The 71,455-nt window shown below is 48.6% G+C and overlaps 2 protein-coding genes and 1 pseudogene across 2 annotated transcripts; 2 read left to right on the forward strand and 1 right to left on the reverse strand.

Moving 5' to 3' along the window:
- Positions 1-5,013: 5,013 nt before the first annotated feature.
- Positions 5,014-23,537, forward strand: LOC128848294 (E3 ubiquitin-protein ligase TRIM39-like). Its single transcript, XM_054048206.1, has 6 exons — positions 5,014-5,436; positions 11,660-11,755; positions 14,113-14,343; positions 15,420-15,442; positions 15,544-15,644; positions 22,352-23,537. Exons 1-6 carry the CDS (start codon positions 5,014-5,016, stop codon positions 22,909-22,911), a joined length of 1,434 nt encoding a protein of 477 aa, XP_053904181.1. The 3' UTR covers positions 22,912-23,537.
- Positions 23,538-35,216: 11,679 nt separating this feature from the next.
- LOC128848364 (zinc finger protein RFP-like) lies at positions 35,217-50,240 on the reverse strand (annotated as a pseudogene).
- A 15,218-nt stretch (positions 50,241-65,458) lies between these two features.
- LOC128847886 (zinc finger protein RFP-like) lies at positions 65,459-68,654 on the forward strand. Its single transcript, XM_054047619.1, is given in 4 exon segments — positions 65,459-65,970; positions 65,972-66,256; positions 67,413-67,508; positions 68,643-68,654. Coding segments are annotated over 4 exon segments (525 nt in total). The 5' UTR covers positions 65,459-65,838.
- Positions 68,655-71,455: the final 2,801 nt, after the last annotated feature.

Here is a 71,455-nt window from a genome sequence, read left to right on the forward strand (position 1 = left end):
TGAGTGTAGCAAAGTCCTTTTAATAAAGGAAGGAAACAATGCGGCATTATGTTGGGGAAACACCACAAACAGGATTCATAACACAAACCATGAGCAAAAGACTGACCCCCAAGTAAGTTTGGCAGAGTCCTTTTCCCCTTAGGGTCTTAAATCCAGCAACCCAAAAATCACCCAAAAGTCCAGCAACCTAAAAATCCCCAAAGTCCCAAGAGTCCAACAACCCAAAAGTCTCTGTCCCTGGTCAGTGCATCCCCAGAGTTCAAAAGTTTTTCTGCAGAGTTTTACCTTCCAGCCTGGGTGGAAATGGGGGGGAGAGGGGTATTAAGGGGCACCTTACATGGTCCAAGGCTGACTGCCCCCCTTTCTGTGGGGTTCTAATGCAGCCTTCACCGCGAGGCATTCCGCCAGCCGCTTCACTCCACCAGCTGTCCCGTGAACTGCTCTGCTCCGCCAGCTGCTCCTCTCCGCTCCACTCCAACCATCCCGTGAACTGCTCTGCCAGCCACGCCACTCCACTCACTATCCCACAAACTGCTCTGCTCCACCCACAATATATCTTCAGCCCCCATTACTTCTCACAGCACTCAATGATTTCAACTCTTTATAATTTCAGCTCTTTAGCAACTTCAGCTTGTAGTAGGGAAGCCTCAGTGCTGGTGCACCATTGGCCCAAAGTCAATTCAGCTTAGCAGCCTATAATTAGACATCCTAATAGAATCAAAATTAGCTCTGATATTCGGTGATGGTGATGGGAGAGGGATGTAGTTGGTGTTTCGGGGGGGGGAGGGGGTGTCATAGACACCTCCCACCAGGCAGAAATGCCTGTCCCTAGCCTCTCTCAATTCACTGGGGTTTGGAACCCATGTCCCTTGTCTAGCAAGTGCTACTTAGTTGATGGCGAGTCCCTCTATCATAAAACGGTTCCACTGTCCTTGATTCACATAATCAGGGTAACAATACTTCATTCTTCCTGCCCCAATAACAGAGAAACTGGGGATCCCACAGCAGTCAAAGTGACCATTTGGGCAGGTAGTCCCTCATGTTAGGCAGGGTGGGTGTGCCCATGCAAACGAGATCAGCCTCTGAAGTCCTTTTCCATGGCTCACCACCAGATGTCAGGGTAGAGCTCAGCCTGACTCTGCTTACAACTACTTAGGCCAAAGAGGGAGCAGTAACTTAGGGTATGTCTTCACTACCCGCCGAATCGGCGGGTAGTAATCGATCCCCAAACGCGATCCCCGTCGACTCCAGAACTCCACCGGAGCAAGCGACGGTAGCACAGTCGACGGGGGAACCGCGGCCGTCGATCCCATGCCATGTGAACCCCCAGGTAATTCGATCTAAGATACTTCGACTTCAGCTATGCTATTCGCGTAGCTGAAGTTGTGTATCTTAGATCGATCCCCCCCCAGTGTAGACCAGCCCTTATGGTGTGATTTCCTCAGTGCCCCTTGCAGGGGTTCTCCCATTCTAAGCCTGCATCCCCTTCTTGTGGCCATTGCCTCCCCCAGCCCTTCTTCCCCAAACAGAGCTCCCCACAGCCCCAGTCCCTCAGCTGTTCCTTCTGCAATCCCCTAGCCCCCAATCCTTCCCCACCCCACAGCCTCCATCTCTCTCAGAGCACCTGCAGTGACTCCATACTCCTCCTACCATCCAATAGCCCCTCAGCTGCCCAGACCCTCTGTACCCCTAGCTCTGCTGCTCCCCTCAGATCACCCAGAGCCATTGCTCTCCTATCTGGGGGGCTGGGCGCAAAACATCTGACTCTGCAGTAGTGAGAGTACAGGAGTTTCTCCAAACAATCTAGCCCAGCAAGGGAAGGGTTATTAATTAACTCTGCATTTACAGGGGGGAGGATTCAATCGGCGATGGTTTTGTAAAACCAGTGACAAGTGTATTGAACACATACTTTGCATTGGGGAGAGCAGTGCTCTCACTTTAAACAAGAGTGAGCCCTGCAAAGATGGGCTGGGATGACACAAGCTCTAGGATCAAATGCTGAGTGTATTCACAGTTCCCATCCTGCAGTCCTGGTGCTTTCTACATTTCCATTGAGCTCAGTGGATGTTCTGAGCATGCAAGGATTGCAGGAATAGGGCTTGATCCTGCCCCCACTGGAGTTAAAGGCAAAGATCCCATCAATTTCAGGGGTGCAGGATCTAGCCATTCATACCAAACTATTACTGGGCATTTCAGCAGCATCTGCTGGCGTTTCCAAAGCCACAGCTCAGAAGAGTTTCCCCTTCCTGACAGCTTAGAAGCTGTTAAATGTTAAGTGATGAATATGAAGGGCCTTTAAGGAGACAGGTTTCATGAGTACCTGGATCCTGCGTTGCTGGGCACTTCAGAAATGCAGGTGGACATAGAATTCCCCTGACAGAAGCAGGAGTAGAACAAAGATGGTCACTTTACTATTATTACATTGTTCAATTTTAGATGAGATTTTCTAACTTTTCTTCCTTCCCTCATTAAGAATAAAACTGCCCAAGATCCAGAAAGTTAATGTGCCCCTTTCCATCAACCAACCTTTGCCCTGATAAGGAAACATTTTATGGCATTACCATATTATTTATTGCTGTAATGTCTGAAGGTTACAACAACTCCTCCCTACAGAGACAAGGAGCCTTTCAGCACAAACTGGTACAAAGAAAAGTTACCAAATATGGAGGTGAATCATGTCCCCCTTCCCAGACCTGCTCTCACAGGAAATCTCTGCACCAGGGTCTCTCTGCTCCCATGTGAACAGGGTTCAGAGGTATCTGTGGCACTGCCCCCCTCCCCAAGCGTGCTCTGTGGGTCCTGCAGCAGATGGTGAGAGGAATCAGTGGGATTTCAGGGGTCACTGTGGGAAGCTGCTGTGCAGAGCTGGACCCTGCAGTTTGCTCTGATAGTGGATTGAGCTTGGGACACCCATCATCCCTCTCTCGGCCTGATGGAGATTCCTTGGAAAACACAAAATTGCCTGGGGCTGTATGATATTTTCTGCACCCCTCCCCCACCCCCGTTTATAGTGGGGATTCCCCTTTATGGTGTTCCCCCAGGGGAAGCTGTGATCACAGAGGACTCCCTGCTAGTGCTGCTCCCTAGGAGGTGTGTTTCCAAGGAGTGGACATGGGGACTGCCTGGGGATTGGGGCCTCCACACATGGTCGTCTGATCACCCAGCACCTGTCAGTTTGGGGGCAAGTCTCTGGCTCAGTCTGTGGGAGAGCAACCCCGTACCCACTGACAGAGCTATGGGAAAGAAGATTCCCCAGAGAGAGTTCCTCCAGCTACAACCCCTCCAGCAGGTGTTACCACAACAGTGGTAATCCCTTCAGTTCTATTCAGGTTCTTATACTGCAGCCATCACCATAGTCTCTGGGCCCTTATTATTATATATTCTTTCATTAATTTTGGAAGAGTTTAATAAGGAAAAAGAAAGAAATCAAACTGGCAAGTAGAATACAAACTTTCCCAGCAAAAAATTATATAAAAGATTCACAGGAAATGCAGGGGAGATATTGAGGTGATGGTTCTCGTCCCAATGTGGGGATGCCTGGGACGGTCCCTTTAAGGTCATCAAACAGCGTAAAGAAGTGAACTATGTGGTGGAACCATCCAGTCAGGCTCATAGTCACCAAGCGTATCATGTCACTATCATGAAGCTTTACTTTGACAGGGAGAAATTGGTGCTGTCTGTCTGTGGATAGTGGGAAGAGAAGGAGGAAGATCCCCTGGTGGATCTCAAGGCTGAGATAGGAGACATCTTTCTTCTGGACTCAAGTCAAGGTGTGAGCAAGAGGCATGACCTGCTCACAGAATCTGGCAAGAACAGGCTGATATTGCAAAAACACACATACCTAAGAGTTTCTAGGCAGAAAGCACTCACGCAAACACATTCCAGAAGGATGGTACCAGAACACCTCGATACCAACATATCCCCCAAAGATAACAGGAACATGCTGACCCATCCTGAAGATAAGGTCAGGAGGACAGCATGGCGGATAGAGATGTTTTGATCGAACCAACAGGTACAAGGCAATGGATGGCACCTAGATACGTCAGAGGGTGGTACCCAGAGACATCAGAAAGGCAATATGTAATATGTTTGCATTGGTGTATAAAAAGATATCTCAGAGAGAGTGTCTTTGGCTGGCCTCAGGGATAATGGAAAGTCCCGCCATTAACTGAGCTAGCCCATTGCAGTGGGCACACACGTGTTAGTGTACCTGTAGCCATTGAACCAGTACATTAGGACCATGCTTCGTTGACAATAAACCTGACCAAATGCCTTCACTATGAACTGAGTCTATGGTTATTGGACAGTTCGACTGAGGTCTGCTGAGCCAGCTATCTGCACAGAGCTGGGACAGCACACAGCGGGAACACGCAGGCAGGCAAACATCTAATGACAGCAAGGTGGTGGGGCTCTGGGCTGACCAGAATGGACTGCATTTTAACACCACTCTGCAGTATGAAAACAGAGATCTCATAAGTTATTTCCAATGTTAACCCTGTTTTTGGCTGTGACTAGATCTCAGCAAGGGGAGTCCAGTCATGTATCTTTTATGTGTCTCATCCTGTCCCCCATTTTCCTAGCTGTCCAAAAAAAAAAAAAAGCATTAAAAGAATTCTGGAAACTTTGGAAAGCAGCTCATATTCTAGAGTGCTCTATCTCAGGAATATCTTGATCAACTTGTCTACAGAGCTCTGCCCCTGAACTTACCTACCAATGGACTGATCTAATTGGGGGGGGGGGGGTAGATTTTAGAGAGATTGAAAAATTCAGCTTTAAAGAGAAATTAAGTTACAACCCTAAGTATGAAGAGGCTACTATCTGTTTCTAACCCCCCAGACTCCTTCCTTTCTTGTCCTTTCTTCCTTGATGGTTATCTGGCTCTTTCCTCCACCCCCTCCCTCTTAGTTTGCACAGATTGGACAATGTGGCAATGGTGTACGCCCATTTTTCATAGAGAAAATATCGCACAGAGCAAATGAAACTGATCACTGAAACACTTACATTCCCACAGCCATGGCCTTTGCCCACCCTCTCAAGAAATTACTGGAAGAAGTGGTCTGTCCCATCTGTCTGGATTTTTTCAACGATCCAGTAAGCATAGACTGTGGACACAACTTCTGCCGATTTTGTATCACAGAATACTATGACAAGTGGGAAATTGAAGAAGAGGGAGTTTTCTGTCCACAGTGCAGGAAAAAATTCAGGAAAGAGAAATGCAAGACCAACTGGCAGCTTGCCAGCATGGTGGAACATATCCAACAATTAGGGATAAGACCTGAAAACCTGAAAAAGCAGATAGTCTGCAGGCAGCACAAGGACACACTAAAGCTGTTCTGTGAAGATGATGATGAGGTGATTTGTGTGGTTTGTGACAAAACCCAGCAACACAGATCTCACACTCTGGTACCCATCGAGGAGGCTGCTCAGGATTACAAGGTAGGAAACATTCAGGAAAAAATAAATCCCTGCAGGAGAAGTTTAATTTCAAAAGTACATGGATATTAGCACCATCTGGGTAGAGGTCTTCTAAATACAGTGGAAAACTCCCACTGACTTCAGTAGGGCCAGTACCCATTGTACTGATTAGTACTTCTCTGATTTGAAAATCTGCAGGGCAGCACCCCCAGCCTGTGCAGGGCATCTATACAGATTCTGACGTCTCTTTTCACTCCCCGAAGGTCATTTGCTTTTATAAGACATTAAGAAGTGATAATACTGTGTACTTGCACACAGCACGCTGTTTCCCATCCGGGCTTACAGACCTGCACAGACACCAGTGGGTCTAGCTGCAGGGCCCTGCCCTGCAGGAAGGGAGTTCTTAGCCTTGCTTCACATATGCGGAATCTGAGGCATTGTGGGGGTGATGGGTCCAATCCTGCCTTAATTGAAGGCAGAGGGAATTTTACCATTCGGTTTAAGGGGAGCAGACCCCAGTGCTTAATCTATGCCAGGGCTTGCCGAGGCTGAGCCCTGGCACCTCTGGGTTTGGCAGCTCTTAGCCCTGGCACCTCTGGGCTTGCCATGTCAGTTATGAATGTAAAAAAAATTGCTTCAGCCCCGGCACATAATTTCTTGAGCCCCATCATGTCTTTCGTTACAAATTAAACACTGGCAGGTCCTATGTAAGTTGCTCAAGATCCACATGAGGAGTTTGCCCAGAGTTGGTTCAGACTTAGCTGGCAAATCAGCTGAACCACATTGAAAAGCTAGTGTGATGCTCAGGGCCGGCTCTAGGCACCAGCAAAACAAGCTGGTGCTTGGGGCGGCACATTTTTAGGGGTGGCATCGCCGGTGCCAGAATGCCGCCCCTGCCGCCCCTAAAAATGTGCCCCGGCCGCCCTAGCTCACCTCCGCTGCTGCCGCTCGCGCATCGCTGCTCGCCCTCCCTCCCAGGCTCTCAAACCTGGGAGGGAGGGGGAAATCCCGAGCGGCCGCGGCATGCGAAACAGTTGATTCGCACGCCGCTTCTCCCCCTCCCTCCTAGGCTTGAGAGCCTGCGGGGAGGAGGCAGAGCTGGGGATTTGGGGAAGGGGTGGAGCCGAGGTGGGGCCGGGGGTGGGGTAAGAAAAAAACGGGGGGGGGGGGGGGGCGGCCAATATTGTTTCTGCTTGGGGCGGCAAAAATCCTAGAGCCAGCCCTGGTGATGCTCACACTACAGTGCTGAGTGCTGGGGCACAAAGTGCCTCATGCTAACTGAGAGCTCTGAGGTGATGACTTCAGCTTCCTGAAGAGTTGGGGTGTCTCCCCCTTTATAGATCCTGCTGGGCACTGAACAGGTTTCTCTTCATGTAAACATGTCTCCCTGAGTCCCTTCCACAAACCCCAATGCTGAGTATATAGAATCATAGCAATATAGGATTGGAAGGGGCCTCAAGAGGTCTAGTCCCCTGAGTCAGGACTTAGGGTACGTCTTCACTTACCGGAGGGTCCGGCGGCAGGAAATCGATGTTCTGGGATCGATTTATCGCGTCTGGTTAAGACGCGATAAATCGATCCTGGATCGATCCCGGAAGTGCTCGCCGTCGACGCCGGTACTCCAGCTCGGCGAGAGGAGTACGCGGCATCGACAGGGGAGCCTCCCTGCCGCATCTGGACCCGCGGTAAGTTCGGACTAAGGTACTTCGAATTCAGCTACGTTATTAACGTAGCTGAATTTGCGTACCTTAGTCCGAAGTGGGGACTTAGTGGGGACCAGGCCTAAGTATTATCTCAACCATCCCTGACAGATGTTTGTCTAAACTCAGGGCTGGCCCTATATGTGGGTGATGTAGGAGACTGCCCAGGGCACCGTGGTTGGGGGGGTGCTGTGGTCAAGAGGCAAGGAGCTAGATGGGCATGGGGTATGAGGCTGCAGAAGGGAGCTCAGGGCAAATGGGGGGTAGGCAGTGGGGTCTGGGGGCAATGGGGGGAGAGGATCATGGGAAGGCAGTAGGGAGCAGATGGGATGGGAGGAGGGTGGGATGGCAGCACGGGTCAGGAATGATGGGGGATGGGTGAGGAGGCAGCAGGGGCCAAGGGCAATGGGGGGATGGAGAGGAGCCAGGGGTACTGTGGGGGAGGTGAGGAGGCAGCCGGTGTCAGGAGCAATGGGTGAAGAGGCAGCTGGGGCCAGGGGTGATGTGGGGATGGATGGGGGGATGTGTTCGGAGCCAGGAGAGGCAGCGGGGGCCTGGGGGGATGGAGGGGACTGGGGCAGGCAATGGGGGCCAGGGGCACCAAAATACAAATTCACCCAGGGTGCAATTTTCACTAAGGCTGGCCCGGTCTAACCTGCTCTTAAAAGCCTCCAGTGATGGAAATTCCACAACCTTCCCAGGCAATTTGTGCCCATGCTTAACTACCCTTATACTTAGGAAGTTTTTCTTAATGTCTAACCAAAACCTCCCTTGCTGGAATTTAAGTCCATTACTTCTCGTTCTATCCTCAGTGGTTAAGGAGAACCATTTATCCCCCCTCCTGTTTAAAATACCCTTTTATGTTTTTGAAGACTGTTATCATGTCACCCCTCAGTCTTCTCTTCTCCATACTAAACAAACCCAATTTTTTCAATCTTCCCTCATAGATCATGTTTTCTAGACCTTTAGTCATTTTTGTTGTTCTGCTCTGGACTTTCTCCAATTTGTCAACATCTTTCCCAAAGTGTGGTGCCCAGAATTGTACACAGTACTCCAGTTAAGGCCTTTTAAGTGCAGAATACAGTGGAAGAATTACTTCTCATGTCTTGCTTACAACACTCCTGCTAATACATCCCCGAATTACGTTCACTTTTTTTGCAACACTACGATGTTGTTGACTCATATTTACATTGTGATCCAATGTAACTCCTAGATCAAGGGTGGGCAAACTATGGCCCGCGGGCCACATCCTGCCCATTGGACACTTTAATCCAGTTGTCAAGCTCCCACTGAGTAGCGGGGTCAGGGGCTTGCCCCACTCTGTGCTCCAGCTGGCAAACGGGGTCAGGGGCTTTCTGCGCAGCTCCCACAAGTAGTGGCATGTCCCCCCTCCAGCTTTTATAGGTAGGGGCAGCCAGGGCCAGGGGGCTCCGCACGCAGCATCGCTCCCCACAGCTCCCATTGGCTGGGGACCATGGCCAATGGGAGTTGCAGGAGCAGTGGCTGTGGATGGGGCAGCATGCAGAGTCTCCTGGCACCGTGCTTCTGCGTAGGAGCCGGGTGGGGGGGCATGCTGCTGCTTCCGGTAAGTGACGCCTGGAGCCTGCACCCCTGACCCCACCATGTCCCAACCCCCTGTCCCACCCCTAGCTCTGACCCACCCTCAGAACCCCTCAGTCCCAGCCCAGAGCACCTTCCTGCACTGCAAACTCCTCATTCCCACCCCAGAGCCTGCACCTCCAGCTGCAGCCCTCAAATCCCCCATGCCCCAGCCCCCTGCCCCAGCCATGATCTCCCTACCACCCTCCAAACCCCTCAGTCCCAGCCCAGAGCACTGTCCTGAACCCCAAAGCCATCATCCCTAGCCCCATCCCAGAGCCCATACCCCCAGCCGGAGACCTCTCCCTCCTCCCTGCACCCCAACCCTCTGCTCCAGTCCAGAGCCCCCTCCCACAGCCTGAATTCCTCATTTCTGGCCCTCACCCGCAATCCCCAATTTTGTGAGCATTCACTGCCATACAATTTCTATACCCAAATGTGGCCCTCAGGCTAAAAAGTTTGCCCACCCCTGCCTTAGATCTTTTTCTGCAGTACTCCTTCCTAGGCAGTCATTTCCCATTTTGAATTTGAACACTTGAATATTCCTTCACAAGTGTAGTACTTCGCATTTGTCCTTACTGAATTTAATTCAGATCATTTCTCCAGCTTTTCAAGATTTTTTTTTATTCTAATCCTGTCCTCCAAAGGGCGTGCAACCCTTCCCAGCTTGGTATCACCCTCGAACTCTATAAGTATACCTCTATGCCATTATTCAAATCATTTATGAAGATATTGAATAGAATTGGACTCAGGACAGATCCCTGAGAGACTCTACTGGATATGCCCTTTCAACTCGACTTTGAACCATTGATAACTACAACTGGACGGTCTCTACACAAAAGAATAAATGGACACAAATCTGACTTCAGGAATCATAACATTCAAAAACCAGTAGGAGAACACTTCAATCTCTCTGGTCACTCAATAACAGACCTCAAAGTGGCAATTCTTCAACAAAAAAACTTCAAAAACAGACTCCAACGTGAAGCTGCAGAACTGGAATTAATTTGCAAACTAGATACCATCAGATTAGGCCTGAATAAAGACTGGGAGTTGTTACAAAACCTAAACTTAATTTCCCCAATACTAATTTCTTCCTACTGTTACTCACACCTTCTTGTCAACTGTCTGTAATGGGCCACTCTCGTACCACTTCAAAAGTTATTTCTCCTCCCTTGGTATCCTGCTGTTAATTGATTTATCTCATTAGACTGACTCAACACTTAGTAAAGCAACCCACATCCTTTCATGTATTTATACATGCTCCTGTATCTTTTACTTCATTCATCTGATGAAGTGGGTTCTAGCCCACGAAAGCTTATGCCCAAATAAATTTGTTAGTCTCTAAGGTGCCACAAGGACTCCTCGTTTTTTTTTTACTCTTAGAATAGTGGTTTTCCAACCAGTTGTGCATCAATCTTATAGTAGGTTCATCTAGGCTATATTTCTCTAGTTTTTAATGAGGTCATTTTAATAGAAGGAGCACCTGAGACATGAGGCCTTGGATCAGAGGCCTGAACTAAAGTAGTTGTCAAGCTTTGCGGATATAAAGTAAAGTTAGTAAAAGTCAGGATGTGAGCAGAAGTCAGGCTCTGCCTGCTTGCGGATTCACAGAATCTGGCAAGAACAGGGATGTTATTGCAAAAACATACACATTCCTAAGAAGCACTAGGTACAGGACATTCACATAAACACATTCCAGAAGGGTGGTACTAGAACACTCTAATACCAAGTATGGTACAAACACCTCCCCCCAAAAGGAAACAGAAACAAGTTGACCTCTCTTAAAGATAAGGTCAGGAAGACAGTGTGAGGGATAGAGATGTTTTGATTGAACAAACATGTACAAGCTAAAGGGTGGTAACCACATCAGAGGGTAGTAACTGAACATGTCAGAGGGGTAATATGTAATTTATTTGTATCAGTGTATAAAATAGAGTCTCAGAGGGAGTGTCTTTGGCCAGTCTAGGGGGCAGTGGAAAGTCCTGCCACTGACTGAGCTGCGTCCATTGTCACAGGCATACATGTATTAAGTGTACTTGTAGCACATATAGGGCACTAATACCGTGCTTCATCAGCAATAAACCTGACCAAGTGCCTTTGCTTCTAGTGGTTATAGGGCATTTCAATCTGAGTCTGCTGCACTGGCCAGAGCCAGTGCAGCATGCAGAGAGAATACACACACAGCCAACATCTGACGACAGTCATGTGGGACAATATCAAAAGCCTTACAAAAGTCAAGATATATCACATCTACTGCTTCCCTCTATCTACAAGGCCGGTTACCCTATCAAAGAAGAATATTAGGTTGGTTTTTTTGTTTTTTTTTTACGTGGTCTGTTACTTTTTACCTTATTATCTTCTAGGTTCGTGCAAATTGATTGTTTGATTATTTGCTCCACTATCCTTCTGGGTTCCAAAGTTTAACTGACTGGTAGATAATTCCCTGGGTTCCCCTTTTTATAGATAGGTACTATATTTGCCCCTCCATGAGTTCTCAAAGATAATAGCTAATGGGACAGAGATCTCTTTACCCAGTCCATTCAGTATTCTAGGACATATTTCATCAGGACTTGCTGACTTGAAGACATCTAATTTGTTTAAGTAATTCTTAATGTGTTCTTGTCCTATTTTAGTCTCAGATCCTACCCCATCATCTGCCCCTCCCCATGGGCCAGCAATGGGGTAGGTTTGGGGTAGGTGGGAAGAAAAGGCACGCTGCTGAATCTTGAACCTTACTATTTGGGGACCAAATACAACAGCTCTGCAGAAAGCTCCAGGGTCACTCAAATCAGCTCTGTCTGTGGCAGGGCTGGGGACAGAAACCAGGTCCGTTCACTTCTGGCCTGGGCTTGGCCACAAAACCCCCTGCCACCCATGGGTGAAGAATCCTCAGAGCTCTGGCTCACTGCAGTAGAATTTATTAGGCAACATTTTCCCCACAGGTGAAACTCCAAAAAGACATTGAGCTTCTGAAGAAAACGATGGAGGAGATTTCAAAGCTGGAATCCAGAGAGCGGAATAAACCACAGAACTGGAAAGTAAGTTTCTGCAGTTTGGTTTAATCTCTCATTTCACTTAGGTATTTTAAAGAATGTACAATAGAGTGCATCTTTGATAAAGAAAATTATAAACCTTAGCTTAGCATTAAAACAAACAAATGAATCTTGCAAGCTAAGTGGTCCCAGTATTTTCAATCTCTTTCTTAATGGAAGTCTTGCATTTCCTGAGGACAATCTAGTGCAATGAAAGGCTGAGTTTTGTTGTTTGTTTTATCCCTAGTACGAGCTTGGGTTTTATTGTCTCCACTGGGGGCAGAGCTAAGGATGCAGTTGTTACTTGAGGGTGATTCTGTGATTTGTTGTGGAAGTGCAATCTTAAGCCATGATAGTGAAAACTGCTCCACACAGGTGGAATGCTGCATGCCTGTGCAGACCAGTGGCTTCAAAGGGGGTCCGCACAGAGGCATTTGCAGAATCAAGACCATAACTCTGGGTTTCCTGTATCTATTTCTTAGGACTGGATTCCCAGAGGACTGGAGTTGTGGCAAGGCTGACAGTCACCAGGCCTAGAAAATCACTGCAATCTACAAAGCTTGAGTTAGGTGCCCAGGCACCACTACAATGAATGGGGAGAGGTAGGGGCCTTAGAATGGGATCTGCAGAAGTCAGCATGCTAGGCAATGGGGCATGCTGAACAGAGGGATGTGGCTTAAGCCCTTCCCCCCTCAGGGGGTTTCAGTGCCTAAATCCAGTCTGGAGAGTGGCACCTAGCTCTGCTTGGGATTCTCAGCTTCAAACACTCTTTTAGGATTAAGGACCTATGCCATTTGGGGGCAGGAGCAGAAGAACCTCCTTTAGCCCAGTGTTTAGAGCACTCACTTCAGATGTAGAAGAGGCAGGTTCAATTTCACCCTCACCATGATGATGAGGAGGGATTTGAACAGTGATCAGCCACCTCTTGGGGAAACTGCTCTATGTTCTGGGCTATGGGATTCTGATGGGGGCTTGTAATGAGGCCTGCCCTTGCCCATGCACAAATCAGTCAGAGACCTCCTCCAAGTGCAATCACCAGTGCTTCTTTTATTAACAGTGTCAGCTCCCACCACTTTCTGTTTACAGACAGTTGTAAACCAGCAACCTGGAGGACAGCTAGCTTCTCCAGCCAGCAGGGATGCACAGCCTGTGGCTCCTCCCTTTGGGTGAGTGCATGTGTGCATGCCCCTCTGCCCCTTCACTTCCTGCCTGCCTAGGGTGACCAGACAGCAAGTGTAAAAAATCGGGACAGGGGGTCGGGGGGGTAATAGGAGCCCCCTGGCTAACAAGCCCGCAGGTGCTTCTGTTCCACCAATTAGGCGTGGCATACCCAGACAGCCCCAATTAATACTTCTTAATTGGAGCTGGGCTAACAGGGGCCTGGCTCAGGACCTCGTGGATAGCACCCTGTTACAGGGCTTCATCAGTCTCAACCATTTCAATGAAAGCCTCTGTCATGCTGATTCGTGTAATTATTGTGAAATGGATGCAGGAAGAACATGCAAGGAGCTATGTCATACACTGAAAATTATGTTCTAAAGGTTTGAGACTTGGGGCAGGTCACCAGAAAAAGCACCCAAGTTTTTGCAGTGAAAGTTCCCTGGGCACCAGTGTTTCTGCCTGCCTGTGCCCTCCAGCCCCATGCCAGGGGAGCCCCTAAGCCTCAGTGCAATCCACAAACTGGGGAGAGAATGGCACCCACCTCCCTGCAGGACCTGAGCTCAGAGCTCACCTACTCAGTTGCATCCCTTGGTGAGCTCACACAAAATGGCCAGAGGGAGGAGGTGGTCCTTCATAACTCACAGTCCAGTGGTTAAGGTACTCACCCAGACTGCAAGAGACCCTAAGTCAAGTCCCCACTCCCCCTGAGGGGGTATAAGGGATTTGAGTAGGCATCTGACACTTTTCACATGAGTTCTCTAGGCACGGTGGTGTGGGATATTCTGACATGGGGATAGGGTGACCAGATGTCCTGATTTTATAGGGAAAGTCCCGATGTTTGGGTCTTTTTCTTATATAGGCTCCTATTACCCCCCACCCCCATCCTGATTTTTCACATTTGCTGTCTGGTCACCTTACATGGGGATCCCTGAACCTTTGCTGTTGAAGCTATTCCCCTGTGGGTAAATAAGGAAAGAGTGATTGGAGCAGGGGACTGGACTCAGGTATGGTGGGCCTGTGCTATGCAGGGGTCGGACTAGGTGATCACTATTGACCCTTCTAGTCTTGATCTATAAATCTATGAACATTTGTTCAAATCTCATATACTTCGTACAACATGGCCTTATACACTTAATAATTCTGCTGAGATTGATGGAGTTTGTTGGGAAGGTTTTTTGTGTTTTGTTTTTTCTTAACTCAAGGAAACAGTAAAGTGTCAGAGACAGAAAATCTTGTCGGAATTTGAGAAACTACAACTGTTGATGAATGAAAAAAAGAAACACTTTCTCCAAAGACTGGAGGAGGAGGAGGAGGAGACTCTGCAGAGGCTAAATAAAAATATAGTCAAACTCTCCCAGCAAAGCTCCTCTCTGAAGAAGCTGTTCACAGAGATAGAGGAGAAGTGTCAGCAACCAGCTGCTGAGCTGCTGAAGGTGAGTGATACCAAATTCCTCTTTAATTTGGCTTTTCCACAGCCATGAAAACAGGCAAAGAATGTACCCTTCAATATGCTTGTTATTTTTTTTACTGATTCATTATTATTTATCTACCGCCACAGATTTACACAGCATTTCACTCTATTATTAGCAATAGGCCAAATTTTTTAAGTTTGGATTCCTAAATTTCGGGACCTAAGGGTAAAATTTTATAAAGCCCCTAAGTCCCATTTTTAAAAGTGACTTAAGGCCAGATTTCCAGTGGTATTTAGGTTCCTGGAGATGGAGATCAGTGCTTAGCGGGATTTTCAAAAGCACCAAGAAGGTTAGGCACTTAAATTTCCATTGCTTGGCACCATGTGCTGGATGCTTTCCAGTATCCAGAAGGACACAGCCCTGCCCCTACAATCTTAGACAGTCAATCTGTCTAGGTTCTTACTTGGTGCCCATCATCCTGGTATCTGAGCACCTCCCAAAATTATGTAGTGTTGACATCAAGATAGCTTGATTTCTCTCTCCTCCTGCCAGTCAGCAAAGGTGGGACTTTGTGATTGCTGGGACAGTTTAAAACCACATTTTTATTGTAAGATCACTATATTTTATCCAGTAACTGGGGCCTCTTGATGTCATTTTCACAATCGCTTTTTGAAGAACAGTTGCTGTTTAACACCTACTTAAGCATGATTTAGACAAAAGCTTTTTTCTCATCTTGCGATTTATTTTGGCAGCCTAAACAGAAACTCTGCAGAAGATTTTTATCAAAATAATTTTTTTCTTATTGTTGTTTCCAAGTAGTTAATCCACATTTGGTAACCACTCCATGGTACCATCAGTGGCTTTGTGTATACATTTATCTGAGGCTAGAGTTGTGCATCAGTGTCATTGCTATTATACACCATTCAGCTATTATTACCTAGTTTGTTAAAACAAATCTTAATGTGACTCAGATCTGCGGGTGTTATCCTTTCTGTAGAACTGCATGAAACCGAGAAAATTAACCAGACGTTCTGTGAACATGGAACAGCTGAACTGTACAGCACTAACACTTTCTTATTTACTTTCTCTCCTGTTAGGATGTAAAGGGCACACTGGCCAGGTGAGATTCCATTTTCAATTCACCATCACTTTTATATCAAGCCTATTGCAATGGTACCTGTGCTGAGCATCTGAGTGATAACGGGACTGTGTTCTCCTTAGGAGTGAGCAGGAGAGACTGCAGGAACCAGAGCTCATTGCTGCTGAACTGAAGGATGCGTACAGAGTCCCTGGCATGATGGAAATGCTGCGGGAATTCACAGGTAAGTTAGCACTAATGCAGCAGGGGCTCTCTAGCTTTTCCTATCTGCAACCTGAAAAGCACCCAGGTTTCTTCCATTCTTAAATCCATGTGCCAGATTTGTCTGGGCTCTTCCAGGCAAAGGTACTAAAGAGACTCTATTAATACTGGCTCCCCCCCCACCCCCCCATGGAAAAGGGGACAGTTACATTCAGGGACTCTGCTTTTGATAATTTAACATTGAAAAAGCCTGTGAAGTAAATATACCCACTCCTGGTGAAGATCCCATCACTGCTCAGTCCCAAGGGGCTGTGAGCTGTCAGCAGTACATATTGTTATAAAAGGGAATAATATGTGGCTCTTATATGGAGTTATTCAGTCACATCTCCCAAAGTGCTTTACAAAGAGGGAAGGTGTAATTCTCCCAATGTTACAGAGCTGGAACTGAGGCATAGAGACATGCTGAAGGTCAGACCAGAGTCAGGAACAGTCTTTTGGTCCATTACCCTGACCGCTGGCCAGCCTCCTATAAAAACCGGGAGGGTTGCCGTATTCATCACTGACAAGACATCTCATAGTCACCAACACGTGCCATATAAAGTGGCTGTCAGGGGTGGGGGAGAAGGAACAGCTGGGGGCATTGTTCCAGGCCTGGCACTCCCAGAAAGAATGAGCAGCCGCTTGTTGTAGCTGCCTGCAGTACTGGAGGAAACAGGCTGAGATTCCTGCCTGCAGCACCAGCTGGCTGCTGCCACACCTCTCTCTTGGCAGCCCCTGCCCACCCTTGGAGACAGGATGTGAGGCCAGTGCCAAGTAGCCTGAGCCAAGGGCCAATCCTGCCTGTCCCCTCTCCTTTCTCCTGGCCCGAGGGGAACCCTAGATCCCAGAGTGGTCCAGGAAGGAGCCACCCTGGCTTAATTGTCCATACCTGAGATTTTTCACTACAGCTGGTCATATAAGTCAGTAAAGCAGACTTTGACTCCCTCAGGGAAGTGATGTGCAGGATCCCCAGGAAGAATACCATGAGGGGGAAAGGAGTCCAGGAGAGCTGGCTGTATTTTAAAGAATCCTTATTGAGGTTGCAGGAAAAAGCAATCCCAATGTGTAGAAAGAATAGTAAATATGGCAGGCGACCAGCTTGGCTTAACAGTGAAATCCTTGCTGATCTTAAATGCAAAAAAGAAGCTTACAAGAAGTGGAAAATTGGACAAATGACCAGGGAGAAGTATAAAAATATTGCTCGGGCATGCAGGAGTGAAATCAGGAAGGCCAAATCACACTTGGAGTTGCAGCTAGCAAGAGATGTTAAGAGTAACAAGAAGGGTTTCTTCAGGTATGTTAGCAACAAGAAGAAAGTCAAGGAAAGTGTGGGCCCCTTACTGAATGAGGGAGGCAACCTAGTGACAGAGGATGTGGAAAAAGCTAATGTACTCAATGATTTTTTTGCCTCTGTCTTCACTAACAAGGTCAGCTCCCAGACTGCTGCACTGGGCAGCACAGTATGGGGAGGAGGTGACCAGTCCTCTGTGGAGAAAGAAGTGTTTCAGGACTATTTAGAAAAACTGGACGAGCACAAGTCCATGGGGCCGGATGCGCTGCATCCAAGGGTGCTAAAGGAGTTGGCGGATGTGATTGCAGAGCCATTGGCCATTATCTTTGAAAACTCATGGCGATCGGGGGAGGTCCCGGATGACTGGAAAAAGGCTAATGTAGTGCTCATCTTTAAAAAAGGGAAGAAGGAGGATCTGGGGAACTACAGGCCAGTCAGCCTCACCTCAGTCCCTGGAAAAATCATGGAGCAGATCCTCAAAGAATCGATTCTGAAGCACTTAGAGGAGAGGAAAGTGATCAGGAACAGTCAGCATGGATTCACCAAGGACAAGTCATGCCTGACTAACCTAATTGCCTTCTATGAGGAGATAACTGGGTCTGTGGATGAGGCGAAAGCAGTGGATGTGTTATTCCTTGACTTTAGCAAAGCTTTTGATAGTCTTCCACAGTATTCTTGCCACCAAGTTAAAGAAGTATGGGCTGGATGAATGGACTATAAGGTGGATAGAAAGCTGGCTAGATCATCGGGGTCAATGGGTAGTGATCAATGGCTCCATGTCTAGTTGCAGCCGGTTTCAAGCGGAGTGCCCCAAGGGTCGGTCCTGGGGCCGGTTTTGTTCAATATCTTCATTAATGATCTGGAGGATGGCATGGAGTGCACTCTCAGCAAGTTTGCAGATGACACTAAACTGGGAGGAGTGGTAGATATGCTGGAGGGTAGGGATAGGATACAGAGGGACCTAGACAAATTAGAGGATTGGGCCAAAAGAAACCTGATGAGGTTCAACAAGGACAAGTGCAGAGTCCTGCACTTAGGAAGGAAGAATCCCATCCACTGCTACAGATTAGTGACTGAATGGCTAGGCAGTAGTTGTGCAGAAAAGGACCTAGGGGTTACAGTGGACGAGAAGCTGGATATGAGTCAACAGTGTGCTCTTGTTGCCAAGAAGGCTAACGGCATTTTGGGCTGTATAAGTAGGGGCATTGCCAGCAGATCACGGGACATGATTGTTCCCCTTTATTCGACATTGGGGAGGCCTCATCTGGAGTACTGTGTCCAGTTTTGGGCCCCACCCTACAAGAAGGATGTGGAAAAATTAGAAAGAGTTCAGTGGAGGGCAACAAAAATGATTAGGGGTCTGGAGCACATGACTTATGAGGAGAGGCTGAGGGAACTGGGATTGTTTAGTATGCAGAAGAGAAGAATGAGGGGGGATTTGATAGCTGCTTTCAACTACCTGAAAGGGAGTTCCAAAAAGGATGGATCTAGACTGTTCTCAGTGGTACCTGATGACAGAACAAGGAGTAATGGTCTCAAGGTGCAGTGGGGGAGGTTTAGGTTGGATATTAGGAAAAACTTTTTCACTAGGAGGGTGGTGAAGCACTGGAATGGGTTACCTAGGGAGGTGGTGGAATCTCCTTCCTTAGAGGTTTTAAGGTCAGGCTTGACAAAGCCCTGGTTGGGATGATTTAGTTGGGAATTGGTCCTGCTTTAAGCAGGGGGTTGGACTAGATGACATCCTGATATTCTATGATTCTATGATATATGTTAAGCCCTTTCTTCCAGCACCAATGTCCTTCTGCAAGCGATAGTGGGTTTTGAGACTTGCACGTCAGCTGTGCAGTGAAGGAGAAATCAGTGACATGTAGCCTGGGTCTATTCTGAGTGTAATTTGCTTTATTTAAACACTTACACAAGCCCTGGAACAGAGGAGGTCACAGGTTCCATGTAGGGCAATCCCTTCTCCCAGGAACCTCTGCCCAACACCGGCGGCCCATTCCAAAGGAGCAACTCTCTCTCCAGAATTGACTCTAGTCAGAGAACAAGGCAGAGAGTAACCACTCTTGCTGCTCCCAGAGCTCCATCTCTTCCTATGCTGCCTCTGCACCTTGCATAACCCAAAACTAACACAACACTGCATGTCTTCCCAAGAGTCAAAACTTGATCACACACACTAAGAAAAAGAACCTGAAAACTGGGTGTAACAGCACCACCTGGTGACACCTGCCAGAACAATATTTTCTACAAAATTTTAGAAAATATTCATTTTTTCCAGATTTTTTCTGTGTTTTCAGTTAAACAAAACCTGAAAAAAAAGTTTTTCAACGTATTACTGAAAACTTTTGAAAGAAGCAAACAAATACAAAAATTATCTTTTTTTTTTTAAACTAATTCTACTTTTTCCTTCACCATCATTCGTATAAATGAGGAGGGATGGAGGGAGATGTGTTATTGTAGCATGGGAAAGCATGAAGTCAGAGTTAAGATTTTGCATTGCAGTGTGATGGTGGTGAATGTGGTACTGTACACACTGGAGCTGTTTGGGCCTCTCACAAGGGCGCAGAGTCTGTCAGTGAAAGTGGTGACTGGGATGTGTATGTTAAGGTTTGTTCCTTGAGTTCAGGTTTTGGGTGATTTGATGCTCCTTCAGCAAATGTAACCGTTCTGTGTGAGGTTTCTCTTTCTGAGAAGTGCCTTGGTTCTATGCATGAAAGTGGTAAAGTGGAACCCTCAATAACATTGTTATTCTCTTGGGATACTGCTAAGAAGGAGACATGGTTGCTGCCCCACAGCTGGGCTTTCTGCTCCCCATCCTGTCCATCACACCAGGCTGCCCATCATTGCAGGGGCTTTAAAAGTGGATGGCAGAAATACAGGACTGTGAGCAAGTGGCATCAGCATCAACTTTCTCTCCTTCCCCAGCATTCCTCACTGCTCAAGAATATCCTTATGTGACCCTGAGCCCCTTGTCCCACCCACCCACACTGCAAGATGAACCCCCTTGGGCTCTGGGCACAGCTGGTCTTTGAGCCTGTCAGGATCCTGAGACTGTCTCCTCAGTGCTTCATTTTAGGGAAATGCAGGCTTTCTGGCACCCCCTGGTGCCCCATCCTTGGCAGGATCCACCACCTGGGTCCCGTCCCCCCCAGCAGCCTCCCCCTGGTCAGGGTCTCAGGCCCTGAGAGACTCGCTGGCTACTCCAGGCTTACCAGGCATATGCTGAAGCTGTTTGGGCCTCTCACAAAGGGGGCAGAGTGTGAAAGTGGTGACTGGGATGTGTACATTAAGATTTGTTACCCTTCAGTCCCCTTCATTGGGGCATTTTCTTGTGTTCAGCGGTTTGATGCTCCCCTTCAGCAAATGTAACTGTTCTGCATGAGGGTTTTTTTTCTGGGACACGCCTTGGTTCTGTGCATGAAAGTGGTAAAGCTGAATCCTCAATAATAGAGTTCTTGCCTGGGATGTGGGAGACCCAGGTTCAATTCCCCTCTTTGCACAGGGGAGACAGGATTTAAAGAGGTGTGTATCATCTCTCAGGAGAGTGCCCTAGCAACTGGTTATGAGCTGTTCTGATGTGGTTCTTTCTCAGTCTCTCCTCTTGAAGCTGTTCTATGGTGGTAATTAAAGCACATCTACTACCTAAGGCCTTGCATGCAAGTTATGTGGCTGAATGCCTATCTTCCCTGGTTGTGGATTGCTCTGGGGCTCAGGTGGGAAATAAGCATCCACATGCCTAGAGGGAGGCAGCAGTGCACATGCTGAGAGGCAGAAACCTAGGACTGACAGACCTTTCACCTACATTTTTGTAGTGCTGAGTGAGTTTAGGAGTGTCATGGATCCACAGGATCTGTGCTATGACCCAGCTTTTAAATATTCCCTTAGAGGAACCCCGTTGGTGTGCTAGATCCCCAAGGGGTCCCATTTCTCCTGAAGGGTGGGCCACACAGCCTCAATGACTCCGAGACTGAGCTTCTGGGCATCAGCTCTCCTGCTTCACACTGTGAGCTCTGCTTAGCAAGTCCAACTGAGATTGATTCCTGGTCAGAGATTCTTCAACAATCAATGCACCTTAGCTCAGCTAGTATTTGCAGTGACACCCGGCAGCCTTTTTAAAGCAGGTTTTATTAGTCAGTTGGAGCATAGCACTGGAAGTCCTTAGGTTAGCATAGAGAAATAAAGGTTGTCATAGTCTATATGGCCAAGCCACAGCAATCAGCTAGCCAGAGTGCTATGGACTCCATTTCAGGCTCTGTCTCCTTATCACAGGTGAGAGCAGTTGAGCCTCTCAGAAAAGGCAACTCTTAATCCCCTTCCTTTCACTTCTCAGTCCATTGTTCTCAGGCAGAGTGAAACTGAGTTCATGTACCGCACCTGCCAGAGCTCCCTGCTGTTATGTGTCAGTCGTTCAGTTGCTGGGGTTTCGACTGTCTCTTTGGATCCTTTCTTGCTCTGCATCTGTTTCAACCAGTTCTTTAAAGACCCAATCATTCCACCCCAGGCAGAAAGATGGCACACACCTCATGTCTCCTGTTCTACCCCAAGATCAGATTTGACCATTTTGCCCCACTAGGTAGCAATGCTAAGTACAGAGGGAAACAGAGGCACTCATAGAATTCATAAAAATATTACACAGAAATCCCCACTTTGTCCCAAGGTGACTAGAGGGTCAGCTGGAATTTTGTGTATCACGGTGGAGCCTAAACCAGGGACTGAGGCACCGAACTTCTTTTGTGCATTCAGCCCTAAGTGACTCAGGAGCTCACGTCCTATTGACAATCACTAGGATCTGTGCTCCTTGGTCACGCAGATGCTTGTGAAGATCCCCCCTTGTCTGTGCAATGCCCAGCCCAATAGAGGGCCATCCCAAGTAGCTTCTAGTCCCTGCTTCCATATCCCCCCAGCCCCCTGGTGCATACCTCTGCCCTTCCCATCTGACACTTTCCTCTCCCCACAAGCAATTACTCTGGTGCTCCCCTCCCCTCCTCCCCCATTTCCCCAGCACCTGCCCATTCCATACCCTTCCCTCATCTGATTCTCTGGTGCCCATCCCACCTCTTCCCCACACCCTAGAACTCTCCCCCTCCCTTCTCCACCCTCTTCCCTGCACCCCCCGGGCCTGCCCCGCTCTCTGCTCCTCCATACCCTCTCAATAACTGATCCTCTCCTCCCCCTAGCATCTGCCTCTCTGTTCACCCCAACCCTCTGGCTCTCCTCACATACTCCTTGGGGTCTGCACCTCTCCCCATCCCTACACCCTGGCATAGACCCGGCCCAGACTCCCCTTAAAAGGCCAGTAACCCAGCCACACAGCGATTAACGGGGATGCAGATCAATTTCCCTTTGATCCCAGTGGCCAGCCCCCGTCCCTTGATCTGACTCTGTGACTCTCTCCCCAGTGGATGTGACTCTGGATCCAGACACGGCTCATCCCAACCTTGTCCTGTCTGAGGATGGGAAACGTGTAAGATTCGGAGACATTCGACAGGATCTGCCTGACAATCCTGAGAGATACGATACTTACCCTGAACTTCTGGGCACTGAGGGATTTAGAGGTGGGAGGCATTACTGGGAGGTGGAGGTGGGAGAAAAAATCCACTGGATTCTGGGGGTTTGTAGGGAAGCTGGGAGCAGGAAGGGGCAGATCGCAGCATCACCTGAGAACGGATACTGGACAGTGTCTCTGAGGAACGATGTCTATGAGGCCCTCACCTCCCCCTCCACCTCTATCCCCATAAGAACTAGGCCCAGCCAGGTGGGGATTTTCCTGGACTGTGAGGCAGGAGAGGTCTCATTTTACAATGTGACTGACAAATCCCATCTCTTCACTTTCACTGACACTTTCTCCGGGATACTCCGCCCTTATTTCTTCACTGGTTACAATGCTGGGGGTAAAAACACAGCTCCCTTGATAATCTGCCCAGTTCCAGCTAAGGCCAGAATGAATCTCTGTCCCTGACAGTGATACCCACACCTAGGGTGATCAGATAGAAAGTGTGAAAAATTGGGATGGGAGTGGGGGGTAATAGGTACCTATATAATAAAAAGCCCAAATATCAGGACTTTCCCTGTAAAATCAGGACATTTGGTCACATTACCCACAGTCAAGATTGTCCCCTCCCAGCAAAGACCAGCCCCCAGGCCTATTCCCACGGGGATGTTATAAATGGCATCAACTCCTTGCTCCCTGCTGCCCCATTCCCCTCTCAGTTCCCAGTACCAGGCCTGTGAGATGGGGAATGAGGAAAAGGGCAAAGAGGTGGGCTGGGGGAGCCAGTTGCAGGTGCAGAGCGGGTGCAGGCTGCTGGGTTGTGGCAGTGCAGGGACAGAGGGTTGGGTGGGTGCAATCTCAGGGATGACTGCTATGAGGAGGGGGCTGCAGCAGCAGGAAGGGAACAGTCCAGGTCTAAAGAGGAAAACTTGATGGAAGGGGGGATGTAATGAGACAGGGGAGGGGAGCCACAAGGAGGAAGCGTGACACACTGGACCCCAAAGCGACTCCCTGCCATATTTACCACGGTGATATGATTATGATATGTTTTGTACAAAGTATGCCTTGTAAGGTATCATTTAATCTTTTGAACATTAATATCCTGTTAAATTGTATGTGCTATCATTAAATATGAAGTTTTGCTATGTGTATGTTTCTGGAATATGTTTTAAGGTTGGAAACACCCACAATCAGCTTTTCAGGTACAACAATGAAGAAGCCAGATAGTGTTGATGGCTCATTAAGGGGAATCCACACTAGCAAGAACTATCACAGGATCTGTGTACAATGAAGACTTCTCAGGGCCTGTCTACACTTGCAAGTCCCCCCCCCCCCCCGCCCCTGTCTAAAGTGCCTTCTGGAACAGCTGCACAACAGCTACAATTCCCTAGGCTACTTCCTCATGGCCTCCTCCCAACACCTTCTTTATCCTCACCACAGGACCTTTCTCCTGATGTCTGTTAACGCTGATTAGTCCCTCCCCTCATACGCCCATGCCCCCTCCCATGCGCTTGTGCCCCTCCCCTGTTTGAGTTTGCCCCTGGTTCACTGCACCCCCCATGCTATTATATCCCCCATTTCCCTAATGCAATTAGAGGAGCCGGATTTCCATCCCGAGTCGGTGACTGAACCCCCACAAGTCCTTGACAGCCCCCCTTCCCATCTAGCCTTCCCCTTCTAGCACCCTCCTCCCCAGTCTGCAGCCTAGCGGGGGGGAGTGGTTGACCTGCTTCCCCTTTCCCCTCCTTTCTCTGGTGTTTTTTCCCTCCCTCCCTGCTCATTATGGCAGGAGACACGGCCAGTGGGGCCCCTCCAGCCGCCCCAGCCGCCTCTCCCCCACCTGCCTCCTCCCATCACCTCCCCTAGCCTCTACCTCAACTGCCGCTGCCGAACCACCTGCTATTGCCCCCGCTGGGGCACCGGCAGTGGCCGGCAATGGGGTGACCTCCGCTGCTGCCATGTCCCTCACCCCCTCCAATTCTGGGGGAGCCCCCCCAGCCGGCGAGAAGGGCCAGGGCAAAAAGAAGGGTAAGGGCCCCGCCAAAAAGACCAGGCCCTCCATGGCAGGGGCTGTCCCCACTGCCATGGCCCTGCCACCGGCCGCAGCGTCCCTCCCCACTTCTCCCTCCACCAGCTCTGCGGGTGCCCCTCCCCTGGCCCCCAGGGCATACGCCCAGGTGGCGGTGGCCCCCCCACCTGCCGCTATGTCATCTCTCCCGGCCACCGCTTCTGCTACCACGTATAGCGGCCAGGGCCCCTTCCCCACCTTGACCAGAAAGCACGGCGTGCGTTGTCTCCTGGTGCCCGCCTCGCCCCACGTGGAGACCTACATGCGGGCGTTGGCGAGGGTGGTGGGGCCCACAGCCATTGTAGCGGCCTCCAAAATGTACGGAAAGGTCGTCTTCTTCCTAGCATCGGAGGCCGCCGCCCAGGAGGTGGTGGAGAAGGGCCTGGCTGTGGGGGGAGGTGTTCGTCCCCCTAGAGCCGCTAGAGGACCTTGGCGTCCGGATAGTCCTGACCTCCGTCCCTCCGTTCCTCCCTAATGCTGCCCTGTTACCTGCCCTCTCTACCCTGGGGAAATCCATCTCTGTTGTTAGCCCTCTCCCACTGGGCTGCAAAGACCCCGCCCTCCGTCACGTCCTCTTGTTCCGCCGGCAGGTGCATCTTCAACTGCCACCGCCAGCGTGTGACAGAGAGGCGCTCGAGGGGTCCTTCCTGGTCCTCTACCAGGGGGCCCACTACCGGGTGCATTATTCCATGGGGGAGGCCTGGTGCTACCTCTGCTGGGTGACGGGGCACATCCGGAGGGACTGCCCCTTGGCCTGGCAAGGATGAGCGTCCGGGACTCCCGAGCCCCAGCAGGGCGCCGGCCCCATCATCACTGGTGCCCCGGCTGTCCGGTGCCCGGAGCCGCCCTTCCTCCTTCCCAGTCCACCACTGCTCCCTCTCGGGCCCAAGGGTACCTCCCCCAGTGCGCCCAGATGAGCGGGAGAGCCCCGCCTCTGCTGCCTGCAATCTGGTGGGGCCTGTGGAGGAGGGTGCAGCGGGGATACCACTGGGCATAGGAAAGAGCCCGCCCCAAGGGGAATCTTCCCTCCCTCATCCTGCCCCACCGCTACCTCCCCGAGTCCCTGAGCCACCACCTCTACCCCCCGACCTGACCTCTGTTAGCCAGCCCCCAGATGATGCCATGGAGGGCTGGGCCCTAGTGCAGGGGAAACGAGGCAAGTGGAAGGCTCGAGCTCCGCTCCTTCCATCTGATGCAGAAGCCCCCCGGAAGACCAGGAAGGGGGGCACTGATGCCGAGCCTTCCGCCTTGCCCCTGGGTGGAATTTGTCCACCGGTACCGGCTGGGGAAGACGTAGCAGCACCGGAGGGCAGTACCGCTCCTCCACTTCCCTCAGAGGCCTCCGATGGAGCCCCTCCTGCCCCCTTAACAGTTGAAGCCCCTGTGAGTCCCGAAGCAAGCGTCGCTTCGGGTGCCAGCGGGAAGAATCCCGGGGTGGTGAAAGGTGATCTCCCCTCCATTTATGAGGAGATCAAGGCCCTGGGTCTGACCCCGGTCACCCAGGGGGCGGACGACCCTCTGCCAGCAGGCCTCGATCTAAGCAACCTCACCTTTCCCCATGCTCCCTCCCCCTAACCACTGCTTCTGCTCCCACCTCCGAGGGTCCCCTGGGCTCTTCCATCTGCCCAGCTGCAGGTGGCACCCCGCTGACAGCCGCCGAGCCTACTGAGGCAATGGCTGGTGCCAAGCAGCCAGGACCCGAGTCCCATTGGGTATCCCTCTTAGGTGTGGGGCAACTGACCTCCTTCCTGGGCGGGGACCCCACTGAAGACTGTCCACCTCCCAATGCCATGGCTGCCACACCAGCCATAGAGTCAGACCCCAGCATCATTGAGGGTCCCCTTCCCACCCCCCAGATCCCTGAGCTGAACCGAGAGGGGCCAGCGGCCCAGCTACTGGGGCTCAGGATCCTGCCTCTGTTCCTCTCCCCGACTCTGCTCCTGACCCCTGCCCTGCCCCTACTCCTGATCCCTGCCCAAACCCTGATGTCAACCCCTTCCTTATCCCCTCCACCTCCCGTGATGCCATTGCCGCCCCTGGGGCCGACTCCTTCCCTTTCCCAGAGGATGACCTCCAGGGAGCGGCCTTTGTATTTCCCTGTCCCGACCCACCAGGGGAATTGCTCAACCTTGCTTGGAGAGACTCAGCAATGCCCCAGAGACATGCCTTGACTTGTGTTCTACAAGCACACTGACTGAGAGTATAAAACAGACAGAGTGGACACATACTGGGCCTTCTCCTGCACCCACCAATGCTGCAAACAACCAAGACACTGAGAAGAAGACAAGACTCCAACACAGGCGATTGGCCCAGGTTTAAGGAACAAACCTGTATATTAAGGACTGCAATATCCAGTGGGGTGAGAAAAACTGCTTAGTCTAGTTGCTGCCCAGTCTAATAGGGTTGAGAGTTTAGACTGCGTACTTATATTTTCTTTTATTTTCGTAACCACCACAACTTGTTGTTTTGACGTATACTCATTTAAAATCTATCTTTATAGTTAATAAATCTGTTTATTCTACCTAAAGCAGTGCGTTTGGTTTGAAGTGTGTCAGAGACTCCCCTTGGGATAACAAGCCTGGTATATATCAATTTATTTGTTAAATTGACGAACTCATATAAGCTTGCAGCGTCCAGCGGGCATAACTCGACACTGCAAGACATAGGTTCCTAGGGTTGTGTCTGGGACCGGAGATATTCATTAGTGTCATTCAGTTGCAAGTAGCTGGGAGCAGCTTACATGCCAGAGGCTGTGCATGAACAGTCCAGGAGTGGAGGTTCTCACAGCAGAGCAGGGTAAGGCTGACTTCCAGAGTCAAGGATTGGAGTGACCTAGCAGACCACTGGTCCAGACAACACCAGAGGGGAACGTCACATGTACTTCTTAGCCATGGTTGAGATATCTGTTCCTGTTATCCCAGATGTGACGGGTTGGATCACAGAAACCCCCTTGGGAGCTGCCACCAGATGTGCAAAGACTACCCCTGCTTCTGTTTTCCCTGCCAGCTCAGGACTCCAGCACCCTATCTTGCTGAGCCAGACACTCCCGTCTGGCTCCAGACACAGATCCAGGGTCTGAATCTCCTGTCCCAAAGCTGCAAGTTTACCTGAAAACAGCTCACAGTAGTGCGCTTGTCTTTAGCACTCAGATGCCCAACTCCCAATGGGGTCTAAACCCAAATAAATCCGTTTTACCCTGCATAAAGCTTATGCAGGGCAAACTCATAAATTGTTCGCCCTCTATAACACTGATAGAGAGATATGCACAGTTGTTTGCTCCCCCAGGTATTAATACATACTCTGAGTGAATTACTAAATAGAAAGTGATTTTATTAAATACAGACAGTAGGATTTAAATGGTTCAAAGTAGTAACAGACAGAACAAAGTAAGTCACCAAGCAAAATAAAATAAAATGTGCAAATCTATGCCTAATCAAACTGAATACAGATAATCTCACCCTCAGAGATGCTTCAGTAAGTTTTTTCTCAGACTGGACACCTTCCAGGCCTGGGCACAATTCTTTCCCCTGGTACAGCTCTTGTTGCAGCTCAGGTGGTAGCTAGGGGATTCTTCATGATGGCTCCTCCCCCTCTCTGTTCTCTTCCCCCCTTTATATATCTTTTGCATAAGACGGGAACTCTTTGTCTCTCTGGTTTTCCACCCCCCGTCACTGGAAAAGCACCAGGTTAAAGATGGATTCCAGTTCAGGTGACATGATCACATGTCACTGCAAGACTTCATTACTCACTTGCCAGCACACACATATACAGGAAGACTCACAGGTAAATACAGCCATCTGCAGACAATGGGAGTCATCAAGATTCCAAACCATCATTAATGGTCCACACTTTACACAATTACAATAGGCCCTCAGAGTTACATTTTATATTTCTAGTTTTAGATACAAGAGTGGTACATTTATACAAATCAGATGATCATACTCAGTAGATTATAAGCTTTGTAATGATACCTTACAAGAGACCTTTTGCATGAAGCATATCCCAGTTACGTTACATTCACTTATTACCGTATTTTCTCTAAAACTATCTCAGTTACATTATATTGACTTATTATCAAGTTTTTATAAAACCATATAGACTGCACAATGTCACACCAGGCATACCAGATGTCTTAGCCAACCAGTTCGTTATTATACCCTTATTCAGGGGACCCATGGACTTTCCCAATGTCCTAATTTGTTGTGAGGTGTAAGGTCTTTGATGGAATTCCTCGGGATTGTCCCTCTCATAGTACAAATTGGAGAAATCCTTACCCCAAAGGTCAGTATCTTCCTCTTTATTGTATAATTGAGGGAAATCACCATCCTAATCTAACCCTTCTGCCCCATTTACTGCTACTATCACCCCTTTCCTTGCTTGTAACTCACTTTCTGAAGTATATATCTGGCACTGATAGGCCTCGTGGCTAACCTTATTTTTCTCCTCTACATCTATGAACACAGCTCTCATTACAGCTTGCCTGTCTGATGCTTTCTTTTTCCATTCTGCCACTTCCTGTCTCAACTTGCTCTGTTCTATCTGTGCATAACTTGCCTCTTTCTGCATAGTGATATTTTGAGGTGCCTATGTTAAGGTAGTTTCTTAGAGTATCAGCCTCTGCCTTCAGATTATCAACTCCTTTTGTGAGGCAACTCTCTGAGTAGTCTGCACTCTTAGGGTATGTCTACACTACGAAATTAGGTAAATTTTATAGAAGTCGATTTTTTAAAATCGATTTTATACAGTCGATTGCGTATGTCCACACTAAGCGCATTAAGTCGGTGGAGTGCATCCTCACTATCGTGGCTAGCAGCGACTTACGGAGCGGTGCACTGTGGGTAGCTATCCCACATTTCACGCAATCTCCACCACCCATTGGAATTCTGGGTTAAGCTCCCAATGCCTGATGGGGCAAAAACATTGTTGCAGGTGGTTTTGGGTACATGTCGTCAGTCGCTGGCAGCAGACGGTGCAGTAGAACTGGTAACCATCCTCGTCGGACATGTAGCTTAGCCGGGGGTTCTGGGAATGTCTTCCCTGCCTGACTCCTAGCAACTTCCAGATCGTGGTGTACGGCTCCATCACTTCCCCTGCAACTCAGCTCTCCTGCTCCCCAGCAACGAACTCGGGGGATCCATTCATGAAGCCTGGACAGTAGTAAGGAGCAGTTCAACTATAGGCTGAGCAAGTGGTGAATGGTGGTAGACTGTGCCTTTGGACGTTTAAAAGCTCGCTGGTGCTGTTGGTCAGACCAGCGCAACCAACATTCCCATTGTTATTGCTGCTTGCTGTGTGCTCCATAATATCTGTGAGAGTAAGGGGGAGACACTTATGGCGGGGTGGGAGGTTGAGGAAATCGCCTGGTGTCCGATTTTGAGCAGCCACACACCAGGGCAATTAGAAGAGCACAGCAAGGCACGCTGCGCATCAGAGAGGCTTTGAAAACCAGTTTCATGACTGGCCAGGCTTCGGTGTGACAGTTGTTTGTGTTTCTCCTTGATGCAAACTCGCCCCCTTTGTTGATTTTAATTCCCTGTAAGCCAACCACCCTCCCCCCTTTGAAATAAAGTAACTATTGTTTTGAAACGATGCATTCTTTCTTTATTAATTAAAAAAAAAAAAAAAAGAGATAACGGACAAGGGTAGCCCGGGTGGGGTGGGGGAGGAGGGAAGGACAAGGCCACATTGCTTATTGTAGCCACACTAAAAATCAATGGCTTGGGCCATCCTCTGGAGTGGAGTGGCTGGGTGCCTGGAGCTTCACTCCCCCCCGCGTTCTTGGGCGTCTGGGTGAGGCGCATATGGAACTTGGGGAGGAGGTCATGCGGTTATACAGTGGATGCAGTGAGGGTCTGTGCTCTTGTTGGCTTTCCTGTAGCTCCAACAGATGCTTCATCATTCCGTTTGCTCCCCCAACAGACTCTTCATCATGTCCGTTTGCTCCCCCATTAACCTCAGCATAGCATCCTGCCTCCGCTCTTTGTGCTCACTTAATTCTTTCCTGGCCTCTGCCATTGAATGCCTCCATGCATTAAACTGTGCCCTATCAGTGCGGAAGGACTGCATGAGCTCGGAAAACATGTCATCATGAGTGAGTTTTTTTCACCCTCTAATCTGCGATAACCTCAGGGACGAAGATGATAGGGGGATGCGTAGAAACATTCTACGCTCTAGGAGTCTGGGGGGACTGCATGGTCACCTGTGCTGCTGAGTTCGCCATGCTGACCAAACAGGAAATGAAATTCAAAAGTTCCCAGGGCTTTTCCTGTGTACCTGGCTAGTGCATTGGATTTCAAAGTGCTGTCCAGAGCGGTCACAATGGAGTACTCCGGGTTAGCTCTCGGAGGCCATTACTGTTGATTTGCGTCCGCACTACCCCAAATTCGACCCAGCAAAGTCGATTTTAGCGCTACTCCCCTTGCCGGGGAGGAGTACAGAAGTTGATTTTAAGAGCCCTTTAGGTCGACAGAATGGGGTTGGTTGTGTGAATGCATTCATTTTTAAATCGACCTAACGCGGCTAAATTTGACCTAACCCTGTAATGTAGACCAGGCCTTAGACTAGCCAATTCCTTGTTTCTCCTTTCTTGATTCTCTCTTAATTCCTGTATTTCTGCCCTCATGCTATCTACTAATTTTTCTTTTTCTAATTCCTGTTCTTGTACTTTTGTTCTTAAATTGTCAGCCTCTGTGTTAAAAGTGGCAGTTACCATTTGCAAACCCTGTAGAGCAGCTCTCTTTTTAGCTTTCCTGTTTGGAGTTTCTGAAAAGATTCTACTTTTCTCAGTCTTAATCCACTGGTCCCATTGCTTACATAGCTGGTGATAAGCACAAGGTCTGCTAAAAGCACCAGGCTACCAAACATTTCCACATTTTAAAACAAAATTCTCTAAACCTTTTCCCAACATTATTTCCGTAATAGTATTTGATTCTCTTTTATTTTCTATCATTTTAATACACACTTACTCAGGCAATAATATATGAGTCCTAAATTCCCTGAGTAACTCACGGACTATGGCAGAAAAGCAAGTTGTCACCCTGGTTCCTACACACTTTTGCTTGCAGGATTGTGTTTGTGGTCACAGTCCTTATGAAATGGATCCTTATGGGATCACTCATGACCACTCAGCTTGACCATTACCATTCATGGGAGCATGACAGCTCCCTTACTCTCAGGATTGATGATCCATGTCTGCTCAGTGCTTGACATACTGTAACCACTGGAACCACTCCTGGGAGCTATGGCCATGACCACTCACAATCATCCAGCTGGTCACAACCACTCCTGGATGCTTATAAGACATAACATGATTGACTGGTCCCTGGTTCTTACTACAGCTCTTGGGATTGTTCTTAATGAGATCATTACCACTATTATCTTGTGTCAAATTGCTTGTGTCAATCAATTGTTCTCTTTCCTTAGGCCTCTCCTGGCTGGATTACCAAATTTCTTATCCTAAAAACAGATTTTGAGTCCCCCAGGATAGTTCACCTATTGCCCCCTCCTGGATTCCCCAGGGTTCCCCCTAAAATAAAAACAAAACAAAAAACCAAACCCACAGCCCACCTGTTCACCAATCTGTTATCCTGAAATAGGGGTCTCCAGGGTGGCTAAGGAAATACGTTGGCGTTGCCAGAGGTTCCCCATTTTAGAAACTTCTTAGAACAGCTCAGAACTGTTATCCCCAGAGGACACAGATACAGCCTTCCAATAAATGACTGACACAAGCAGTGTTCTTTCCAAAACAAAGCACCTTTTTATTGGTGCAAATAATAATCCCTAATACAATAATCATCTAAAACACAAATCCCTTATTGATGTTCTAAAACCACAAATCCCTTATAACAATTAGGGACTGACTGGCTAAGCGGTAGTTCTGCAGAAAAGGACTTGGGGATTATATTGGACAAGAAGCTGGATATGAGTCAACAGTGTGCTCTTGTTGCCAAGAAAGCTAATGGCATATTGGGCTGTATTAGTAGGAGCACTGCCAGCAGATCGAGGTAAGTGATTATTCCCCTCTATTTGGCACTGGTGAGGCCAGTGGTGAGCTGGAGCCGGTTCGCACCAGTTCACACGAACCGGTTGTTAAATTTTGAAGCGGTTTTAGAACCGCTTGTTAACTGGCTTCCCTGTGAGGGAAGCTTTGATGGGCTCTGGCCAGGAAGCGTGTAATTCCTCCTCCCGGCGGGGCGCTGCGCTGAGGGAGCCGTGTGGGCTGCCTCCTGGCCCTGTTGCTGCTGCTGCTCCTCGGACCTCTGGCCCAGGGGCTCCTGCTGCTGCCTGGTGGGTCCCTGGCTGCTCTGCTGGGCTTGGCCTGTGTCCTGCTGCTTCAAGCCGGTGTCCCCATGTGAGTACCCATTATGCTACCCACAGCCAGCCCATGCTGCACCCCCTGCCCACAGCCAGCCCCTGCCTGCAGCCAGCCCCTGCTGCACCCCCTGCCTGCAGCCACCCCCTGCCCACAGCCAGCCCCTGCTGCACCGCCTGCCCACAGCCAGCCCCTGCCTGCAGCCAGCCCATATCGCACCCCCTGCCTCCAGCTAGCTCTGCCCCACGCCCCTGTCTGCAGCCAGCCCCACGTCCACTGGTGCCGTGCAGTTCCCAGGCCAGTAACCCTGCACACCTGCTTCAATGAGGGGGCAGGGAGCAGCTGGGACCCACACATGTGCACACCCTAGGGTGACCAGACAGCAAGTGTGTAAAATCAGGACGGGGGTCGGGGGTTATAGGAGCCTATATAAGAAAAAGACACAAAAATCGAGACTGTCCCTATAAAATCGGGACATCTGGTCACCCTAGCACACCCCCAGGGAGTGGCGGGGACCCACACATGTGAAACGGAGCTCATTTCTAGTTCAGGCCCATCTTTTAAAAAAAGAACTTTAGGTAGGGTTAACATACATCCATATTTTTTCCTGGAGATGTCAGGCTTTTTGGTTCTTAAATCACTGTCCGGGCGGAATTTTTAAAATTCCCAGGAAAATACAGATGTATGGTAACCCTGTTGGTACAAAAAATACATACTATGGCACATCCCTTAAATCAGAACTTTTTATAGAGAACCGGTTGTTAAGATTTTAGCAGCTCATCACTGGGTGAGGCCACATCTGGAGTATTGCATCCAGTTTTGGGCCCCCCACTACAGAAAGGATGTGGACATATTGGAGAGAGTCCAGTGGAGGACAACAAAAATGACTAAGGGGCTGGGGCACATGACTTATGAGGAGAGGCTGAGGGAACTGGGCTTATTTAGTCTGCAGAAGAGAAGAGTGAGGGGAGATTTGATAGCAGCCTTCAACTACCTGAATGGGGGTTCCAAAGAGGATGGCGCTAGGCTGTTCTCAGTGGTGGCAGATGACAGAACAAGGAGTAATGGTCTCAAGTTGCAGTGGGGGAGGTCTAGGTTGGATATTAGGAAAAACTATTTTGCTAGGAGGGTAGTAAAGCACTGGAATGGGTTACCTAAGGATGTGGGGAAATCTCCATCCTTAGAGGTTTTTAAGGCCCGGCTTGACAAAGCTCTGGCTGGGATGATTTAGTTGGGGTTGGCCCTGCTTTGAGCAGGGGGTTGGACTAGATGACCTCCTGAGGTCTCTTCCAACCCTAATCTTCTATGATTCTATGAATTAAAGAGCATCCCAAACCACAATAACTTGGGGCTGGTCTACTCTGGGGATCGATCTAAGATACACAACTTCAGCTATGAGAATAGCATAGCTGAAGTCGATGTATCTTAGATCGATTTACCTCGGGTCCTCACGGCACGGGATCAACAGCCATGGCTCCCCCGTCGACTCCGCTTCTGCCTCTCGCTCTGGTGGAGTTCCAGAGTCGACGGGGAGCGCATTCGGGGTCGATTTATCACGTCTAGATGAGACGCGATAAATCGATCCCCGATAGATCGATTACTACCCACCGATCCGGCGGGTAGTGAAGATGTACCCATACAGTTGGGCGGATCCTAAGTGGTTGCACCCTGTTACAGATGGGCAGTTTGTCACAGGTTGCCAATAGCAGTTCTTAAATATACTTTAGGTTTTACATATATAAATTTCTCTCACAATCAACACATTCATACAACTTTATTAACACATACACACTAACACTATACTATACTTTGATTATAACTGACAGGCTTACTCTGATGACTTCACTGTCTTCTCTTCAGGTCTCTGCCTCTTCTCCCTGTGTTCCAGTCTGTCTCTCTGCATTCCAGTGGCAGGGCAGGGCTCCCACTGCTGCTATCCTTCTACTGCTGCTGTTGCTCCTTCACTGTCAGCTCCTAACCACCCGCTGCCCACTGTGACGATGATGTTCTGGCGGGACCCAACTGAGAGTGTCAATTCAGGACAAATTGTTAAAACAGGGCAGTCACAGCCTAAGGCTGGGGTTTCTCCACCTCTAAGGCAAACCAAACCAGCCAGACAAAGAGGACTTTGGTTCCACCCCACTGGCTAACCACAAGTCACACAAACAATTCCTTTAGACACTCCAGTTTCCCAGTATCACCACCAGTGCCACTCGTTATGGGGACAAATGGTTATGAAAACCAATATCCCAATATACACAAAAAAGGTTCTCTCAATCCCAAGGACCAAGCCCCAGACCCAGGTCAATATACAACTCAGATCTTTCCCACAAATCACGCTGTTGCCAATCCTTTAGAATCTAAAATCTAAAGGTTTATTCATAAAAGGAAAAAGATAGAGATGAGAGTTAGAATTGGTTAAATGGAATCAATTACATACAGTAATGGCAAAGTTCTTGGTTCAGGCTTTTAGCAGCGATAGAATAAACTGCAGGTTCAAATCAAATTTCTGGAATACATCCCCCGCTGGGATGGGTCCTCAGTCCTTTGTTCAGAGCTTCAGTTTGTAGCAAAATCTCTCCAGAGGTAAGAAGCAGGATTGAAGACCAAATGGAGATGAGGCATCAGCCTTTTTATAGTTTTTCCAGGTGTAAGAACACTTCTTTGTTCTTACTGTGGAAAATTACAGCAAAATGGAGTTTGGAGTCACATGGGCAAGTTCCTGCATACTTTGCTGAGTTACAAGGCGTCTCTCCATGGGTCAGTTGTATAGCTGATGGTCCTTAATGGGCCATCAAGCAGGCTAGACAGAGCTAACACCCACCTGTCTGGGAGGTTTCCCAGAAGCACAGCATAAGTTTGAAATATAGACAATACAGAGCCAATATTTATAACTTCAACTACAAAAATGATACACATATCTAGGCAGCCTAATTATAACCAGCAAATCATAACCTTGTCTTAGACACCTCATTTGACCCCCCCTTTATACAAGATTTGGTGCCACTACAGGAGTTTGGTTGCAACCATGTTCTATATGGTCCCAGATTATATCAATAACATCACACCCACTGACATGCTGACTTTTATACTGTTCTGTCAGAATTTTCTAGACACTTCTGCTAATATCTTCCTGACATATCTCTCTTGCACATGAAAACTACCAACATTCCAAACTGTCAGTTCTGTTTTTAGTATGCAACCTTTGTTTACCTCAGAGTTGTGATCTACTGACCTTTCCCCTACTTTGGTTTTCTGCCAATTCGATTTTTAGTTCTATATTACGTGTAGCTGCTAATGGTGGCGTGACTCTTGTTTATTAAAAATGGAAGGTAGGAATACAAAATGGATTCTGGGGAATTTCTCTGGTATCAATGGGGACATGTGCTGGAGACCAAAGAGGCCATGCTACAAACCTTCTTTCTGTGAGAGTGGGTATTGAGTGGTTCAATTTGATATATATTTTAGTTTTCTTATTTTAATAGTTTATTTAATTACCACAATAGTTAAAACCATTATTATCTGTTGATTGTGAGGCAATGTGCCATAAATACAGATATTCCAAATCACAAACATCTGTCACACATTTTCTTTGCTGGTGTCACACTGGCAGGTTTGGAAGCTGAGAAGTAAAGTGACCCAAACAGCTCTCTCCAGAGTACACTGGACAGTTCCTGAGTTACATGTCTATCTAAAACACATGACCAGAGTGCAGGTTGGATAGCAACATACTACAGTAAGGTCCAGGCTATCATGATAGTGACATAAACGGATACCCTCATTGGTGTTGGGTTGACACAACCAGTTTAGGGGCGAAAATCCCATGTCAGCCTTCAAAAATCACAGCTGGAAAATTAAAGGAAAATAGACAAGAAGAATGGTTTATGAGTCAACAGTGTAACACTGTTGCAAAAAAAGTGAACATCATTCTGGGATGTATTAGCAGGAGTGTTGTAAGCAAGACACGAGAAGTAATTCTGCTCTATTCCGCACTGATTAGGCCTCAGCTGGAGTATTGTGTCCAGTTCTGGGTGCCACATTTCAGGAAAGATGTGGACAAATTGGAGAAAGCCCAGAGAAGAGCACAAAAAAAAAAAAGATGAAAGGTCTAGAAAATATGACCTTTGAGGGAAGATTGAAAAATTTAGGTTTGTTTAGTCTGGAAAAGAGACGACTGAGAGGGGACATGATAACAGTTTTCAAGAACATAAAAGGTTGTTACAAGGAGGAGGGAGAAGAATTGTTCTTAACCTCTGTGGGTAGGACAAAAAGCAATGGGCTTAAATTGTAGCAAGGGAGGTTTAGGTAGGACATTAGGAAAAACTTCCTAACTGTTAGGATGGTTAAGCACTGGAATAAATTGCCTAGGAAGGTTGTGGAATTTCCATCAGTGGAGATGGTTAAGAGCAGGCTAGACAAACACCTGTCAGGAATGGTCAAGATAATACTTAGTCCTGCCTTGAGTGCAGGGGACTGGACTAGATGACCTCCGGTGAGCCTGCAGGGTCATAGAGATTGCATGGTAGGAAGACAGGAGTTCTCCAGGGTTATGGAGACAAGGGTTTCTGATGCTAGACAGTCTGATTACACAGTGCGATATTTTCCTCATGTCTTAGGGACAAAGTCTGATCCCTAATACCTGGAGCCAGGGACGGATTCTATCCCCAGTGACAGGCAGGTGGAAAAGTGAAGACTGGGGCCTTGTTACCAGCATCAAAAAATGTCACCTGCCCCAGGTCACTGTACAGACAAACCTGGATCCTCCTGGGGACATGGCTTAGGGGCAGGTGAGTCACAGGGGAGGTGAGAGCATGGCACTGATCCTCCCATGGCTCCACAGTCCAGATTCCCTCCTCAGGGCTAAAGCTGATCCGTTCCTTCCTCCTCACAGACTCTCTGGCCACCCAGTATCCTCCATTCCCCACCTCCACCTCCCAGCAATGTCTCTCAGAGGTGAATCCCTCCCAGCCCTGCATACAGGGATCAATGTAAAATCTCTCAGGTTTGTTGGGCAGATCCTGCCGTGTGTCTTCCCATCTCACACTTTTCTGATTCTTAGACAAGATGCGCTGGGGATGAGCCATGTTTGGATCCAGAGTCACATTTGCTGGAAAGAGAGAGAATCAGAGTGTTAGGGGCAGGGACCATTTCTCACACTGTCCAGAATTCTGTTCTGGCTGGGACAGTCCTGGGTCCCTGTCTCTGTCCTGTGCACCTGAGACTGAGCAGAGATGTCACTGCAGTTCCTTACTCTGTTTAAGAGGGGCCACTTCAGTGGCTTTTGCTCCCTGCTCCCCCTGCTGGGGCTGCTCCATTCCCAGTGGCAGAGAAGCAGCAAGGAAGGTATCATAAGCTTTTAATGAGGAGAGAGCAGAGGAGGCAGGTAACAGCTTTAAACCCCAGAGGGAATCTCCATCCTCTAAATGCATCCTCCACTCCTAGGGAACTGGGGGGAAGATGCTGCACTGGGGAAGAGCCACTTATGACCAAAGAGGTCCACTTCCTGGACACCACCGTACAAATAAGCGATGGCCACATCAACACCATCCTATACCGAAAACCAACCGACCGCTACGCCTACCTTCATGCCTCCAGCTTCTACCCCGGTCACACCACACGATCCATCGTCTACAGCCAAGCACTGAGGTACAATCGCATCTGCTCCAACCCCTCAGACAGAGACCAACACCTACAAGATCTTCACCAAGCATTCTCAAAACTACGATACCCACACAAGGAAATAAAGAAACAAATCAACAGAGCCAGACGTGTACCCAGAAGCCTCCTGCTACAAGACAGGCCCAGAAGAGAAACCAACAGAACTCCACTGGCCATCACCTACAGTCCTCAGCTTAAACCTCTCCAACGCATCATCAGTGATCTACAACCCATCCTGGACAATGATCCCTCACTTTCACAGACCTTGGGAGGCAGGCCAGTCCTCGCCCACAGACAACCTGCCAACCTTAAGCATATTCTCACCAGCAACCACGCACCGCACCATAACAACTCTAACTCAGGAACCAACCCATGCAACAAACCTCGATGCCAACTCTGCCCGCATATCTACACCAGCAACACCATCACTGGACCTAACCAGATCAGCTACAACATCACCGGCTCATTCACCTGCACGTCCACTAATGTTATATATGCCATCATATGCCAGCAATGCCCCTCTGCTATGTACATTGGCCAAACTGGACAGTCACTACGCAAGAGGATAAATGGACACAAGTCAGATATCAGGAATGGCAATATACAAAAACCTGGTAGGAGAACACTTCAACCTCCCTGGCCACACAATAGCAGATGTAAAGGTTGCCATCTTACAGCAAAAAAACTTCAGAACCAGACTCCAAAGAGAAACTGCTGAGCTCCAGTTCATTTGCAAATTTGACACCATCAGATCAGGATTAAACAAAGACTGTGAATGGCTTTTCAACTACAGAAACAGTTTCTCCTCCCTTGGTGTTCACACCTCAACTGCTAGCAGAGCACCTCACCCTCCCTGATTGAACTAACCTCGTTATCTCCACACTGATATATACCTGCCTCTAGAGATTTCCATTACTTGCATCTGAAGAAGTGAGGTTCTTACCCACGAAAGCTTATGCTCCCAATACTTCTGTTAGTCTCAAAGGTGCCACAGGACCCTCTGTTGCTTTTTTCAAAGAGGATGAGGTACCATTAGATGGGGTAGCCCAACCCGCAACCCAGAGAGAAGGGAGGGGGGCCAGCATCAGAGGAAGAGCATCTCCCCAATCCATGAACCAGTGAGAAGGTCTAATGGGAGATTCCAGCCCTGCCCAAAGGAAAGGTAGGATGTTGGAGAAGAGCGATGGGGAGACGCCCTGCACCAGTGTAAAGCAATGGGATGTGTCAGCTCTCAGGGGAGAGAGCTCAGTTCAGGTGCTTCTCAGTGAGAGTGTTTCTGTTCATCAGCTTGGGCATGAACTCAGCACTGGGGTTGGTGTCAGAATTGTTTGTGTGACTTCAGCATGGGAGCTCCTCACTGTTCAATGTGTTTATTTTTAGGGCTGTGTGTGTCATGGTCGCTGTCAATTTGATTGGTAACTTTAGCTACAATCTCACAAAGATGTTTTCACTGGAATTTTCTCATAATTTAAAGATAATCTCCATTTAAAATCTCACCATGTCTGATTGATCCATGGGATTCTCCTCTTTTTCTCTCCAGTGCTGATGGAGTGTCTGGATGGGGAAGGGATAAAAGAGAGGAGATTTCAGACTTTCATATTTATAACAGCATCCCCATGCTGAACTCATAGTTTTAATTAAGACAAACTATGTGACACTCTGTACCTCAAAGTGACACCATGAAACCCCCCATATTCACAAGTGTCATATAATTATGATATGTTTGGTACAATGCGTACCTTGTGAGGTATCATCTTCATCTGTTGAACATTAATATCCTGTTGGATTGCATGTGCTATCATTGCATGTGAAGTTATGCAGTATTGCTATATGTGTTACTGAAATCTGTTGGGAACATCCACAACCAGCCTTTCAGTTACAACAAAGGAGGGCCATACAGAAGTTAATGGCTCATCAAGAAAATAATCCACTATCCCAGAGACTCCTTAGAGAAGGTATGTACATAATGGAGACTGCTTGACCTGACCCTCACATCACAGAAAGAATCTTTCTAGCAGCTGGAAGAAGGTATAAAAAGAGAGACAGCGATGTAATCATTTGGCTTCTCTCTCTCCCCACCCCTCCTATCTCAACACCTAGAAGCACATCTGGAAGACAAAAACTTTGAACTGGGGAAGTTTGGTCTGAGGCTGGAAGAGTCCCAGCCTATGTATTGAGAAACTGTGACCTACTTGTGCCATCTGTCATGGTGAGACAGTGCTTGATTCAAATCCTGCTTAGTTTGTAGTATTTAGAATGTGCATTTATTTTTATTCCTTAAGTAATCAACTTTTATCTCAATGTCTGCTACCTATAATCACCTAAAATCTTTCTGCAGTTAATAAATCTGTTTTATGTTTTACCTAAGACAGTGTGTGTTGGTGGAAGCCTTGTGCCTGCAGCTGCTGGGGAGGAGGCAAAAAAGGCTCCTGTGCTGGAGGGTTCCCTCACCATGTGGGAGGGACTTTCTCCTTCCCTACAGTCATTTGGCCCAGACTAGCTGCCATATGGGACCAGCACACAGTGATGGGCTGGGTCCAGCTTTAACAAGTGGCCTTTAATTTAGGGTCTTGATTTTGGGTACTGAGCTTAGGCCCTAGGGCCCCAAATTAGGCTATTTTACTAAATTTGGGCCTTAATGTTGTGACGATTGGTAAGTCACGAATTAATGTGAGATGCCCTGACACCTGGGCCCCTGCTACATCTGCTCAATTTGTCTGCTTTTCACTATTTATTATATTAAGGAGGTGGTAACTGGGCAGTACTTCTTTCTGTATGTCTGTCATAATAGTAATTGTAATTGCAAGTTAAGCTCTTGGTACAAATAAAGGCTTGAATTAATCAGCTTGAGTATCTTGGCCCCCAAATGCGTGGCATTTTCACCCGACAATTAAAGAGATGCATCATCTAATTATGAACTAATTGGCCAGAGCCACTCCCCGCCCCCCCAATCACAGAGGCTTATCTGAATTTCCCCTCCTAGATCCCATCTCAGTACCTTTGAATTTCCTCAGAGTCTCCATTAGAGCAACAGTTTTCTGGGAGAAATCACTGAGTCTCTTTTCCAGTTCAGGAGAAATCGCCACTGGCTGCTGGAACTTCCCCTTCTCACATCTGTAGAGAAACAATTTCACATGGTTATATTTCATTTAGTGACTCATTATAAGTTCTTGCTAGTGAGCTGCTGGTCTAATGGGCCTGGAGTTAGAATTGCTCTACTGCTCCCAGCCTCAGAGGAGATGCAGCACAGGCCATGGCAGTGCAACCTTCCCCCCAAAGGGCCCATTAATATTTTTCACCTCTGGCCTGGAGAGACCAGGTCTGGGGATAAAAGGGGAATTGATTCTGCATGGCCAATTCACTCCATGGCCTCCATGCTCTGAGGGACAGGAGATTCCCATGATAAGTCTTATAAAAATGTATCCACTAGGAACTAGATTGAGGCACCAACTCCCCCTTTCCCTGCTCATTCCACACAGGTCTCCAAACAGTCCTCAGATGGGAAAGACTTTTGACCACTGCTGCCCTGGGCTGAATGGTAACCAGGGCCCCAGCAGTGAAAGTGACTTCATATCACAATCAGGGAAAAGTGACTTTATATCAAAAAACCTTCAGTTATTGGGGGAGGGATAGCTCAGTGGTTTGAGTATTGGACTACTAAATCCAGGGTTGTGAGCTCAATCCTTGAGGGGGCCATTTAGAGATCTGGGGCAAAAATCTGTCTGGGGATTGGTTCTGCTTTGAGCAGGGGCTAGATGATCTCCTGAGGGCCCTTCTAACACTGATATTTCTATGATTCGATGAAAGTCCCATATTCCCTCCCCACAATCCTGAGGCAGCCAGTCCCCCAGGGATGTGACTTCTCAAGAATATCAGTCAAGCAGCAAAAAAAAAACGCCGCCCCGCCGAGCGCCGCGCCCCGCCCCAGCACCCCACCCCCCTGCCGAGCGCTGAGCCCCGAGCCGCCCCCCTGCTGAGCGCCGCGCCACCGGAGCCCACCCCCCGCCGAGCGCTGCCCGAACACCCTCCTTCCCCGAGCACCGTGCCCCGTGCCACCCCCCCGCCGGAACCCCTCCCGAGCGCTGAGCGCTGCCGGAACCCCCCCCCCAGCGCCGTGCCCGCACCACCCCCCCTGGCCGAGCGCCGAGCCGCCGGAGCGCCCCCCCCTGCGGAATGCCGCGCTCCCCTGCCGCCTCTTACCAGGTGCCGCCCCAAGCATGTGCTTGGTTGCCTGGTGCCTGGAGCCGGTCCTGCAGTCAGGTCAATCTTTCCAATTCAATAGGTAATTTCTGAGGCTTCCATAAAAGGATGAGAACCTCATGATGAAGTTGATCAGAGAGATTTGTGTCAAAAGTATGACCTTCCCTGCACATTTTGCTGTACAGCCCTGGAGAGATGGGGTGCTAACATCACCTCCAAACTCTTTCCCAGTGTTGTGAAGTGTAAGGGGGAGCGAGAGAGAGTCACATACCTGCTCAAGGTGAGTCTGACATCCTAGAGGAGAAAGGAAAAAGAAAAAAATAATCTAGAGTTCCATCTGACACACACAAGTGATGATCCCAGGGAAGGTATTTTGGAAATACTGTCCTGGCCCCTGTGCAAAGCTTTTGATACAGTCTCCCACAGTATTCTTGCCAGCAAGTTAAAGAAGTATGGGATGGATGAATGGACTATAAGGTGGATAGAAAGCTAGCTAGATCGTCGGGTAGTGATCAACGGCTCCATGTCTAGTTGGCAGCTGGTATCAAGTGGAGTGCCCCAAGGGTCAGTCCTGGGGCCAGTTTTGTTCAATATCTTCATTAATGATCTGGAGGATGGCGTGGACTGCACCCTCAGCAAGTTTGCAGATAACACTAAACTGGGAGGAGTGGTAGATATGCTGGAGAGTAGGGATAGGATACAGAGGGACCTAGACAAATTAGAAGATTGGGCCAAAAGAAATCTGATGAGGTTCAACAAGGACAAGTGCAGAGTCCTGCACTTAGGACGGAAGAACCCCATCCACTGCTACAGACTAGTGACCAAGTGGCTATGCAGCAGTTCTGCAGAAAAGGACCTAGGGGTTACAGTGGATGAGTCAACAGTGTGCCCTTGTTGCCAAGAAGGCTAACGGCATTTTGGGCTGTATAAGTAGGGGCATTGCCAGCAGATCGAGGGACATGATCATTCCCCTCTATTTGGCATTGGTGAGGCCTCATCTGGAGTAGTGTGTGCAGTTTTGAGTCCCACCCTACAAGAAGGATGTGGAAAAATTGGAAAGAGTCCAGCGGAGGGCAACAAAAATGATTAGGGGGCTGGAGCACTTGACTTATGAGGACAGGCTGAGGGAACTGGGATTATTTAGTCTTCAGAAGAGAAGAATGAGGGGGGATTTGATAGCTGCTTTCAAGTACCTGAAAGGGGGTTTCAAAGAGGATGGATCTAGACCAGGGGTAGGCAATCTTTCAGAAGTGAAAAGAAGAACAGGAGTACTTGTGGCACCTTAGAGACTAACAAATTTATTAGAGCATAAGCTTTCGTGGACTACAGCCCACTTCTTCGGATGCATCCGAAGAAGTGGGCTGTAGTCCACGAAAGCTTATGCTCTAATAAATTTGTTAGTCTCTAAGGTGCCACAAGTACTCCTGTTCTTCTTTTTGCGGATACAGACTAACACGGCTGTTACTCTGAAACCTTTCAGAAGTGGTGTACCGAGTCTTCATTTATTCACTTTAATTTAAGGTTTCGCATGCCTGTAATACATTTTAATGTTTTTTTAGAAGGGGTCTCTCTCTAAGTGTATATTATATAACTAAACTATTGTTGTATGTAAAGTAAACAAGGTTTTCAAAATGTTTAAGAAGCTTCATTTAAAATTAAATTAAAATGCTGATCTTACGCCACCAGCCTGCTCAGCCCTCTGGGTGGGGGGTTCAGGGCAGAGGGCTGGGTGTGGTGGGGGACTCGAGGTCAGGGCAGAAGGCTGGGTGTGGGGGGGTTCAGGGCAAAGGGCTGGGTGTGTGGGGGGGACTCGAGGTCAGGGCAGAGGGCTGGGGGGTGTGGAGGTGCAGGGCACAAGACTGGGTGTGAGGGGGGGTTCAGGGCAGAGGGCTGGGTGTGTGTGGAGATGCAGGGCAGAAGGCTAGGTGTTGTGAGGGGACTCGAGGTCAGGGCAGAGGGCTGGGGGGTGTGGAGGTGCAGGGCAGAAGGCTGGGTGTGTGGGGGGGTTAAGGGCAGAGGGCTGGGGTGTGTGTGGAGATGCAGGGCATAAGGCTGGGTGTTAGGGGCAACTCGAGGTCAGGGCAGAGGGCTGGGGGTGGGGGGGTTCAGGGCAGAGGGCTGGGTGTGTGTTGGGGTGGGGAGGTGCAGGGCAGAAAGCAGGGGTACTCGGCAGGGGCTGGGAGGGATATGCCCTGTTCCACCCCCTTCCCCCAGGCCCGTCCCTACCTCTCTCTGCCTGCTCTACGGAGCAGCCAGCATGCTGCGCTCGGCTCTGCTCCTCTGGGAGGAGGAGGGGCTGGAATGCACCACGTTGTGTGAAGAAATTGGGGAGGGGGGGAGCTTGGCTGCCGCAGGACCAAGCTTCTGCCTCCTGGCCCCGCAGGGGAGAGCGGTGGGCGGGGGGACTGAGTGGGGCGGGGGGCCGGGACCCTTGCGGGGGCAGGAGGCACAAGCTTGATCCTGCGGCAGCCAAGCTTCCCCCTCCCCCTTCTTCCCACAGCACGGTGCATTCCGGCCCCTCTGCCCCTCCTCATCCTCCTCTCACCAGGCAGGCAGCATGCCACTCAGAATTGGCTCACATGCCGTATTTGGCATGCGTGCCATAGGTTGCCGACCCCTGATCTAGACTGTTCTCAGTGGTACCAGATGACAGAACAAGGAGTCTCAAGTTGCAGTGGGGGAGGTTTAGGTTGGATATTAGGAAAAACTTTTTCACCAGGAGGCAAGTATCAGGGGGTAGCCATGTTAGTCTGTATCTACAAAAACAACAAGGAGTCTGGTGGCACCTTAAAGACTAATAGATTTATTTGGGCATAAGCTTTCGTGGGTAAAAACCTCACTTCTTCGGATGCGTAGAGTGAAAGTTACAGATGCAGGCATTATATACTGACACATGGAGAGCAGGGAGTTACTTTGCAAGTGGAGAACCAGTGTTGACAGGGCCAATTCAATCAGGGTGGATGTCGTCCACTCCCAATAATAGATGAGGAGGTGTCAATTCCAGGAGAGGAAAAGCTGCTTCTGTAATGAGCCAGCCACTCCCAGTCCCTATTCAAGCCCAGATTAATGGTGTTGAATTTGCAAATGAATTTTAGTTCTGCTGTTTCTCTTTGAAGTCTGTTTCTGAAGTTTTTTTGTTCAATGATAGTAACTTTTAAATCTGTAATAGAATGACCAGAGAGATTGAAGTGTTCACTTACTGGCTTATGTATGTTACCATTCCTGATGTCCGATTTGTGTCCATTTATTCTTTTGCGGAGGGACTGTCCAGTTTGGCCAATGTACATGGCAGAGGGGCATTGCTGGCACATGATGGCTTATATAACATTAGTGGATTTGCAGGTTAATGAGCCCTTAATGGTGTGGCTGATGTGGTTGGGTCCTCTGATGGTGTCGCCAGAGTAGATTTGGGGACAGAGTAGGCAATGAGGTTTGCTACAGGGATTGGTTCCTGGGTTGGTGTTTCTGTGGTGTGGTGTGTAGTTGCTAGTGAGTATTTGCTTCAGGTTGGGGGGTTGTCTTTAAGCGAGGACTGGCCTGCCTCCCAAGGTCTGTGAGAGTGAGGGATCATTTTCCAGGATAGGTTGTAGATCGTGGATAATGCGCTGGAGAGGTTTTAGCTGGGGGCTGTATGTGATGGCCAGTGGTGTTCTGTTATTGTCCTTGTTGGGCCTGTCCTGTAGTAGGATCAAGCCCTGGCTGGGATGATTTAGTTGGGGATTGGTCCTGCTTTGAGCAGGGGGTTGGACTAGATGACCTCCTAAGGTCCCTTCCAACACTGATATTCTATGATTCTATGATTCCCTGAAGTAATGGGCCTTTCCCTTCTCTAATATCTATGTGTCTGTAACTCTGCAAAGAACAATAATAATTCACATTTCAGGAATGCATATACCGAGTTACACTGAAATCTCTGACTCCTGGACACCCATGCTTATGATTCAGGAGCCCTCCCTTCCCTGTGTGGGAATCTGGGATGTTTCTAACTCAGTTTCACCTGCAGGAATTCACTCGCTGGCTTCTGACACTTCCCCTCCATCTCACTGATCAGCTCACTGAGACGGGAAATCTCCTCAGAGCATTTGGTGACATTGTCATTCTGTGTCTTCACAATCTCCTTGTCCAGCTTCTCCAGCTGGGCCAGCAGGAGTCTCTCTTGTTCCTCCAGGAACTGCCACAGTTCCTGAAATTCAAGCAAAATCTTTTGCCTCTCGGTTTGTGTCTGTTTCTATGAAAAATGAGTAAAGGGCTGGTCAGGAATGTGGATGGAGGCTGAGGGCTTTTAATAATGTCTTTCAGGTGACAATTTCTATAAATGATTAAAATGATTAAAAAATGAATCATCAAATGATTAAAAAATGAATCATCAAATGATTAAAAAATGCAAGAAATGATGGCAGACTCCTGCAGACACCATGGCTGAGATATAATCAGCTCAGTCTGGGAGAAGTTTTGTGAAAGCCACAAGGGACATTAATTAACTCATTAATTAAAAAATACATATTTAATTAACTCCTTAATTAAAATTCAGAAGGTGCTGTTCTTCTCCTCCTCCAAGGAAAAAACATTTGTGATACACACACATGTGCACACACATTCAGAGTATCCCATGATCATGGAGAAACCCACACAAGCCCATGTTCACCAAAGCCATAGATAAATCTACGAACAGACAAACCTCCCACCTCCATGTCCCAGCAGGTGATAAACAAGGGGCACCTACTAGATACTCCTGGCTTCTCTCCTCTCCATTTACTTTCAATCCCAACAGCTTTTCTCTCTCTTACCTCAGAGTCTTCAAATGGGCCTGGATCTTTTCCTGAAAAACAGAAATGATTTAGTGGTTTTATTTTGAGGGTCAACAGTGTGTTCGTAGGGGGTGGTTTTTCACCCAAAATGCAACACTCATGATGACTGTTGGTCCTACTAGAAGGACAAGTTGGGTAAAATAATGTCTTCTATTGGTCCAGCTTCTGTCAGTGAGAGTGCCAGGCTTTTGAGCTTACATAGAGCTCTTCTTCAGGTCTGGGGAACGTGCTCTTTCCTAGAGGCCTGAAGAAGAGCTCTGTGTAAGCCTGTCGCTCACCAACTGGGTCACTAGCAGATATTACTTCACCCACCTTGTCTCTCTCATTTCCTGGGAGCAACATGGCTACAGCAAAACTGTGTACAACAATGGGTCCTACTAGATGTAGGGCATCAGAGACACGAAGGAATTGAAACCTTATTTATGGAAACTGGGAGTGTTTTATATTCAGACTGTTTGGAGTTATTACGTCCACTTTCTCCATTGAGTTAAACCAGCAAGAAACTTGTGTCCCACAGCGGTGATCAATAAAGCTATTTTTGAGAAGGTTTAACAAACAAAGTGATACCAATACCAGAAGCCACCAAATGCAGATATATAGGCTGGGATTCTCATTGGAGCCCAATTCCATTGACTTTCATTCCTGAACCCCTGGGGATTGGACTGGTTGGACAGAACTGATCTAAGGCCTAGGGCAAACCCCATTAGATGTATTGATTTATGTTAAGGACAGCTGAGGTTTGCCCTACTGCTGTCCTAAACCTTTTCTGTGGCAATGGCCTCTGGGTAGCTACCCCACAGTCCCAGAAGCAGTGGATTCTGGGAGATTTCAAAAGGCTGCATTGTGGGATTAATGGACCGCTTTGGCTGGTCCTTGCCCACCTACACAATAAAACATTTCAGACTCACACAGGTCAGCACCACCCACAGGTTAGTTTTGCTGCAATCCAGTCTAATCTCAATGGTATTTGGAATGGACTTGGACTTGATTTAGTTGGGGATTGGTCCTGCTTTGAGCAGGGGGTTGGACTTGTGCGGGAGGGATAGCTCAGTGGTTTGAGCATTGGCCTGCTAAACCTAGGGTTGTGAGTTCAATCCTTGAGGGGGCCACTTGGGGATCTGGGGTAAAATCAGTACTTGGTCCTGCTAGAAGGCAGGGGGCTGGACTCAATGACCTTTCAAGGTCCCCTCCAGTTCTAGGAGATGGGATATCTCCATTATTTATTTATTTAGATGACCTCCTGAAGTCCCTTCCAACCCTGATATTCTATGATTCTATTATACCCTTTTGTGTGCGGACTCACGGTGCTTTGGTTCCACATAGTGTTTAGCACAGTGACCTCCTCTAGTGCAGGCTGGCATCGGAGGTTAACCCCTCATACAGCAACACAAGAATTCAGAATCCTAGTGGGAAACCTCATTTCCCTGGGACCTTTATCACAGAGTCTTTTTTTCCTAATAGCCAGACTTCATCACTGCTCAGTGCTGTGTCCTAGTGGTTAGGACACTGGCCTGGGCCTTGGAAACCCGGGGTTTTATACCCAGCTTTGCTGAGTGACACATGCTGAGTGACCTTGGACAAGTCACTTCCCCTCACTGTGCCTCTGTTTCCCCTCCCATCCTTTTTCTGTCTTGCCCAGTTAGACTGCAAATGGCTCAGAGCAGGGATTATCCCTCACTGGGTTTTGTGCAGAGCCCAGCACAATTGAAGTCAGATCTCATCTGGGACCGTAGGGGCTGCTGGGATGCAAATAACAATAATAAATACTGTGATACAATCAGTAATAACAGCCACAGCCTGTAACTCCCCCTTCTTCAGGCTGCAGGCAACACTCTCACATAGATCCACCAGCAGTTCTTGTGATTCAAACCTCACTGGTCACTTAACAGCTTCTGGTCTGTAGAAAGTTCCCTTATTGCACTTGTGGGAGCAAGATTGAAAAGGATTCCACTTCTCAGAGAAAAGTTTCCCACATCAGACAAATTTAAAATCTTCATCTGTTGCCTTTCTTGCCAGGCTGGAGTATCATTCATTTTTATATCAGTTTTCATGCAATGAAGGCTTCACACAGCTGAATGACACAATCACAACTGCATCCGAAGAAGTGAGGTTTTTACTCACGAAAGCTTATGCCCAAATAAATCTGTTAGTCTTTAAGGTGCCACCAGACTCTTTGTTGTTTTTGTAGATACAGACTAACACGGCTACCCCCTGATACTTGACAATCACAACTGTTTTGGGCAACCTGTGATGACATTAACCTATAATTAAAATCCGAAGTTATTACCCATTAGACTGGTCAGCAATTCCCTACCTTGTACTCCTGGGCAACTTCCTCTATGGGAACCACAGCATGAGCTCTGTGAGCCCGGAATCTGTCACACACCAAACAGATGGGGGTTTGACCCTCTTAACAGAAGAGTTTGAGAGGCTCCTGGTGTTTCTCACACACCTTCTCCACTCCTGATCCCTTTTTTGCCTGTAAACTCAGCCGTTTGGCTATTTCTACCATGTTTGCCAGCTGCCTGTTCAGCAGCCTGAGGTTTCTCTGTTGCACAATTTCTCTGCACTGAGGGCAGTAGATGGCTATATCAGATCCCTCCCAGCGCTGGGTGATGCAGGCTCGACAGAAATTGTGCCCACACCCCAGAGTGACAGGTTCTGTAAAATATTCCAGACAGATGGGACAAGTAGCTTCATCCTGGAGACTTTCCACGGGGTTTTCTGCAGCCATGGCTCCTTCTTGGTGGTGTAACAGGTAAGTTTCAATTTCCTGAGCTCAGAAATATGTCCCGCCTACAGCAACAACTGGGAGTTCCCCTCCTGGAACTGACTCTCATTGTTTGCTGAGCAGGGAGGAGCCCGTTGGTAATTTCAGCCCTGGAGTCTTTTGTGAAAAATGTGCCACTAGCACTCTGGTCCTGCAGTCACCCCCTTTTGCTAGTGTGGAGGGCCAGTGGGGCTTCACAGGGGCATCAGTGTCCCCCTGTGCTGCTGAGCCTGCAGGAGCAGGGTCTGTGTGTCTCAGGAGGGATGTTAGGGCATGTCTATACTGGCAGAGTTACAGCACGGTCAGTTACAGCGCCACTCAGAGAGTGCTGAAGGGAAACCACTGTTGTGTGTGCACACTGTCAGCTGCCTGCACAATAGGGTCTTCACACTTGCAGCACTTGCAATAGTATTTGTAGCTGTGCACTCTGGGCTATCCCACAGAGCATCTTTTCCTCTTCTGCCGCTAAGACTTGTGGGAAGGCGGAGGGAGTCGAGGGGCATCCTGGGTCCTGTTCCGATGCCCCTTGATGCATTGCTTCACATCCCGGCAATCCCTGTGCTTCTGTCTGCATTTGGCGCCATCTTTCAATGGTTTGTGTACTGCATGCACTGCCTTTTTCGGGCTGCAGGAATGGATCCCGAACTGCTGACCAGTATGCTGCTTGCTCTGACCAACATGTCACGAGTGGCAGTGGAGTTATTCCTTAAACTACAAAGGCAAGAGGAGTGCGACATTGATCTCACCACGCGTAGTAGCTATGACACGAGATTGCTTGTGGCATTCAGGGAGGTGCTTTGAGGCTCGGGAAACAAGCACTGAGTGATGGGATCACATCGTGATTCACGTCTGGGATGATGAGCAGTGACTGCAGAACTTTTGGATGAGGAAAGCCACATTCATGGGACTGTGTAATGAGCTGGCCCCAGCCCTGTGGTGCAAGGACACGAGAATGAGAGCTGCCCTGCCGTTGGAGAAGCGTGTGGCAATTGCACTGTGAAAGCTGGCTACTCCAGACTGCTACCGATTGGTCACTAATCAGTATGGAGTGGGAAAGTCTACCATTGGACTCGTGTTGATGGAAGTCTGCAGGGCTATTAATCGCATCCTGCTCCAAAAGACTGTGACTCTGGGCAAGGTGTGTGATTGTAGGTGGCTTTGCACAAATGGGCTTCCCTAAATGCGGAGGGGCAATAGATTGCACTCATATTCCAATTCTGGCACCAGACCACCTAGCCACAGAGTACATTAATCGCAAGGGGTATTTCTCAGTGGTTCTCCAGGTGCTTGTGGATCACTGTGAGCATTTCACAGACATTAACACAGGCTGGTCCAGAAAAGTGCATGACACATGCATCTTTCTGAACACTGGCCTGTTCAGGAAGCTGCAATCAGGGACTTTCTTCCCGGACCAGAAGATCACCATAGGGGAAGTCGAAATGCCCATTGTGATCCTGGTATCTCAGGATTCCCAGAGCTGGGGCTTTAGGAAATGCACCAGGCATTGAAAGACTCAAGATGAATCAGGAGAGTTTGTGGCAACCCCAATGTGATTTGACGTGGAAAGGAAACAGCTGCACTTCTGACTGTTGAAGGTACTTATTTGCCTGCCCACCCTGTGCCATAGGTTTAGCCTCACAACACTCCTGGGAGCGGGGGAAAAGCTGCTACCCCATTTCAGAGAGAGGAATGTCCGGCACAGAACAGATAAAAGACTCAACTGAAGTCACACAGGAAGACTGTCACAGAACAGGGAATTGAACCTGGGTCTTCCAAGTGAACAGCCAAACCACCAGACCAGGCTTTTTATCTGCATTAGGAGCCTGGGAAAGGAGGATAAAGACAAAGCTACACACAGGGAAAATACATCAGTAAATTTTGTCTAATAATCCTCTCACTGACCCTACCCATAACCACTGGGTCAGCCCTGTCTAGTCAGGTGATCACAGTGGACAGGAACTGAGTACCTGGTGGGAATGAAAATAGATTATTTTTCAGGCCTGCTCTGAAATTCTCAGGCTGCCTCTGAATGCACAATCATGTTCTGTGCTCATCTTTTGGGCCCAGCTGCCCACCGCCCTTCCCCTCTTCTGGTCTGTTTGTGTTCCCTAGATAAACTTCTCCACCTGCGACCTGCTGTTTCTAAGCAGGTCCCTTTGGAGGAAGGGATAAGAAACAGAGATACACACACCTACCCCTCACTCACAATATCTGCAAGTTCTGCTCCTTATCTGGTGGGAGCTAACATAAAAAAAAGTCTGTTTGCAGGACCAGATTTACACCTTGTGCACCCCTATGTGGGGTCCCCACACCATCCTCATTGGCTAGGCAGCTACGTGGGTAGCAGCTCCAAGCTCTTCCCTTCCCCACTGCCTGCAGTGGCTCGGAGCTCCTAACCGCTGTAGGCGGCGGGGGTACCCTGCCACTTTTAACTTTAGGTGCCCCATTGCACAGCCCCACCACCACAACTGCGACATTCCCCTCTGGTGTTATCTGGATCGGTGATCTGCTAGGTCACTCCAATCCTTGACTCTGGGAGCCAGCCTTACTCTGCTCTGCTGTGAGAATCCTCACTCCTGGGCTGTTCATGCACAGCCTCTGGCATGTAAGGTGCTCCTTGGATTGTGCAACTGAAGGATATTAGCCAATATCTCCGGTGCCAGACACAATCCTAGGAACCTCTGTCTTGCAGTGCCCAGTTATGCCCACTGGACACTGCAAGCTTATATGAGTTCACCAATTTAACAAAGAAATTGACTGTACCAGGCTTGTTATCCCAAAGGGAGTCTCTGATACACTTCAAACCAAACACACTGCTTCAGGTAGAATAAACAAACTACAAAGATAGATTTTAAGTGATATTAAGTGATAGGCAAAAAGTCAGAGTGGTTACGAAAATAAAATAAAATATAAGCACGCAGTCTAAACTCTCAACCCTATTAGACTGGGCAACATCTAGATTAAGCAGTTTTTCTCACCCTTCTGAATACTGCAGTCCTTAATATACAGGTTTGTTCCTTAAACCTGGGCCAATCTCCTCTGTTGGAGTTTTGTCTTCTTCTCAGTGTCTTAGTTGCTTGCAGCGAAGGTGGGTGCAGGAGAAGGGGCCAGTATGTGTTTACTCTGTCTGTTTTATACCCTCAGTCCATGTGCTTGGGGAGCACAAGTCCAGACATGTCTGGGGGGCATTGCTGAGTCTCTCCAAGCAAGGTTGAGCAATTCCCCTGGTGTGGTCTCATGCAGGTGAGTCATTGCATTGTAGCTCCCTTGCTGGACAACGGCTGTTGATGGGTTGTTTGACACCCCAACCGGGTTTTGATTACTTTCCTTGCTGTTGCCTCTGGGGAACTAATGTCTGGCTGATTCCCCAACTTACAGCATGTTTTAGTGAACACCATACAACACAATTCTCATAACTTCATATGCATTAATGATATACATATATGGATAGAGAAATGACTTTCAGCAGATCATAGCCTTCCCCTGATACCTTACAAGGCATGCCTTTATATGTAAGATCATGATTATATGAAAATGAGGAATATGGGTTTTACAGTACGCTCCCCCAAGGTATAGGATGTCACAGTGCCCCACACAGATCCTGCACTGCCCAGCACCCCAACACACACAGACCTTCCCCACTGCCCAGCACCCCGCACAAACTCCCCACTGCCCAGAGACCCACTCTTCCATTCTCTGCCTCCTGGCTGCACTCACTGGCCCCGCTGGGAGGTGACTGTGTCCACCATGCTGAACAAGGAGCGCTGCAGCAGGGCTGCGTGGGTCCATCTCCCCCTCAGTTGTTCCCACCCCCTGCTAGGACCTGGAGCAGCAAAATTTTTAGGTGCCGCTAGAACACTGGCGCCCCTAGGCTCATACCTACTGTGCCTAATTGGAAATCCAGCCCTGTCTGTTTGGGCTCTGAACTGGTAAAGCAGCTTCCTCCCCAGCAGCTCCCCCAGCTGGCTGGCTCCAGTTGGAATCATAGAATATCAGGGTTGGAAGGGACCTCAGAAGATCATCTAGTCTAACCCCCTGCTCAAAGCAGGACCAATCCCCAGACAGATTCTTGCCCCAGATCCCTAAATGGCCCCCTCAAGAACTGAACTCACAAGCCTGGGTTTAGCAGGCCAATGCACAAACCACTGAGCTATCCTGCCACACAAATAACCCAACCGCCCTTATGTGGGCAGTGGCTTAAAGTCCATGTGTGGCTGCTCAGGGGCAGGTGGGGAATGCAGTACTGTCATCTTCAAGAGATTAAAAATCATGAGTCTGACATCCAAAATCATGAAATTGGCCTGAAAATCATGAGATTTTAATAAAAGATTATAGTGTGTTTTTAGGTCAGTCTCTTGATCTTTAAACTCCCCTGCCCCATCTCCGGGGTGTGTGCATGTGAATGTGACAATTAGTGTAGCTTGCTCTCCCATGTACTGGGTAAGGGGATTTTGGCCCCTGCTGCAGGAGCTCTTAGCCCCTAAAAGAAGCAACCCACAGAAATGTAGCCACAGCCGTCTCGCCAAACGATTATTTTTTGTGGTCTGTGGTTAATTAAGTACTTAGGGTGGGATTTCAACAGCACGTAGGTGAGTTTGGGGCATAGGTCCCATTCAAAATCAATGGGATTTGTGCTCCTAACTCCATTAGGTCCTTTTTAAAATTGCAACATTAGTTGGGAGTTTCATTTTAAGGACAAAGATCCTGAAAACTCTTAAGAACATGCTGAACTTTGAGTGTGAAAGTTGTCCCTTTGAGTTCAAATTTATGCACATGGAGAAGTGTTTGCAGGGGAGGAAACTGAATGGTCACTTGAAAATAAAAAGAATTTGCATTTGGCAATTTTGCATTTATTTATTCTTACTTCATATCAGAGCCAGGAGTCAGAGCCCATGCTAGTGCCCCCTTTCCCCCCTCCTGACAGTAAACATGGGATAAGATAGAAGTTGCTACGATGGGAGTTCTACCTGAGCAAATATTTCAGAGCCCATTGAGATAATGTGAACCGTACCATGGTCTATTCCCAGACACAGTTTGCTTCAAATCAAAGCGTTTCCTTGGATGGAGTTTCTGCTCCATGGGTCTGTCACGGACATTGTCCCATTGTCCCACAGCCATGAATCTCCATGCTCTGTGTTAGGGGAAGAGGGATATGCCAGAGGCAATGGAGATACTTGCTGAGGGCCTTTTCCTCTGCACTGCTGGAGCTTGGTCTGTGCAGAGGCTGCGCTGTCAGAACCTCAGACACAGGCTGCACTGACCCCTGTGTCCCCAGAGAGTCATCTCAGGAGCAGGCTTGTGAAATGAAGGGGACACATGGAGGCTTCAGAGCTCCAGCACTCTCTGCTGGTGACTCAGGGAAGTTTCTCTTTGTGGCCAGCTCACACTGAGGGCAATGATGAGCTCTCAGTTAATGTGAAGAGACTCTTTTGCAAACAGAGTTTCAGTCACAAACTCTGCTGTTTTCTATCACTGTGATTAAAAGAAAGAAAAGCCATTTTGGATTTTTTGTTCTTTCTTCACCCCAAGGGCAATGATTCTCAGCAAGCAAAGGGTTAACATACACCTTTAACACTAGCAATAGCCAAGCCCTTAACTGAACAGCAGCTGCTATTTTATTACTGTCATGTCTGAAGTACATCTGGCTCCTGTGGCTATAGACAAGTAGAACAGGAAGCGAATGCGAGCAATTTCTAGCCTAGTGGCTAATGCTTTCTCCAGGCAGACCCAGGCTCCAATGACTATTTTATACAAAGTGAAACAGCTCCAAAAGGAGAGACAGAGAGAGCCCCAGCTCCCAGAGCCCAGTGCCAGGGAACTCCCCTCAGAGACGGGGGACCTGGGCTCAGGTCCCCGGCTCCAAACCAGGCAGAGAAGAGATTTGAAGCTGTCCCCCACAGCCTAGCTGGGTGCCCTCACCACTGGGCCAGAGATGACAAAACAGGCAGTGGAACCATCCCCCTCTTTCCTGTGAGAATGGGCTAAACTGTCTCAGGCTCCTCACCCCAGGGCAGCTTGTAGCACTTGCAATAGTATTTGTAGGACCCTCAGTCCCTTTGATGGATGGGGCGTAGGCCACACCCCTGTTCTTGACACGTCTTATTGTCTGGCTGAGGCAGCTTCCCACTCAGAGCGCTGGCTTTTGTGGATCCCTTTCTTAGGCCCCTGGCTCTCCCTGTGCATTGTACAGGGAGCTGGGGTGCCTAACTCGAGGCTCGGGGTTCCACTGGGTGGTAGGGCATCTGAAAGCAGGTGCTGCATTGCTGGGTCTGAGTCCCCTGTGTAAATCTGGCTCTTTCTGCCTCCCTCACACAGAAATCCCCAAATGCTGCTGAGCAAGGTTCAGGTACAACCTGTTTGTGGAAAGAGTGTGACAGATTTATGTTACCAATCTGCCCGGGGCATCAGGTGATCAGGCTGAGGCCGCAGGATTTTTAGGGGAGGAGATGGAGGAGCACACCAAGTGACTAAATTTTAAAGCTTTATTAATAAAACAATAAAATAACAGTGGCGAGTGTTGGGGCTCCTCCCATGTCACTCAAAGGAAGCAAGAAAGTGTTATTACCCCAGCCCTAACCCACTTTCATACTCACACAATCATGACCTGAGGCTGGCCAAGTCTTAGTGTAACATAAGAAGAAGAGGGGGAGGGGTAAAGAAAAATAGAAAAGGTGAAATGGACTTTTAGGGGAATAGGTATTCACTGAAGAAAGAGGAACAACTTTGAACATATGTGCAGAGGACTGATCAGAATTTCACTCCCCTCTTGTACAGAACAGATTCCACAGTGTCTCTGCTCCGTGAGTACACACAGCCCTGATCTGCAGGGCTTATACTAGCCCAAGTTTGTGGGCATCCCTTGTAGGGCTGGTTGAAATATTTGTCAAACTGTTTTTTAAATGGAAAATTGTGGTTTAGACAAAAATGTAACCAGTTCACAATGCAAGAGATGCACCAATGTTTACATTCACTACGTGGTTAACTGGCTGCCGCATTGTATCCACTTGCAGAGAAGTCCCTGTAGCTGGCTTTCTCTCTAACCACATCTCTAGTCACTACTCCCTTCCTGGTCCCAGGTGGCCACTCCCCAGGGTCTCCTAGGCCCCTCTGTCCCCAGGTCCCTCTCCTGCAGCCAGAATGGACAAGTGCTGTGAGAGTTCTGGAGCCTGGAGTTCTCTGTTATCCCACACCCTGTACACAGAAGGACCCCCAGTGCCAGCTCGCTTCACACCTGCTGCCCTTGGCCACTGGGCCTCAGCCATGACCTGGGGGAGAGTCTGTCTAAAGATGAGAGAGGAGCTTAGTTTCCAGGGTTCATTGTGTCCTTGTCTTCTCTGCTGAGACTGATGACAAGGTGGAGAGCTAGTTACTTAGATTACATGTTTCTTGGGGCAGAGACTGTCTTTCGTTTTGTGTTTGTACAACCTCTAGCACAGTAGAGTCCTGATCTATCCGTGGGGCTCCTAGGTGCTACAGCAATATAAATACTGATTTGCAGACATTTAAGGGAATTAGGTACCCAATTCCCATTGAAATCCATTGTGATCTAGGTACCGTCTTCCTTAGGGTCCTTGGAAAATCCCAATCTAAGATACGTAACACACCCTCCATGTTTGTGGTGTCAATATCCAGGTTATAAAACTGCCTTTATCTTAGAAATGTGGACACTTCACCAGCACTGATCCATCTCTGGTAGCATAAACACTACCATTCCAAATATCTGATCAGTTTTGAATGGCCACCTCTTTAAAGGAAAGAGAAATCAATGTTCAGCTTCTTCTACTTTACAATGGCTTAAGGTACCTGCTATGCAATATCTATACAGCCCTTAAGCAGTGGGAGGTTAAATTTCCCACCTGTCATCCAACAGGCATGCAGAAATGATGGTTTGTATTACTGGAAACTCTCAAGGACTCACCAAAATAATTGAACACTAGGTAACAGGTTAGGTGAGTTTCCCACTCACAGATCATATACACAAAGACACAGAGATCCACAAAGGGACTTAGACCCAGATCCTTGGGGAAGTCAATGGGAGTTAGGTACCTAAACATCTTTGAAAATCTGGGCCTTAGGTGCCTAAATGACACTTTAGACACCTAAATCCAACATTTATGCACCAGTGAGATCATCCACAGCCCTGCTCAGCTGCCACCTGATACTGTAGGTGCCTAAGTGGCCACTGGGAAAGTCCTCTAGGTGTCTAATTCTCTTTGCTGGTGGGTGTGTGTAAAACTACCCAAGCCCTGATGCAGGTGAGCTCTTGGCAGCAACAAAGTAGGTCTTCTCCACACCTATCATGACTGCAGGGCCTGATCCAGTTGATGTGCTCACAAAAAACAGCCAAGTGCAAGCTGATCAGGAATTTTGGGGAGCTGTCTGGTTAGCACTGTACTCTCCCTGACTCCTTACCAATGGTTAGAGCACTCACAGAGGATTTGGGAGCCCCAACTTTTAATCCTTGCTCTGCCTGATTTGGAGCAGAGACTTGAACCAGGATCTTGCACCTCCTAGGTGAGGGCCCCACTGGGCTGTTGGGTATTCAGGAGTGGATCTATGGGATTCTGGTGCTGACCATTGCAGTGTCTAAATCCCTTTGTGGAGCCAGCCCACATATACTATCCAAGAGCAGATGCTCCAGGCTCCCTTGGCTCCACAAGAAAAGAATGGCATGAGTTAATTTAAGATGTTTGGTTTCTGTTCTGATCAGAACGTCCTGCACCAACATGTCTTCCTCATCTTACCTGCAAGGTAGAATAGCGGGAGGGGGAGGAGGGGGGAGAAGCTGGTAGAGGATTGGGAAATTCAGGTGATTTGTTTTGTTTTTGTTTTTAACTGAGCCTTTCCTTGCTCTGTAAAACAACAGCATTCCCTTGGAGTTTCTCTGTAAGTAACTGACTAAGATTTATACCACAAACTCAGGGCTTAAATTCAGTCAGAGCTGTCTGGGGCAGAGCTCCAGTAAATATTTTCTTACCCTCTGGAGTTTTTAAAGCATATTGGGGGCAAGGGGCATGGGGGGCTCCAGGAAATACTCTGAGAATTTAAGCCCTGCACAAACTGCATTTCAGACAAGTGTTCATCTTAGGGTATGTCTACACTACGAAATTAGGTCGAATTTATAGAAGCCGGTTTTATAGAAATCGGTTGTATACAGCCGATTGTGCGTGTCCCCACATAAAATGCTCTAAGAGCTCTAGTCGGCGGACCGCGTCCACAGTACCGAGGCTAGCATCGACTTCTGAAGCATTGCACTATGGGTAGCTATCCCACAATTCCCGCAGTCTCCGCCGCCTATTGGAATTCTGGGTTGAGATCCCAATGCCTGAATGATGCAAAACAGGGTCGCGGGAGGTTCTGGATACATGTCGTCAGGCCCCTCCCCCTCCGTCAGAGCACTGGCAGACAATAGATTCGCGCCTTTTTACCTGGGTTACCTGTGCAGACAACATACCATGGCAAGCATGGAGCCCAATCAGATCAGCTCACCGTCACCATATGTCCTCTGGGTGCCGGCAGACGTGGTACTGCATTGCTACACAGCAGCAGCAGCTAACTGCCTTTTGGCGGTAGACGGTGCAGCATGACTGGTAGCCGTAGGGCTGCATTGCACCAGCCCCTTGCCTTTTGGTAGAAGATGGTATATTATGATTGGTATCTGTCATCATCGTACTGCAGTGACTGTCAATCATGGGCACCTGGGCAGACATGCTCAGTCCTATCAAACTGTATTGATGATGATGGCTATCAGTCGTAGTATGCTATTTTCTGCCAATCACCCAGTATTTTCTGCTAAGCACCCAGAAGAGGCCGAGGGCGATCTGGGTGCTGGCAGACATGGGGCTGGCAGACGTGGGGCTGCATTGCTACACAGCAGCAGCCCCTTGCCTTTTGGTAGAAAATGGTATATTATGACTGGTATCCATTGTCATCGTACTGCAGTGGCTATCAGTCATGCTGCACCGTTGGCTGCCAGCTTAAGATATAAAAAATAGATTTGTTCTGTATTCATTAGCTTCACCCTCCCTCTGTGAAATCAATGGCCTGCTAAACCCAGGGTTTTGAGTTCAATCTTTGGGGGGGGGGGGCATTCTGTGTGACAGTTGTTTGTGTTTCTCGCTGATGCACAGCCACCTTTCTTGATTTTAATTCCCTGTACCTGTACGCTAAGGTTACCATTCGTCCGGATTCCCCTGGACATGTCCGGCTTTTTTGAGTTAAAAATAGCATCCGGGGGGAATTTGTCAATGTTCGGACTTCCCCTCCTCCCCCTCCATACAGAGCGTGCGCGCGGCTTACAGAGCAGCTGGGGCTCCGGCAGCCAGAGCCAGAGCCCTTCCTTCACTTCCCCCTCCTCTCTCCTGAAACTTGACACCACTCCCCTCCTCTCTCTCCCTCCCCCTCCCTCCCTGCATTCACAGATCCCCGGCCGTTCGCCTCGGCCTCTGGCCGTCTGGAGCTCCGACCCTGCTCCCCTCCCCCGCTGTCGAGCGCGCTGCTCTGCAGCACAGTAAGGGGGCTGGGGGTCAGAGAAGTGGCAGGGAGGTTCTGGGGGGGGCGGGTAGTCAAGAGACAGGGAGCGGGGGGAGGGTTGGATGGGTCAGGAGTTCGGGGGGGCTGTCTGGGGGTTGGGGGTGTAAGGTTTTGGGCAGTCAGGGTACAGGTGGGGGGGGTCTCAGGAGGGGGCAGTTAGGGGACAAGGAACAGGGAGGCTTAGGTAGGGGGTGGGGTTCTGAAGGGCAGTTAGGAGCAGGGGGTCCCAGGAGGGGGCAGTCAGGGGACAAGGAGCGGGGGGGGTCGGGAGTTTGGGGGGGACTTTCGGGGGGGGGATAAGGGCAGTCAGGGTACAGGTAGGAGGTAGGGTCCTGGGGCGCAGTTAGGGAGAGGGGTCGTAGGAAGGGGCAGTTAGGGGATAAGGAACAGGGAGGCTTAGGTAGGGGGTGGGGTTCTGGAGGGCAGTTAGGAGCAGGGTCCCAGGAGGGGGTAGTCAGGGGACAGGGAGCAGAGGGGTTTAGATGGGTCAGGAGTTCTGGGGGGGGGCTGTCAGGGGGTGGGGGTGTGGATAAGGGTTGGGGCAGTCAGGGGACAGGTAGGGGGGGTCCTAGGGGGCCAGTTAGGATGTGGGGAAGGTCTCAGGAGGGGGCAGTCAGGGGACAAGAGGCAGGGAGGCTTAGGGAGGGGGTGGAGTCCTGGGGGGCAGTCAGGGGACAAGGAGTGGGGGGGAGGGTTGGGGGTTCTGAGGGGGCAGGAAGTGGGAGGGAGTGGAAGGGGCAGGGGCGGGGCTAGGACAGGACGGGGGCGGGGCTAGGGCGGGGCTCCTCCCATCCTCTTTTTTGATTGTTGAAATATGGTAACCCTACTGTACGCCATGTCGTCACTCGCCCCTCCCTCCCTCCTTCCCCTGGTCCATCAGATACTAGTTTCGTGCCTTTTTTCAGACCAGGCGCTATAGCTAGCACTGGGATCATGGAGCCCGCTCAGATCACCGCAGCAATTATGAGCACTATGAACACCACACACATTGTCCTGGAGTATATGCAGAGCCAGGAAATGCCAAAGCAAAACCAGGACCAGCCGAGGAGGCGATTGCAGTGCGGCGACGAGAGTGATGAGGAAATTGGCATGGACATAGACCTCTCACAAGGCACAGGCCCCAGCAACGTGGAAATCATGGTGTTACTGGGCAGGTTCATGCCGTGGAACGCCGATTCTGGGCAAGGGAAACACGCACAGACTGGTGGGACCGCATCGTGCTGCAGGTGTGGGACGATTCCCAGTGGCTGCGAAACTTTCGCATGCATAAGGGCACTTTCATGGAACTTTGTGACTTGCTTTCCCCTGCCCTGAAGCGCCAGAATACCAGGATGAGAGCAGTCCTCACAGTTGAGAAGCGAGTGGCGATTGTCCTGTGGAAGCTTGCAACGCCAGACAGCTACCAGTCAGTCGGGAATCAATTTGGAGTAGGCAAATCTACTGTGGGGGCTGCTGTGATCCAAGTTGCCAGGGCAATGAAAGACCTGGTGATATCAAGGGTAGTGACTCTGGGAAACGTGCAGGCCATAGTGGATGGCTTTGCTGCAATGGGATTCCCAAACTGTGGTGGGGCCATAGACGGAACCCATATCCCTATCTTGGCACCAGAGCACCAAGCCACCGAGTACATAAACTGCAAGGGGTACTTTTCAATGCTGCTGCAAGCCCTGGTGGATCACAAGGGACGTTTCACCAACATCAACATGAGATGGCCGGGAAAGGTACATGAGGCTCGCGTCTTCAGGCACTCTGCTCTGTTTTGAAAGCTGGAGGAAGGGACTTTCTTTCCGGACCAGAAAGTAACCATTGGGGATGTTGAAATGCCTATCGTGATCCTTGGGGACCCAGCCTACCCCTTAATGCCATGGCTCATGAAGCCATACACAGGCAGCCTGGACAGCAGTCAGGACCTGTTCAACTACAGGCTGAGCAAGTGCCGAATGGTGGTGGAATGTGCATTTGGATGTTTAAAAGCACGCTGGCGCAGCTTACTGACTCGCTCAGACCTCAGCAAAAAGAATATCCCCATTGTTATTGCTGCTTGCTGTGCACTCCATAATACCTGTGAGAGTAAGGGGGAGACATTTATGGTGGGGTGGGAGGTTGAGGCAAATCGCCTGGCCGCTGATTATGCGCAGCCAGACACCAGGGCGGTTAGAGGAGCACAGCAGGGCGCGGTGCGCATCAGAGAAGCTTTGAAAACAAGTTTTGTGACTGGCCAGGCTACGGTGTGAAACTTCTGTTTGTTTCTCCTTGATGAACCGTCCGCCCCCCGCACCCGGTTCACTCTACTGCCCTGTAAACCAACCACCCACCCTCCCCTCCCCACTTCAAGCACCGCTTGCAGAGGCAATAAAGTCATTGTTACTTCACATTCATGCATTCTTTATTAATTCATCACACAACTAGGGGGATAATTGCCAAGGTAGCCCGGGATGGGTGGGGGAGGAGGGAAGGAAAAGGACACACTGCAGTTTAAAACTTTAACTCTTATTGAAGGCCAGCCTTCTGATGCTCGGGCAATCATCTGGGGTGGAGTGACTGGGTGGCCGGAGGCCCCCCCACCGTGTTCTTGGGCGTCTGGGTGAGGAGGCTATGGAACTTGGGGAGGAGGACTGTTGGCTACACAGGGGCTGTAGCGGCGGTCTCTGCTCCTGCTGCCTTTCCTGCAGCTCAACCATACGCTGGAGCACATCAGTTTGATGCTCCAGCAGACGGAGCATTGACTCTTGCCTTCTGTCTGCAAGCTGACGCCACCTATCATCTTCAGCCCGCAACTTACTCTGTTCATCCCGCAATTCAGCCCGCCACCTCTCCTCTCGTTCTTATTGTGCTTTTCTGTAGTCTGACATTGACTGCCTCCACGCATTCTGCTGTGCTCTGTCAGCGTGGGAGGACATCTGGAGCTCCGTGAACATATCATCCTGTGTCCTCCGTTTTCTCTTTCTAATCTTCACTAGCCTCTGTGAAGGAGAAACATTTGCAGCTGGTGGAGGAGAAGGGGGAGGTGGTTAAAAAAGACACATTTTAGAGAACAATGGGTACACTCTTTCACGTTAAATTTTGCTGTTCACATTACACAGCACATGTGCTTTCGTTACAAGGTCGTATTTTTCCTCTTATAGTGAGGGCCTGCTGGTTTGGTGTGAGAGATCACTCACGCAGTGCCAGGCAACAGATTTCGGCTTGCAGGCAGCCATGGTAAGCCACAGTCTTTTGGCTTTTTTAACCTTCTTAACATGTGGGAATGGTTTCAAACAGCAGCGCCCTCATTTCCCATATCAAGCATGAATTGGGTTGGCCATTTAAAATGGGTTTGCAATGTAAAAGGAGGGGCTGCGGTTTCCAGGTTAACATGCAGCACAAACCCAACTAACCCCCCCTCTCCCCACCACCCAATTCTCTGGGATGATCACTTCACCCCTTCCCCCACCGCGTGGCTAACAACGGGGAACATTTCTGTTCAGCAGAGCAGGAACGGGAACCTCTGAATGTCCCCTTAATAAAATCACCCCATTTCAACCAGGTGACCGTGAATGATATCACTCTCCTTAGGATAACAAAGAGCGATAAGGAATGGATGTTGTCTGCATGCCAGCAAACACCGGGACCATACGCTACAATGCTTTGTTATGCAATGATTCCAGACTAGGTGCTACTGGCCTGGTGTGGTAAAGTGTCCTACCATGGCAGACGGGATAAGGCAGCCCTCCCCAGAAACCTTTTGCAAACGCTTTGGGAGTACATGAAGGAGAGCTTTCTGGAGATGTCCCTGGAGGATTTCCGTTCCATCCCCAAACACGTTAACAGACTTTTCCAGTAGCTGTACTGGCCGCGATTGCCAGGGCAAATTAATCATTAATCATTAAACACGCTTGCTTTTAAACCATGTGTAATATTTACAAAGGTACACTCACCAGAGTTCCCCTGTGTGCCCTCAGTGTCTGGGAGCACGCCTTGGGTGAGTTCGGGGGTTACTGGTTCCAGGTCCAGGGTGATAAACATATCCTGGCTGTTGGGGAAACCGGTTTCTCCGCTTCCTTGCTGCTGTGAGCTATCTACATTACCTCCATCCTCATCTTTCTCGTACCCCGAACCCACTTCCCTGTGTGTTTCTCCAGTGAGGGAGTCATAGCACACGGTTGGGGTAGTGGTGGCTGCACCCCCTAGAATGGCATGCAGCTCTGCGTAGAAGCGGCAAGTTTGCAGCTCTGCCCCGGGCCGTCTGTTTGCTTCTCTGGCTTTGTGGTAGGCTTGCTGTAGCTCCTTAATTTTCACGCGGCACTGCTGTGCGTCCCTGTTATGGCCTCTGTCCTTCATGGCCTTGGAGACCTTTTCTAATATTTTGCCATTTCATTTACTGCTTCGGAGTTCAGCTAGCCCTGATTCATCTCCCCATATGGCGAGCAGATCCCGTACCTCCCGTTTGGTCCATGATGGAGCTCTTTTGCGATCCTGGGACTCCATCATGGTTACCTGTGCTGATGAGCAATGCGTGGTCACCTGTGCTCTCCATGCTGAGCAAACAGGAAATGAAATTCAAACGTTCGCAGGCCTTTTCCTGTCTACCTGGTCAGCGTATCTGAGTTGAGAGTGCTGTCCCGAGTGGTCACAATGAAGCACTGTGGGATAGCTCCCGGAGGCCAATAACGTTGAATTCCGTCCACACTACTCCAATTCCGACCCGCTAAGGCCGATTTTATCGCTAATCCCCTCGTCGGAGGTGGAGTAAAGAAACCGGTTTAAAGGGCCCTTTAAGTTGAAAGAAAGGGCTTCGTCGTGTGAACATGTCCAGGCTTAATTCGATTTAATGCTGCTAAAGTCGACCTAAACTCATAGTGTAGACCAGGCCTTAGATTGCAGCATCACTCCTTAAACAGATCAGGTTACATTTCTCATGGAAACCTCCAAGGGCTGTCACTTTAACATTGGGTTCTTTCCAGCTCAGCAAACATGAGTCAGCTTCAGGAATGGAAGTAGCCCATTGCTACTACCGTGGGAGCCTATTTCTGAACTCCAAAAAGTGAAACACACTGCATGGAGAGCGATGGCCACAGAGAACCCTGTCGAAAGCCTCCAAGATGAAGCTACTTGTACCATCTGTCTGGAGTACTTTAAAGAACCAGTGTCTATACACTGTGGGCACAATTTCTGCCGAGCCTGCATCTCCCAGTGCTGGGGGGGAATTGGATACAAACTTCTCCTGCCCTCAGTGCAGAGAAACTGCACAGCAGACAAGCTTCCGGCCCAACAGGGAGCTGGTGAATGTAGTAGAAATAATCAAAAGACTGAGATTACAGGCAGCAAAAGGAGCAGGAGGGGACAGAGTGTGTAAGAGACACCAGGAGGCTCTGAAACTGTTCTGTGAGGAGGATCAGATCCCCATCTGCGTGGTGTGCGACAGGTCCCAGGCTCACCGAGCTCACACGGTAGTTCCCATAGAGGAGGCTGCCCAGGAGTACAAGGTAAAAAAACATTGGCCAGGGTCCTAGTTTACAATAGAACTCATTGTGGATTTTATTTTACTTTATATTATTATTTTCCCTCTGAAAAAATTCAGTGAAAACAAACTCCGTTTCATTTTCATTCAATTTTTTTCAATGAATTTTTTCATGTTTTCTTTCAAACCCTGAAAACCACAAAAGCCTCTCTCATGGGCTTCAGTTTTCAGCACAACAACAAACAAACAAAGACTGAAATTTTTTTATATAGTTGGTTGATTTTTGCTTTTGTTTGGTTTGTTGGTTGGCTTGCTCTTGTTTTTTTCAATGAAAGTTCCCTCCCACCAATATTGAAAATGGCTATTTCTCAGTGAAATGTCCCTGCCAACAAAACAGCCACTTTGGGAAAAAATTTCACCAGCTCTACTTAACAGATTTTGGATTTTAAAGAGAGTTTAATATAACTCTCTTAATGTAATCTGCTGTTAACACTTAATTTATGTCTCCCTCTGTTGTTATTGTAACAATATAGTCCAACTCCGTAAAATACTAATTGAATGAAAGAAGCTAAAAAATATACTTACCAGAGAACTGAAGCTTGTCAACAAAATTCAGATACTGGAGAGCACCTCACACCAATGCCTTCAGTTGACCAGTATTGTCACTATTAATGCTGCTGACTGGTAAAATAATCTAGATACATTAGTGAAGAGGAAACTGGTTCTCTCTAGTTTAGTGAGTATGCTATTAATGAACAAGGCATCAGTTTATCCTGTCAATGAAAATAAGTTTGAATGTTAAATTTCTTAAATAAAGTGTAAATCAGACCCAATCAGTGCAGTGCTTTTAATTGTTTGAGAAAAAAAGCCCTCCTTCTCCCTGGAAAAATAATAAGCCACACCGTTATTAAAGTATCAGAGGGATAGCCATGTTAGTCTGAATCTGTAAAAAGCAACAGAGGGTCCTGTGGCACCTTTGAGACTAACAGAAGTACTGGGAGCATAAGCTTTCATGGGTAAGAACCTCACTTCTTCAGATGCAAGACATCTGCATCTTGCATCTGAAGAAGTGAGGTTCTTACCCACGAAAGCTTATGCTCCCAGTACTTCTGTTAGTCTCAAAGGTGCTACAGGACCCTCTGTTGCTTTTTACCGTTATTAAAACATTTCTCTGTCCTCAGGAAAAAATGGAGGCCTGTTTGGTGACTCTCAAGAAAGAAAGAGGAAACCTTCTTGAATTTAAACTGATTGGACAGGAAAGGAGCCAGAAATATCTGGTAGGTGCCCATTGTTGTTATACCTTGAAGAACCAGGGGTATTTGTATCTCATTTACTTTGTGGCTTTGATGGGTGTGGGTATTTATGTATATCTGGTAAGACAATATGGACTTAAATGCCAGCAATATGCAGCTGGCACACAGCTCTACTTATCCTTCGCCACGTAGGAGCACTCTTCCTTTGCAACCAACGCTTGGATGAGCTCAGCTCATGGAAAAAAAGATGGGGATGATGGGAGAAAGAATGAACCATACATCACCAATATTAATCTCATCACTTTATGCATGATAGCAAGTATAGGTGCTGACTCCATGGGTGCTGGAGCACCCACGGGAAAAAAATAGTGGGTGCTCAGCACCCATGGCAGCACCACAGATCAGCTCCCCCCTCCCCCCAGTGCCTCCTGCCCACCGTGATCAGCTGTTCCGTGGCATGCAGGAGGTGCTGTGGGGGGGGAGGAGCGAGGGCAGGGCGCTTGGGGGAGAGGGCAGAATGGGATGGGAAGAGGCAGGGCGGGTGTGGGGCCTTGGGGGAAAGGGTGGAGTGGGGACGGAGCCTGGAGCGGAGCAGGGGTTGAGCACCCCCTGGCACGTTAGAAAGTCAGTGCCTCTGATTGCAAGGCACTCAGATGCTACAATGACTTGTACAGACTAGAATAAATTTTTGCAGTAGCTGCCATGTGCTACTCTGTAAAGCTCTGATCCTGCAATGAACTCAGTATGGGTGGACCCTTACACCACCCACAGCTCTAAGGAAGGCAATGAGGCTCTGTGTGCCTGTCCATATGTGTCCATTTGCAGGATTCGGGCCTGAGAGTGTGTGGTGGGGGGCAGAGCTGGCCAAAAAACAAGAATTAAATTTTGTGGGGAAAAAAGTATGCAGTTTCAGAATTGGTCTCCATTTTCCTTTGGAATGAAAATGAGCCTTTCAAAAGTTTTTATGAAGTAACAGAGTGAGAGACCCCAGAATAGTCAATAGCCCAGGGTTAGGGCTTCTACATGGATGATGCCAGTTCAAGGCCCTGCTTTGAATCAGCCAGGGCAAGAACTTGACCCAGATAAGTGCCCTAACCACTGGGGTATTGGCTATGCTGGAGTGGGCTTGAGGTCTTTTTCTCTCCCTCTTCCCTTCAGCTCTGGAGCTGAGAAACCCTCCCTTCAATTTTTTGTCAAACCTGTACATTTCCATGAAACATTTTGGTCTTAACGAAATGGTATTTTTAATGGGGAAAGAAATGTTCATTTACCCCCCAGCTGTAGTTTCCATCCCTTAGAACCAAGTGTAGCTGACACGATGCTGTGCCTGAGTCTGCAGATAGCCATCTCTTGAGCCTCAGCTGCTGCTCAGAACTTTACTCCACTACAACAAAGTATAACTTCTACCATTCCTCACTCTGTGGGAAACAGCCACCTTGACAAAACTCACACCTATTTCAGTCTGCCTCTTGTTGGCAAAGCTGTTAGCAGCACCAAGGGCAACACTGGAGCTATTTGGTAGGGAGGATGACATGAAAATGGAGGCTGGAGAGAGTAGCTCAGAGTTGCCTGCCTTACAGCAGCTAATAAACCTTAGGGGTGGATGGGGAGCTGAGAACTGATTCCTCCACCACCAGTACCCACAACAATCTTCATACAACCAGAAGTCTCTGGGATTGGATGGAATAGAGAGAGAGAGAGAGACTGTGTGTGTGTGAGTTTCTTTCAGCAACCAGGGGAGGTTCATCAAATTAATCTGACACCTCGTAGCTGGCAGTTGATACAAAAGACAACGGAACCCAGTTAGAATCCCAGCTCTTTCCTCTTCACCAGCAATTGGGATGTAAGAAGGGGTTAGTGTCTAATTTGTGTGTTGCCCCTACCCCCTGAGAGTTCACTCTCTCTCCTTTGTTAATCAGATTTTGTAGTGTTGCCAACTTTTGTGATTTATTTGGTGTTTTTCTTGAAGGTTCAGCTCTGGGAATCCTGTGAGTTTGTGAGAAGCTCAGGGGGGGGTTGTTGTTGTTGTTTTGTTATTTTATTGATTTGTTTTTTGTTTTTAGAAGTAAACCTCTGCATCTTGTAGTTATGGAGACAAGCTTGGAAATGTGAACGAAAAAAGATAAAAAACCTGAAGGGAACTCCCCTGCCCTGAAAAACCTCATGATATTTAAGACAATCCCATGAATTTTGAGGGGTCTGGCTCCTGGCTTTTACACACTTTGTGTTGGCAGTATTGCTAGTACACTTAGGCCTCTGGCTATTAGTTTCTTTCACCCTTTGTGTCTCTGTGTGAGCGTATACAAGGTGTTTGTTTCTCTAAAGTGTGTATTTGGCTCTGTGTGTTTGATTGACTCTGTTGCTCTCTGGGTCTGTGTTGCCGCAAGCCATTGGTAACAAGGAAACCTAGTCACGTCCGGTATCAAAACCTCCCTTGAAGAGAGACTGGGGTGAAATGGGAGCTAAAGGGAAAATGTCCCCCTAGTGACCACAGGGGCTGCAGGAGTTGTAAAAATTCCTCCCTCTTCACACCCAGGGATTTATGATACCTCCCACTGACTCTCCCCATGTCCCTGGCCTGCTCTTTCCCTGTTTGTATTTCTTTATTACAGAAACTAACCAACACTATGAAGGGAAGTATTGTGTGTGAATTTGAGCAACTGCACCAGTGTCTGAAGGATCCATTGGGATCTAGGTACCCAACTTCCTTAGGCTAGGTCTACACTACCCGCCTGAATCAGCGGGTAGAAATCGACCTCTCGGGGATCGATTTATCGTGTCCCGTCGGGACGCGACAATCGATCCCCGAATCGGCGCTCTTACTCCACCAGCGGAGGTGGGAGTAAGCGCCATTGACAGAAAGCCGCAGAAGTCGATTTTGCCACCGTCCTCACAGCGGGGTAAAAGTCGGCTGCGATACGTCGAATTCAGCTATGCTATTCACGTAGCTGAATTGGCGTATCTTAAATCGACTCCCCCCTGTAGTGTAGATGTACCCTTAGACTCCTTAGAAAATCCCAGCCTAAACTACATAACACACACTCCATAGTGGTGGTGTCAATATCCAGGTTATAAAACTGTATTTATCTTGGAAATGTGGACCTTTACCTGCATTAATGTGTCTCTGCTGGCACAAACACTACCATTCCAAATATCTGGGCAGTTCTGAATGGCCAGCTCTTTTAAAGAAAAAGAACTCAATGTTCAGCTGCTTCTAATTTACACTGGCTTGAGATTCACACTCTGTAATATCTATTCAGCCCTTAATCAGTGGGAAGTTAAAGCTCCAATACCTTGACACCCAAAAGGACTACAGAAAGATCTTGGTTTCTACCACTGGAAACTCTCAGGGTCTAAGGCAAACAAATCAAACACCGTTAGAGGACTGGTAATTCAGTGGATTTGAAACTGAGCCTTTCCAGGCTTCATAATGTAGGCCTGTGACTGAATGCACCCCTGTATTCACACTGTCCACATCATTGTAATAATTTGTGTACAAAATATGCCTTGTGAGGTCTCATTTGAAAAGTAATCACTCACTGGTCAATTATTTAGGGAACTGGGGTAAAAATCTGTCTGGGGATTGGTCCTGCTTTGAGCAGGGGGTTGGACTAGATGACCTCCTGAGATCCCTTCCAACCCTGATATTCTATGATTCTATGATTCTAGATCATGGGGAAATATATGTAAAGTTATTAATAAAAACTGTAATTATGACGGGAATGTGGTTACCACACAAGTCTGGGGAGGAGGGAGACCTGTTTTTCGAAGACAAGGGACGAGCCGATGCCTCTAGTGAGATGTCACCAAAGTTGAATAGCAATCACTGGTCAAGTGTCTGGGATGGAGGCAGGAACAGATTGATCTGCACTGTAGCAAACAACACCATGGAATCTCCTACATTATGAGACTCCAGGTTTCCATCCTCACACCTGGAATGAACTTTATCTAGGAGTAACCCTCAGAAACAT

This window comes from Malaclemys terrapin, chromosome 13 (genome assembly GCF_027887155.1).
Source record: "Malaclemys terrapin pileata isolate rMalTer1 chromosome 13, rMalTer1.hap1, whole genome shotgun sequence".
Classification (NCBI taxonomy): Eukaryota; Metazoa; Chordata; order Testudines; family Emydidae; genus Malaclemys; species Malaclemys terrapin.

Excerpts from the sequence above, each read along its gene's own strand:
- LOC128848294 (XM_054048206.1), top strand. The coding sequence starts at position 5,014 with ATGGCCTTTGCCCACCCTCTCAAGAAATTACTGGAAGAAGTGGTCTGT. Across the intron at positions 5,437-11,659 it reads AGGCTGCTCAGGATTACAAG|GTGAAACTCCAAAAAGACAT; the intron begins GTAGGAAACATT and ends TTTTCCCCACAG. Across the intron at positions 15,645-22,351 it reads AATGCTGCGGGAATTCACAG|TGGATGTGACTCTGGATCCA; the intron begins GTAAGTTAGCAC and ends CTCTCTCCCCAG.